General features: G+C 41.7%; 3 protein-coding genes and 1 long non-coding RNA gene across 19 annotated transcripts in view; 2 read left to right on the top strand and 2 right to left on the bottom strand.

The window, feature by feature from the left end:
• Positions 1 to 1,576: 1,576 nt before the first annotated feature.
• On the bottom strand, positions 1,577 to 6,847 carry LOC112267430 (zona pellucida-like domain-containing protein 1). Its single transcript, XM_024445693.2, has 11 exons — positions 6,838 to 6,847; positions 6,564 to 6,665; positions 6,144 to 6,364; positions 5,772 to 5,953; positions 5,335 to 5,407; positions 5,032 to 5,129; positions 4,483 to 4,563; positions 4,083 to 4,254; positions 3,746 to 3,848; positions 3,386 to 3,415; positions 1,577 to 3,074 (listed from the first exon to the last, which is right to left on the bottom strand). The coding sequence occupies exons 1-11, from the start codon at positions 6,845 to 6,847 to the stop codon at positions 2,899 to 2,901; spliced, it is 1,248 nt and encodes a 415-aa protein (XP_024301461.1). The 3' UTR covers positions 1,577 to 2,898.
• An 11,077-nt stretch (positions 6,848 to 17,924) lies between these two features.
• On the top strand, positions 17,925 to 45,835 carry LOC112267139 (phosphatidylinositol binding clathrin assembly protein b). 14 transcript variants are annotated; one of them, XR_002956057.2, is made up of 24 exons: positions 17,926 to 18,475; positions 31,679 to 31,821; positions 32,118 to 32,193; positions 32,355 to 32,472; positions 32,911 to 33,004; positions 33,283 to 33,394; positions 33,625 to 33,731; positions 33,927 to 33,968; positions 34,734 to 34,745; positions 35,576 to 35,661; positions 35,975 to 36,098; positions 36,317 to 36,450; positions 36,723 to 36,823; positions 36,982 to 37,137; positions 39,179 to 39,262; positions 39,563 to 39,658; positions 41,290 to 41,394; positions 41,474 to 41,587; positions 41,822 to 41,852; positions 41,978 to 42,077; positions 42,226 to 42,331; positions 43,403 to 43,510; positions 43,827 to 43,931; positions 44,403 to 45,835. XR_002956057.2 is itself a non-coding variant. In XM_024445255.2 (24 exons), the coding sequence occupies exons 1-23, from the start codon at positions 18,346 to 18,348 to the stop codon at positions 43,917 to 43,919; spliced, it is 2,214 nt and encodes a 737-aa protein (XP_024301023.1). In that variant the 5' UTR covers positions 17,928 to 18,345; the 3' UTR covers positions 43,920 to 43,931; positions 44,403 to 45,835. The 14 variants fall into 14 exon arrangements, 13 of the variants coding, with proteins under 13 accessions (XP_024301027.1, XP_024301023.1, XP_024301021.1 ...); XM_024445255.2 differs by having other exon boundaries at positions 17,928 to 18,475; positions 32,370 to 32,472; positions 42,269 to 42,331; XM_024445253.2 differs by having other exon boundaries at positions 17,928 to 18,475; positions 36,323 to 36,450; positions 42,269 to 42,331.
• An 11,004-nt stretch (positions 45,836 to 56,839) lies between these two features.
• On the top strand, positions 56,840 to 70,328 carry LOC112267138. 2 transcript variants are annotated; one of them, XM_024445249.2, is made up of 17 exons: positions 56,840 to 56,971; positions 57,453 to 57,559; positions 58,515 to 58,581; positions 58,769 to 58,874; positions 59,382 to 60,293; positions 60,542 to 63,592; positions 64,728 to 64,841; positions 64,977 to 65,027; positions 67,318 to 67,412; positions 67,513 to 67,629; positions 67,884 to 68,053; positions 68,220 to 68,322; positions 68,443 to 68,604; positions 68,878 to 68,956; positions 69,144 to 69,252; positions 69,476 to 69,681; positions 69,793 to 70,328. In XM_024445249.2, exons 2-17 carry the CDS (start codon positions 57,453 to 57,455, stop codon positions 69,939 to 69,941), a joined length of 5,598 nt encoding a protein of 1,865 aa, XP_024301017.2. In that variant the 5' UTR covers positions 56,840 to 56,971; the 3' UTR covers positions 69,942 to 70,328. The 2 variants fall into 2 exon arrangements, with proteins under 2 accessions (XP_024301017.2, XP_024301019.2); XM_024445251.2 differs by lacking the exon at positions 67,513 to 67,629.
• Positions 70,329 to 71,459: 1,131 nt separating this feature from the next.
• Positions 71,460 to 71,516, bottom strand: part of LOC112267137 — a 4,909-nt gene continuing 4,852 nt past the window's right edge. For both annotated transcript variants that reach the window (XR_002956056.2, XR_002956055.2), the window contains exon 7: positions 71,460 to 71,516. This exon is cut by the window's right edge and continues 209 nt beyond it. This is a non-coding gene — a long non-coding RNA (uncharacterized LOC112267137).

Raw genomic sequence — 71,516 nt, 5'->3', positions numbered from 1 at the left:
CACACAACGTGAGGGGCGTCTTGTTGTTTCCTTTAAGTTCTAATACGATTTAGGTGACCCACACCTAGTTTTCAACCACTTTTAAGGGAGGGGTCTTCAGCACTGTAGTATATGAGCATTAAAATGTGATATTTTTTTTATGTTGGGTGAGTAATTAACATAACATTAAAAATGTCATCTTTAAAGCCCTATACTAATCAAGTGAATCCCTTTGTTGATATGATCATTTCAAATACATTACAGTGAGCAAGTACTGATTACAGTTATCAAAAACACTTTGAACAAATTCAATTCTTCCTGTGTTGGGGAAAGTACTAATATTATACAGAGCATGTCTGAATAATGTAAAGCACCCACCCAGACATATATTCATAATGAACCTATGAAAAAAAGACAATGTGACTCCAATTCAAATAAAACCAAATATGATATGCAAATGTCACCAAAAATGTCACCAAGAAACGTGCCCTGTGTGACTTTGAAGAGTGAGTCCACATACTTATTATGCCTCATGTCTATATCTAGTGTCTATATCTAGTGTCTATATCTAGTGTCTATATCTAGTCTTCTTCTTCAGTATGGAATCAGTAGTGGGACTGAAAGGAACTGCATGAAGGTCAGTGGAAAACCTGATCTTGTCAGGTCAGCCACCTGGTAAGGGAAAACATTTATCCTGATTAATAAATAATAATAATAAAAATACATTTCATTTGTATAGCGCTTTTCATACAGAGTTATCCCAAAGTTCAAATCTGATTAGAGTCATATTAGAGCACATGGGTGGTTACCATGGTCCCCTGTGAAGTGCACAAAACCATAGAGAGGATAATGGACACACACACATGACATTGTCATTGTCACGACGTGTACACTTAAACATATCAGGGTCTTTCTGCCTTTTTTCACAGATCACGTGTTTTCTGGTCACTAGAAAAAACTAAATGCAGCCTGGGTTTGGACCTGGCAGTGACCTGAACTTGGGTTGAATATTGTCCATGAAAAAACAAAACATATCGCTTATCAAAGATAGTAAATCTAGAGGGGGATGACTGCTCTCATTTCTCTCCTCTCAGTCATCAACAGCCATTGTGGACAAAGAATATAATGTATAATAGCTGCTGAAATATGGGATTAGCACAATAAAGGGCCCAGATTGCAGGATTGTAGTGTGGGTTACATTTCGACAATTGGCATGTTATAGTTAGACATGTTATAGCAGGTCACTGGGATCATATTCCTATAATATGGAGGTATATAAATCATGATCATCATATAATTGAATTACAATAGCTTGAATTCAAACAAAAATAGCTATATTTATGCTGTATCTTTGTTTACAAACTGCCTGCACATTTATTCTGAAAACTGAAAACTTTCTACAATATTCAAAAACCTTCTGTGATTTTATTTGACCTTGGGTAAAAGACTAAATCAGGTCCGATTGAACTCTAGCTTGAAGTCTCAAACACGCCACAACATCAGTGTTAAAATGATACTAATGCACTATGAAGGCCATTAAATAATATCATTAGGCAGACTGATATGTAAAAGGTTTATTTGAAAAATCCCCCCCCCCCCTTGTAACTCCTATCAACATGATTATAACTTTAAACACATAATACGAAATTAAGTAATTATAGTAAATGGATTATTGCGTTCTTTGTTTAACTTTCCACATCAAATAGCACATTCCCTAAAATGGGGAAAAAACACATCATCCTCAAATAAAATAAGCACGGGGTGAAATCCTGACATGAGCAAGTTATTGGAGTTTTCTTTAATTAAGCATTGATGGCAAAAACTTTCACAAACATTCAAGTTATGTGGAAGTCAGGATTTCAGCCATACTTAAAACCAATAAGTACTGTACATACTGTATATAAATATTCATCATGATCATACATATAGAATGATGAATCACTTCTTCAATTCTCCTCACATGTTAGTACTATACTTAAGCCTACCTTTTATCAGGTTAAAATAGGCAGTGTGTTATGGAAATAGCTACAAGTAATGTTGTGGTGCTGGCCTTTGTAGAGGACAGTATCAGTCATCCCCAGGTGTCAGGGTTATTTGAATGACCCTTTATTTATTTAATGTAACTGACCCCGTGCCAAGCAATGGATGACAAAAAGACACTAAGGTATTGGAAAGATGGGAAATCAGCCTCACATACTGACCTGGGTCAGTTTTATTACACACTACCTGTAAAACAATACACGGGTCTATCAAAGGATCAGAACAAAACAAGGAAAACAGTACATAACATTATTATTATTGAACATATACTGTTCCCCTGTACACAAAGTAGGAATTAACTATTTACAGTATCAATATGCGCTTGAGTATGTGTATGTACATGTCCACGTGAATGTGTGACAGAGTTTGGCATGACAGTGACTGTTACAGCTGACAGATAAGAGTAAGTTAGCGAAATGGAGAGTAAGTACACATTCAAGGAAGGTAGAGTAGCTAAGTAAACCTTTCAGAAAATACAGGTCCCGTTCTACAATAACTATCCCTATTATGTATTGATGTATTTACTTGGTCGGTACATAGGCACATAGTGAAACTATTGCTTGTGGCTAAACCTCTTACTCTAGAATAATTGTTTGAGATCACAGTTATGTCTACTGTGAGTTTATTTGCAAGTTATTGACATTCTGCATCGTATTTTCACACCAATTACACTGCACCTGCCTATTTTAGCTACAGTGCAAATACATACTGTAGGTATTAGTAATAGTTAGATGGATAAAAAAAACGAGGGGGAGAATGAGTCAGATATAATGAGAGAGAGAGAGAGAGAGAGAGAGAGAGAGAGAGAGAGAGAGAGAGAGAGAGAGAGAGAGAGAGAGAGAGAGAGAGAGAGAGAGAGAGCACACACCCACGAGAGGTTTATTTGAAGCCAGGGTTCCATGCTCCTGAGGGTGTGGCTGTAGGGAGACGGGGTCTGCGGAGGAGGCGGAGCGAGAGCAGGAAGAAGCCCAGACTGAACACGCCCAGAATGACCACACCTGACAGCAGAGCACTGGTCACTGGGTTCAACGGGAGGGAGTGGCCACTCGATGCAGCTGGATTACCACACACAAACACACAAAGAGTAAGTATGGGCAGACACAAATATTCACTCATATAGGCTAAAACCACAGTTAATGGTTAAGAAACACAAAAGGGAAGTGAAACCTGTGCGTTAACCATTACTATCATAATTTCCGCTGTAAATCCAATGGTGTCATATTTTCTTTTGAAGGTAGTGAATGTATAAAGGATTTAAATATGTAGCACAGAAAAATTATCTTTTGACATCATAAAGTTTATAGATGAAATAAATGTATCACATGTCAAGGCATTGCACAAGCAGTGACAAAGTGAGAGAGCTTACCGAGTTGTGAGTTATTCATTGGAGTTTCATCTGTAAAGAAACAAAATCAATCATTGATGCTTTCAGAGTTTCAACATTATTGAGGAACACAACCATGCATTTTAATACAAATGTACTGAATAACCATTGAGTATACTGTCAAATCCCACCTCATTTTATTCTCACATAACCCTCCATCAGTAGATTTCAAGACTATACTATATATAATCGAAAGGGATTATCGTGTATGGGCTACATCACATCATACAGTTTTAATACTCACTCTACAACTATATCATGGATATCAAAATAATCTAATTGAATTCAGACAAAACTATAGGTTAGTTGAAGTGGTTATGGATGAAGAGGTATCCTGCATACCAATCCTGGTAATGATGGGTCCAGCAGTGATGATGGCATCCCCAGACGATGGCCTAGACTCCAGGCTATCCTCTACGTCCCTCCTACGCCGATGGCCACAGATCTTCCAATATTATATTAATATAAAATCACATACATATACTCCTTTATATGAAACTGTATTCAATAGGGAATAGTGAGTAGTGCTTAGGTATTAATGGACTATGTGAAGCTTCATATTGATCAGAAGTCAAGAAATATGGTACATGTTTTCTGATATTTGCAGAGCATTGAAGTTCCCCCTACTGACTGTACTGATGTTGAACCCACCATTTGGTAAGGTGTCAAATGTTCTTACCGGCATGAGCAGGACACAGTCATCTACCCGACACAGCTTGGTGACACAGTGCAGAAACACAGTGGACATCTTCTGGTGTCTGTGTTTGACAAAACGGAACACTTCGAAGGCAAAACGACCCATCTGACTCTTCCCATTCTCAAAAACAGTTGTCTGTGGATCTTTATGGCAGCTGTTTGGAAAGAGCATCGCATGTGCACAAGCATGCACACAAGCACGAACACACACAAAAATGCACTGAAACGTCTAGACCTGTTTTAACTGCTCAATGAGAAAAATGTCCTATCATTCACCATGAGAACCCATTGTAAGGGGCTCTATGATAAGTGGTTGAGGGTGAATGGGTAATGGGACACTTTTGTCATTTATCTTGGCATCGTTTGAGAAAAAGCGTGATTACCCAAAGAAAAGGTCGTAGCGCAGTTCATCATTGGGATTCCCTGAGGGAGTGGTGTAACAGTAGTCCATCAAGATATTCCATCTAGAGAGAGACAAAACAGTACGGGGCTGATACAGGATAGAGATCTAACCACACAACACAACAGGACAGATCAGACATTCTTAGCACCACCACTGGCGCCTTCACACAGTCATAGAGGACAGCTCAATGGCAATGAACCAAAGAGGATAGAACTGAATTGGTATGGGGCATAGAGGATAGGTCTTAAATGATAGCGTATGTATATGACATACTGTGTATAGCATAGTGCAGTTGTACTTTTACATAGTGCAGTTGTACTACTATATCAATTCTATGCCATCCAGGTTATGTGGGAGAAGGTTACAGCGATTCCATTTTTTTTGAACAGCACTTATAATGTCATAATCATAGGTTTCTGGTCACATCATGTTGGAAATCTCAGATCATATCCCCATCTATATTGTGAATAATAGAAACTAGAACAAAAAATATAACTTTTTCATATCTGAAGATCTCCTTATCTCTTACCGTTTGTCCAGGTTTGTGGCTTTCACTGCAGAAAACACTCGGGTTTTCAAAGCCAGTCCGGCCATTGGGATAGAGAGTTGTTGGTTGTAGGTTGAGTCCTGCACAAAAAGGAGTTTGGCCGTGAATCAAAAAGTTGCCTATTTTTATGCTACTGTATGTCTATTCCTACCTAATAAAACTGTCTCATCATTTGTTTAGTATTTTCAGCATGTTCTAGTTATTATTTGACATTGAATTCCCACTATGAGGGCCTTGTTATGAAGTCCTTGTGTGCACTAAAAAACACTGATGTTGTGTACTCACATTGTAAAGGATCATACTCAATGTGCTCACAAAGGTACCATTGCTGTCCTTCACTGATATTGCAGCAGATGACCTAGAAAAGGTTCAAATTAATTAGTACAGTTTAGTACAGTTTTTTTGTATTTTATTAGGATCCCCATTAGTTGTTGTGAAAGCAGCAGCTACTCTTCCTGGGGTCCACGCAAAACAAGAAACATGTCATAATGCAGAACATTAATAGACAAGAACAGCTCAAGGACAGAACTACATCAATTTAAAAAAGGCACAAAAGACACAAACTATTCGGGGTTAATATGAAATTGCTGACTGCCTTCAAATGTCAAATTTATCTTTCTAATGTCAAATTCATCTGTCAAAAATACTGAAATATCTCTACTTATTCAATACTTAAATTCTATTCAAAATAAGCCCTTCAGGTGTTTATTGCAGGCACCTACGATGCCAGCTGTGAGTTGTTGACCAGGTATTCCAGGGGGTAGCTGCAGCTGAATTTGTACAGCAGGCCGGGCAGATAGCTGATGATGGATGGCGGGTCTGGAGTGTCGATGTACCCTGAGATATTACCAATCTGCACCAGCGACATGTTCCCGTAGGCATTAGCCCCGTAGGCTGTTGTCACCTGAGGACAGGGACATTGTCTCTAAATACACAATCTAGTACAACGCCTACCTTAGCCTCAAGCAAGACGTGCTCCCAAAATATATAACACATTCGATTCTGGTGGTCATACTAATACAAACCTGTGTAAGTATAAAACATAACAGTAGGTGTGTGTGTGTGTGTTCGTCCATCTGTGTGTGTTTTCTTACCACCAGGCTATTGCCGCAGGCCTCCAGTGTGCTGAGGCTGATGCTGAACAGTACTGCCGTGGGGAACGTGTTGTTATTAATGAAGCCCCGGCAGTGGGTATCGCCATGGCGACCATTGAGCGCAAGGTCTGCAACGGTGTAGCCGGAGAACAGCACCGGGCAGAAGTTAATCTTCAGGGTCATGGTCTGAACCCCGCAGTACACGCTGATGTCGCGCTCCGCTAAAGAGAGTGAGAGTGAGATTGAGAGAGAGAGAGAGAGAGAGAGAGAGAGAGAAAAAGACAAAGAGAAAAATAGACAATGAGATAAAAGGGTAAACAGCAATTCTAACAACAATTCTCAGAACTAAGAATAAGTTAAAATGATTTGAGAGAATTTACATAGAGATTAAATGACTGTCATGCTCACCGGGAAACCTACTGTGGTAGTTGGCATCACAGTTGTATCCATTAAACTGTGCCAAGACTGAAGTGGTCCTACCCATCAGCAGGAGGATCAAACATATCCGCTCCATCTTAACACCTAGAGAGCGAGGTTCACACATTTCCATCCTTCAGAATGTTGACAACGTATAATCTACAAAATATCTAGGGTGTTGCATGAATGTCTGTAACTGTGCTGTACTCAAATGATTTAAAAGCCTTTTCAAATCCCCTAAAGTCCTCCAACACCTCTCATTTAGACCTCCTCTTACCATAAACCATCTTGTCCTGGTCCCCTTACTGCCCCTCTTTCCAAAATTCAATATCCCAGCCCCTTTACTCTAATCCCCTAAATACTCTAACAAATCTCCTCTTTCCAAGACCCCCCAACCCCTTTTAATCTGGTTCCCTTCTTTTTCTGATCCCTTTGCCCTGGGCCTGAGCCTATCTTACCCTGGTCTGTGTAGTTGGTAGCTCACCGGTGCTCCATGTGGTATCGGCTGCAGCAAAAAAACGAATGGACAGGCCAGCTCTCACCACAAAATATGTGTGCCAACGTGCGTGCATGAGCGCATATGTGTGTGCCACACAGAGATAGAGAGAAATGGGGACTCATTATGGAAACACTTCAATAAAAAGTGCTTCCCAGCAGAACATGGGAAACTCCATCAGAGGTGAATGGCCTGGACAAATCTTTTCACAGTGCTCGAAACCTGAGCGGACTTGCAGGGTTCCCACTCATCTCCCCTTGGTCTGATCTCCGTCTGTCATCCCACACAAACGGCCACCTCAGCAGGGGGCCAGGCCTGGGAATTAAGCTGTCATCAGGTGCTGAGGAGAGCGGGCCGTGGCCTGCATTCACATGGACATAAAAGTCAACTCACGTCTGGTCTGCATGGTCTAATGCGGGGCTGTGTGTAGGTAATTGTGATGCACAGGGTATCACTTAGGGTAAAGTTAATTCTGTGATTTAAACTGAAGAGTTTATGGTGTAATTTGGACCTACTTAGACTCTGAAGTTTTGTTTTGAAGGTTGTTTACATGAACTTATATTACTTTTGATTTATAAAACTTTAAGCTGCAAAGCTCTAAATGTACTTTAGTCATTGGTAGCACTGGTGCTCCCAACTTTAAAAAGTTAGGAGCACACCAAACAGTATTTAGGAGCACCAGAAAAGTGATTGATTAGATATGGACTACATAAGCCCATCTCCTATCCAGGAGCCTCTTTCCTTTCTTCCAGTGCCATCTTAAACCATACAGGTTAAGTTAACAGGTTATTAGTCAGCAAGGTAACATGACTGGACAAGGTTGTTTTGTTTTCAAACAAACACTTAGCGACCCATAAGTAGTTTAAAACAGTGTGCAACATGGTATATGAATTTATAATGACAACAATTAAACAATCTATCTCAGGTAATATGAGTTCTACATTTTGAACGGTTTGTTCTAGAGATTAGAGGTTTTCTAAATGGTAAACGTGGGGTGGAACCATGACGGTCACAAATACTACTCTTGGTACAGCAAAGCATCATCAGACAAGGCTTGGCGGTGAGTTAATGGTTCTCAGGTGCAAAGGGAAGTGAATTGCAGACTGCCGCTACCTCGCTCCAAGATCCAACCAAGGTGCATAAATTGTGGAGCAAACAGAATCAATAAGAAGATTAAGGAGGCTTTTATACAGTATATTTAAAAGTGTCCTCTGTTAATGGACCAATCACAATGAGAATACAAAACAAAACATTATGTTATTGGTCATATTTTTAAAACTTATTTACCAATCACATCATGTTTTTTGTTTTCCCATTGTGATTGGCCCCTGAACCCATTTGAAATATATAACAGGCTCCTTCAACATTTCATCTGTAAAACTAAAGCAATTAAGCAAAGATTTCATATATACTGATGACCAAAGTTTTCCTTTATAACCTACTGAAGCACTTTTATCAACTCCCACTCTCTTCTGAATATTTCAGAATTTCCTCAACTCTCACAGGTGAGGTGAAGTTATGAAATGGCTATTTCTTAATTGGATTTGCTCAACTCCTGCGTCCACTCTCCTACGTCCTGTCTCTCTTCCTTTTGAAAAAGGTCAAAGGTAATCGAAGAGAGGCAGCAATGAGAAGGAAAATAGATGAAAATGTACTTGTATGAAGTGAGACTCTTCTCTCCACTTGTGCATCATCAAGCAAATGATGTTTACAGGGGTGGAATCCCAAAATAAATGTGTAAAGTGGTAAAACAAATGTTACTAATTGTACAAGATGTTTTATAAGTAAAAGGTTAAGTAGCGTATAGTTTTTAAATGTTTACATGCTTTTGTCCTTTGAGAAAACAACAACTGCTTCAAAGAGGGTGTGGCAGGTACACTATATATGCAAAAGTATGTGGACACCGATTGAAATTAGTGCATTCGGCTATTTCAGCCAGACCATTGCTGACAGGTGTAAAAAAAATCGAGCACACAGCCATGCAATCTCCATAGACAAACATTGGCAGTAGAATAGCCTTACTGAATAGGATGCCACATTTCCAACAAGTCAGTTTGCAGAATCTGTGCCATGCTAAAGCTGCCTCGGTCAACTGTAAGTGCTGTTATTGTGAAGTGGAAATGCCTAGGAGCAACAACGGCTCAGCCGTGAAGTGGTAGGCCGCACAAGCTCACAGAATGGGACCTGAAGCGTGTAGGGTGTAAAACTTGTCTGTCCTTAGTTGCAACACTCACTACTGAGTTCGAAACTGCCTCTGGAAGCAACATGAGCACATGTCGGGAGCTTCGTCGGGAGCTTCATGAAATGGGTTTCCATGGCTGAGCAGCCGCACACAAGCCTAAGTATAACGACTCAGGATATGACCCAGATATCCAGCAACATACCACCTTGCATCCCACTGCTGGCTTGCTTCTTTACGAACAAACTTACACTCTCCTCAACTACTTGACCACTTATCTGTTTCCGGGTCACAGTGGAAAGGGGAAAGAGGCGAGAGGACAGACTTTTGCCCAAATGAAAAAAAGCCAAAGTATCGACTTTGCTTGTGATGCATGCCACTCAAATAATAAAATAAAATGTAACAAGATTCAGAGCGCACAGGACACTAAAGGATGTTTAAGCAGACCACCATAGTCCCTGTGCCCAAGGACACTAAGGTAACCTGTCTAATCGACTACCAACCCGTAGCACTCACGTCTGTAACTATGAAGTGCTTTGAAAGGCTGGTCATGGCTCACATCAACACCATCATCCCAGAATCCCTAGACCCACTCCAATTTGCATACCGCCCAAACAGATCCACAGATGATTCAATCTCCATTGCACTCCACACTGCTCTTTCCCAACTGGACAAAAGGAACACCTATGTGAGAATGCTATTCATTGACTACAGCTCACTGTTCACCACCATAGTGCCCTCAAAGCTCATCAACGGACTAAACACCTCCCTCTGCAACTGGAGCCTGGACTTCCTGACGGGCCGCCCCCAGGTGGTAAGGGTAGGTAACAACACATCCACCACGCTGATCCTCAACACAGGGGTCACTCAGGGGTACGTGCTCAAAGGAGATGATTGTGGACTACAGGAAAAAGAGGACCGAGCATGCCCGCATTCTCATCGATGGGGCTGCAGTGGAGCAGGTTGAGAGCTTCAAGTTCCTTGGTGTCCACATCACCAACAAACTAACATGGTTGAAGCACACCAAACAGTCATGAAGAGGGAACGAAAAAACCTATTCCCCCTCAGGAGACTGAAAATATTTGGCATGGGTCCTCAGATTCTCAAAAGGTTCTACAGCTGCACCATCGAGAGCATGGTTGCATTACTGTCTGGTATGGCAACTGCTCGGCCTCCGACCACAAAGCACTACAGATGATAGTGCAACGGCCCAGTACATCACTGGGGCCAAGATCCTGCCATCCAGGACCTCTGTACCAGGCGGTGTCAGAGGAAGGCCCTAAAAATGGTCAAAGACTCCAGCCACCCTAGTCATAGACTGTTCTCTCTGCTACCGCACAGCAAGTGGTACCAGAGCTAGGTCCAAGAGGCTTCTAGGTCCAAGAGGCTTCTAAAACAGCTTCTACCCCCAAGCCATAAGACTCCTGAACATTTAGTCAAATGACTACCCAGACTATTTGCAGTGCCCTCCCTCACCCCCTCTCACCCCATCTTTACACCACTGCTACTCTCTGTTGTCACTTTAATAACTCTATCTATATGTACATACTACCTCAAATAACCGGTGCCCCAGCAAATTGACTCTGTATCGGTACCCCCTGAATATGGTCTCATTATTATTATTCCACTGCTGCTCTTTAATGACTTGTTACTTTTATCTCTTATTCCTATCTGTTTTTTTTGTTGAACTGCATTGTTGGTTAGGGCTAGGCGTCCGGGAGTGATTGTTTGAGGATGGCACCCCACATCAAAATATTTTTCCACCGGCACAGGTTTCATAAACTCACAAATAGCGATTAAATATTCACTTACTTTTTGAATATCTTCCTCTGATTTGTCATCCAAAGGGTCCCAGCTATAACATGTAGTGTCGTTTTGTTAGATAAAATCCTTCTTTATATCCCAAAAAGTCAGTTTAGTTGGCACCATCGACCACTCATTCAACATGCAGAGAAAGGAATCTGAAAATCTACCCCTAAACTTTGTTTCAACAAGTCAAAATACATTTCTATGTTCAATAACAAACTGATTTTAGCAGGTGCGTCCTGTCTTCATGGCGCAAACATGAATTTCCAAGACTGTGTCCCTATACTAAAACTGATCTTTCTTATTTGTTTTTGAAGTTACGAGCCTGAAACCTTGAATATAGACTGCTGACATCCTGTGGAAGCCATAGAAATTGCATCCAGGGAGCTAATTTTCAATATGACCTTATACTTGCCATTCTAAGAGGATGGTCTCTCAAAAAAGCAACATTTCCAATTGGTTTTTCTTTGGAATTTCTCCTAACATATCTATTGTGTTATATTCTCCTACATTATTTTAACATTTCTTCAAAGTGTTTTCTTTCCAATGGTACAATTATATGCATATCCTGGCTTCAGGGCCTGAGCAACAGGCAGTATAAAATTGAGAAAAAAAGGTGCCTAGCTGCTCTAACCTAGTGGTTAGAGCATTGGACCAGTAACTGGAAGGTTGCAAGTTCAAACCCCCGAGCTGAAAAGGTACAAATCTGTCGTTCTGCCCCTGAACAGACAGTTAACCCACTGTTCCTAGGCCGTCATTGAAAATAAGAATTTGTTCTTAACTGACTTGCCTAGTTAAATAAAGGTAAAAAATAAAAAAAAATAAAAAAGAAGTTGTTAACTGTTTAGCAGTTTAATGGCTTGGGGGTAAATGCTGTTAAGGAACTTTTTGGACCTAGACTTATAGCTCTGGTACCACTTGCCGTGCGATACCAGAGAGAACAGTCTATGACTAGGGTGGATGGAGTCTGATAATTTTTAGGGCCTTCCTCTGACACCACTTGGTATAGATGTCCTGGATGGCAGGATCTTGGCCCCAGTGATGTACTGTGCCGTTGCACTACGTTCTGTAGTGCCTGGATGCCGAGTAGTTACCATACCAAATGGTGATGCAACCAGGAGGCTCTATTTTTGAGGATCTGAGGACCCATGCCAAGTCTCCTGCTGGGGAATAGGCATTGCCGTGCCCTCTTCATGACTGTCTTGGTGTGTTCCCTGCCACATCCGACGAGCATCAGAGCCGGTGTAGTAGGATTCAATCTTAGTCCTGTACTGACGCTTTGCGTTTGATGGTTCGTCAGAGGGCATAGCGAGATTTCTTATAAGCGTCCGGATTAGTGTCCCTCTCCTTGAAAGCGTCAGCTCTAGCCTTTAGCTCAGTGCGGATGTTACCTGTAATCCATGGCTTCTGGTTGGGATATGTACGTACGGACACTGTGGGGACGACGTCGTAGATGCACCTATTGATGAAGCCTGTGACTAATGTGGTATACTCCTCAATGCCATTGGATGAATCACAGCTCTGTGCTAGCAAAACAGTCCTGTAGCTTAGCATCCATGTCATCGGACCAGTTCCGTATCGAATGAGTCACTGGTACTTCCTGCTTGAGTTTTTGCTTGTAAGCAGGAATCAGGAGGATAGAATTATGGTCAGATTTGCCAAATGGAGGTTGAGGGAGAGCTTTGTATCCATCTCTATGTGTGGAGTAAAGGTGGTCTAGAGTTGTTTTCCTCTCGTTGCACGTGACATGCTGGTAGAAATTACGTAAAACAGATTAAAGTTTTCTTGCTTTAAAGTCCCCGGCCGCTAGGAGAGCCGCTTCTACAGAAAGAGCATAGTATGTTAAGGTAGCTTGCAAGATAACATTGGTGTTTGTTTTGATTCACGTATGAAGAGCAGTGTGTCATGTTGTAGGCTACTCATGAAATATGTCTGGTGTATTTCCTTCTTAGATCAATACACACTTCATGAGGGAAAATTAAGTCTGAAACAAATATCAAAGTGGAAATCACAAACTCCAGAAGCCTTTTTAATCCACTAAAAGTTTTAAATGTCCTGCATTGCGGGAAAGTTCTCCTGCAACAGGGTGACCAAATTAAGATCTGTATGTGTGTATTGTCCTTGTGTGTGTGTGTGTCTGTCATATGTATTTTTGTTTGTTTGTTAACACCCCATAATACTTTATGCACCCCAATAGAGCATTAGTGTATTGATAGCAGCCTCCCTCATGTGTCACACTTGGTGCAAGATTGAAGCTAGGCCACAGCTGGTCACAAAGCCTTCAGCACACAATGGGAAAGGGGACCCTGCTATTCATTAGCATGATGAGGCTGGGCTGTAATCAAATATGAAGCGCACACAAGAACACAACTGCCATTGAGAACAAATAGGATCAGATGTACACAAAAATGTACAGATGTAGGATCTTAATTTGAGCCAGTTTGCTACAGGAAAATAGTCTTTCAGCAACAGGAATTGTGAATTATTATGTGTATTAAAAATGATGGGCATTGTTTGTAGGGGCTGATACATTTTCCTTTAGGGCAAATCAAATCTGAAATTTTAAAGTGGAAATTTCAAACTTTAGAAGCATTTCTAAACCTTGAATACACTAGATGTTTTCATTTCCTGCCGTGCAGGAACATTCTTGACAACAAAAGAGTGATCAAATTAAGATCCTACATCTATATACAGATCAAATTAAGCTCCTATATCTGTATACAGATGTAGAATTTGATCACTTTTGTTGCTGAGAATTTTTCAGGAAATGAAACTTGTAGTGTATTAAGATCCTACATCTATACACATAGTGAAACCATTACCATCTAACACATGCCCTACTTGGCCATGTGTTCCACTTAAGTCATTACTTTTAATAAGAAGCATATATTGTTAAGACCACCTTTTAAGGTGTGTGTGTGGGTGAGATGTTCTTTGTTATTTAGAAATCTTATTTTCAATGTTATGGTTATTACAGCTTATACTGTACATCCCATAATACAAGTAACATAATTTATTTGTATGCTGGAATGAAACGTTTGCCTAGTGAGATTCTGACATGCTTTTACACTGTACCATAGCCTACCCTATGTCCCTGAGGTTCATCGTCTATAATGTTCTGAAATCTCCAAGGTCACTTAGGTGAGTTGTGAGTTCTGCCAGATATTACAGTCTCTATCAGATCACCTTCTAAAAACAGCCTGGCCAAACAGACACACAAATCCTACAATCTGAGTTCATCGCAAAACTGGTGAGTTTCAGTGTAATTTGACTCTCCAGCTTTAACACGGACATGGAAACCTAGTCCTCATCAAAGACTGTTCTGCCATTTGATCTTCAGTGAGCAAAGTTTCTAAAAAGCCATAACATTCTCCTACCATGGGACTGGGTTTAAAGTGGATTTAAAACCCCTTTATATGAGCCTGCCCATGAGTTTCCCTTATTCAATATACACAAATAAATTGATATATCAAAATCAAATCAAACTTTGTCACATGCGCCGAATACAACAAGTGTAGACCTTATCGTGAAATGCTTACTTACTTATGTAGTAGACACAGCAAGAGTTGCTCATTGATAAAAAAATACTGAAGAAAACACTCTGGGAGAACCAAATTCCGCTGGGTCTTGAATTTTAGGATATAAATTACACTAAACTACTAGGATAAAAGCCTTATGTAGTGTATGCTTACATGAGTGCAATATGTTATGGTAATGTAAGCAGAGCTTTGGGTCACTCTTGAACTTTGACCATGAATGGAAATGTAAAAGGGTCTTATGTTGGGCGAGAACCATGCTGCTAATATTCCCATGTGGGAGAGGAAAACCACAGGATGACATACAGTTGAAGTCGGAAGTTTACATACACCTTAGCCAAATACATTTAAACTCAGTTTTTCACAATTCCTGCCATTTAATCCTAGTAAAAATTGCCTATTTTAGGTCAGTTAGGATCACCACTTTATTGTAGGAATGTGAAATGTCAGAATAATAGGTGAGAGAATTATTTATTTAAGCTTTTATTTCTTTCATCACATTCCCAGTGGGTCATACGTTTACATACACTCAATTAGTATTTGGTAGCATTGCCTTTAAATAGTTTAACTTGGGTCAAACATTTTGTGTAGCCTTCCACAAGCTTCCCACAATAAGTTGGATGAATTTTGGCCCATTCCTCCTGACAGAGCCGGTATAACTGAGTCAGGTTTGTAGGCCTCCTTGCTCGCAGACGCTTTTTCAGCTCTGCCCACACATTTTCTATAGGGTGAGGGCTTTGTGATGGCCACGCCAATACCTTGACTTTGTTGCCCTTAAGCCATTTTGCCACAACTTTGGAAGTATGCTTGGGGTCATGGTCCATTTGGAAGACCCATTTGCGACCAAGCTTTAACTTCCTGACTGATCTTGAGATGTTGCTTCAATATATCCACATAATTTTCCATCCTCATGATGCCATCTATTTTGTGAAGTGCACCAGCCACTCCTGCAGCAAAGCACCCCCACAACATGATGCTGCCATCCACGTGCTTCACGGTTAGGATGGTGTTCTTCGGCTTTCAAGCCTCCCCCTTTTTCCTCCAAACATAACGATGGTCATTATAGCCAAATAGTTCCATTTTGGTTTCATCAGACCAAAGAACATTTTGCCAAAAGTACGATCTTGGTCCCCATGTGCAGTTGCAAACCGTAGTCTGCCTTTTTTTATGGCGGTTTTGGAGCAGTGGCTTCTTCCTTGCTGAGCAGCCTTTCAGGTTATGTCAATATAGGACTCGTTTTACTGTGGATATAGATACTTTTGTACCTGTTTCCTGCAGCATCTTCACAAGGTCCTTTGCTGTTGTTCTGGGATTGATTTGCACTTTTCGCACCAAAGTACGTTAATCTCTAGGAGACAGAACGCGTCTCCTTCCTGAGCGGTATGATGGCTGCGTGGTCCAATGGTGTTTATACTTGCTTACTATTGTTTATACCTATGAAAGAGGTACCTTCAGGCGTTTGGAAATTGCTCCCAAGGATGTGTGGAGGTCTACAATTTTTTTATGAGATCTTGGCTGATTTCCTTTGATTTGCTCATGATGTCAAGCAAAGAGGCACTGAGTTTGAAAGTAGGGCTTGAAATACATCCACAGGTACACATCCAATTGACTCAAATTATGTAAATTAGCCTATCAGAAAGCCATGACATCATTTTCTGGAATTTTCCAAGCTGTTTAAAGGCACAGTCAACTTAGTGTATGTAAACTTCTGACCCACTGGAATTGTGATACAGTGAGTTATAAGTGAAATAATCTGTCTGTAAACAATTGTTGGAAAAATGACTTGTGTCATGCACAAAGTAGATGTCCTACCCGACTTGCCAAAACTATAGTTTGTTAGCAAGAAATTTGTGGAGTGGTTGAAAAATGAGTTTTAATGACTCCAACCTAAGTGTATGTAAACTTCCGACTTCAACTGTATTGTTTATGTATGTAACACAACCCTTTACATAGAGAATAACGAGAGTGTCATAAATACTCAAATAGTCATAAATACTATAAGTAGTCAAATATCAGTCATCCATCTTCATTGAAAATAGAAAAGAAAGGCAAGCAGGATAAGGGAAATGAATAATGGGCTTTATATCCAGCGCAATGAGAATAGAGGAGATAGTGAAGTCATGATGGATGCACCTGCAATAATCTGATGTAATTATAATAAATTAAGAATTTACATAGGCTACTGAACTGTCATGACCAAATTAAGAAATAAAACATTTGTTGTTCAACACTAGCCCTTTCCTTTTAAGGTTCTGTACATTACAGCCTATGTCCCATTTTTACAAAAATATGTTTGAACCTTTATTTAACTAGGCAAGTCAGTTAAGAACAAATTCGTATTTACGATGACGGTCTACACCGGCTAAACCCAGATGATGCTGGGCCAATTGTGCACCGCCCTATGGGACTCCCAATCATGGCCAGTTGTGATACAGCCTGCCTCATGGGTCAAGGCACTTGACACACAAATTTAACTTTTTCCTTCCAGTGTTGTGATCTATAGGCCTACTCAGAGCCAGAGCCATATTAGAATAAAATATATGGCTCTGGGGCTACTTTGTAATTGAAAAATGATTACAAACAGTTCAAATTAATCTAACTTGAGGTTATCCAACAACTTTAGCAGTCATTTAGTTATCGAAGGAGCTCTAAACTATTTCTATAGACGTAAACTTAATACCTAGAGTGATTCTGCTTTTTCACAGTAACTGTACAAACCTTTTTCTTTACAGGCTATGATGAACAGATGAATGGATGTTCATTGTTCAGGGTGGGATGGGGTTGAAGGATGTGATCATGTTAGTTGAGAGTTTTGTGGCACTATACTTCCCCCTGGTGGTATTTGGAAGTGGTAGCACTGAATTGAACCACAGTTAAATAACGTCCAAGATGATTCCACAGACAGCTCAATTCTGATATTTTTTCACTAATTGGTCTTTTGACCAATCATATCAGCTCTGATAAAGATCTGAGGTGATTGGTCAAAAGACCAATTAGTGGAAAAAGATCTTGGCTGCCTGTGTGAATGCACTTACAGAGCCTGTGTAGCCTAGGCCTAATCAACACAAACGAGTCAATAGCAGCTTGCAGGGAGTAGGACTTGGACAAATGTGTTGCAAAAAAATAAGTAACTGTGGGCATATGCCTGTTTAGCAGTTTACCTTGATTTGGAAAGTATTATTACTGAAAATTGATTAAGGTCTAACTGCTTTGGTCTGGCATATTACATTCCCACCAAAACCACAATCAGTTGTGGACACCTGCACAGAATAGCATTTGATGGATTATGATGTAAAAATCTGATTCCAGGTCGGCATGCTCGGTGTAGACGTCATACATTCTAACATTTCTGAGAACAGAGCAGGCCCGCCATTTCCCTGAATGCGTCTAGTCCTTTAAACCCAGTAGGAGTGGCGATAGGAAGACACATAGAGATCCAGTGAGCGAGAGATCTGGATGAGAAATAGGCAGAGAATGAGTCAGCCTACCAAATGTACCACCGCATCTTTATTTATGAAATAAATTTGATCAAAGGCGTTTTTCGGATCAATACTGGACTGAAATAATCAAGCTTTGGATACGTTAGAATTTTGTAGTATAATTTTTCTTCTGCCTCGTCGCCCTTTTTCTTTTAAGTTTTTCCCTTTTCTTTATTTTTAAATAGGTGGTGGACTGGAGGTGTCGACCGTGGAGATTTTATAATTCAATTAATTTGGAACTTTATAGACATTGTGATTTTTCAAATCTTTGTTGCATCAATAAACGAAGATGTCGGGGCAGAGCATTACTGACAGGATAACTGCAGCCCAGCACAGTGTAACTGGATCTGCTGTGTCGAAAACAGTATGCAAGGCCACCACACATGAAATAATGGGTCCGAAAAAGAAACATTTGGATTGTAAGTATCGAAATTATCGAGAGTTTCTGATGTGTCATTCATTAAAACCAGTCGGAGGTCTGCATCTCGTGAGTTATGGCGATGCTGATAAGGCCTGAAGCCTGAGTGGATAGGCTAATGTTATTGCTATGTTAACTCCTGTCAATTGGATCAAGCATACATTTTAGCAAAACGAGAGCATACAATGAGACCGCTCGTAACATGATTTAACTGGACGTTAACCGTAATATCAGATTTTTTTATAATTTCAGTGTAGGCCTACTCATCATCACTGTCACATTAGCTAGCTTTCTAGCCGCCTGTTAAGTGGTTTCATTCATTCTCCATAGCTTTAGGCTGCCCTCCCTGACCTAAACAGTTATGTATTTATCAGTCATAGTGTATTTTATCTTACAATTTATTGACAAGTTCTCCATGATACAGTACATTTAACGTTTACAAAAATGACCCCCAAAATATATGTTCCAGGGAGTAAATTCAGTAGACCTATTTTATCTATTTACCACAAGAAGAGGGTTTAACAACCACATTTGAACAGCTCAGCTGTGGAAACTACCTTGTTCATTTTTCAGAGTAGAATACTTTGTCTCGTATGTAAGGTGTAGCCTACATTATCATCACTACTAGGTGTGTGTCACTGCTGGGGACCGCACATGTACAGTGCCTTTTTGAAAGTGTTGACACTTCTTGACTTATTCCACATTTTGTTGTGTGACAGCCTGAATTCAAAATGGATTAAATATATATTTTTCTCTCCCATCTACACATAATACCCAATAATGATTTTAAAAAAAAAATCAAATGAATTGAATATGAAGATATACAGATATCTAATTTACTTAAGTATTCACACACCTGAGTCAATACATGTTAGAATCACCATTGGCTGCGATTACATCTGTGAGTCTTTCTGGGTAAGTCTCTAAGAGCTTTGCACACCTAGATTGTACATTATTTAAAAGAAAAAATTCAAGCTCTGTCAAGTTGGTTGTTCAATGCTAGACAGACATTTTAATTTCTTGCTGTAGATTTTCAAGCAGATGTAAGTCAAAACTGTAACTAGGCCAATCAGGAACATTCAATGTCATCTTGGTAAGCAACACCAGTGTATATTTGGCCTTGTGTTTTAGGATATGTTCCTGCTGAAAGGTTGTTTCACCCTCCGTGTCTGTTGGAAACCAGACTGAACCAGGTTTTCCTGTAGGATTTTGCCTGTGCTTTAAATAAACTCCCCAGTCCTTGCCAATGAATAGCATACCCATAACATTGTGCAGCCACCACTATACTTGAATATATAAATTGGTACTCTGATGTTGTTGGATTTGCCGCAAACATTACCTTTCTATTCAGGACATATCAAATAACATCTTATTTGTCACATACGCGTGTTTAGCAGATGTTATTGGGGGTGTAGCGAAATGCTTGTAAAGTACATTTCTTTGCCACATTGTTTGGTAGTTTTACTTTAGCACAGGGGTGTCACTCATTCCATGGAGGGCCAAGTGTTTGCTGGTTTTTGTTTTTTCCTTTCAATTACAACAGACAACCAGGTGAGGGGAGTTCCTTACTAATCAGTGACTATAATTAATCAATCAAGTTCAAGTTAGAGGAAACCCTGCATTAAACTCTTAACTATTTTAAAATCACAATTGGCCTCATGGTGGTTTCCTTACACTCCGGCAACTGAGGAAGGACGCAAGTATTTTTGTAGTGACTGGGTGTATTGATACACCACGCAAAGTGTAATTTAATAACTTCATGCTCAAATGGATATTCAATGTATTTTTTTATTACCCATCTACCAATAGGTGCCCTTTGCGAGGCACTGGAAAACCTCCCTGGTCTTTGTGGATGAATCGACTGAGGGACCTTAATTATCTGTATGTGTTGGGTACAGAGAGGAGGTACTCATGCAAAAATCATGTTAAACACTTATTGCACACAAGTGAGTCCATGCAACTTATTATGTGACTTTTTTTAACTCTTGAACTTTAGGCTTGCCATAAAGGGGTTGAATATTTATTGACTCAAGACATTTCAGCTTTTCATTTTTTATTAATTTGTAAACATTTCGAAGAACATAATTACATTATGGGATATTGTGTGTAGGCCAGTGACACAATCTCAATTTAATCAATTTTAAATCCATTTAACACAACAATGTAGGAAAAGTCAAGGGGTGTATGTCACTTCCAACTATTGTATGGTCTGTCTCACTCACCTGGTCTCTAGTTACAAAAGTGTAGCAATTGCTCACATGAAAGGGAAATAGAATGTGTCAGGATACCCTTTCATTTCAATGGGGTGTTATGCATAATTTAAACTTAAATGGACTGGTATAGTTTGATCAATAATCAATTCATGATTGTGGGTGTTTAAGAAATTTAATTTAAGAAATAGCAAACATTGCAAAGGGATAGGCCTACCAACCAATATTGAGAAAACAATTCTAAAACTATGAGTGTACTACACTTTAAAAAATATATATATATATATATATTTATTTATTTTTTTAATAATCAAGTGTAGTACACTCATAGTTTTAGAATTGTTTTCTCAATATTGGTTGGTAGGCCTATCCCTTTGCAATGTTTGCTAAATCAGAAAATCAGAAGTCAAGAAGCCAACTATAGTCCTAGCCAAAGCTGTGCTTGCACTTGAGGTCTGAATGGTTTGGCTGTCTGTGTAGCAGAGCTGCCTGGTTACTTGCCAGTGGAGTAATAGTTATTTGGTACAGAGAGCTCTTTATGGCAGTCGGGCCAGGCACAAGGATTTTCCTCTGGACTCCAGTAGTCTGATTTAATCAGGTTCTAATACACAATTAATAGATATATACTTTGTCTCAAATTTTGAGCAGCTGAAGGACAAACCACACAGACAACTGGTGAGTGTAATTGTATTCAACATTCTGGCTTGTAAGGAACATTTTCACAGGCATTAGTTTCAGGCTGTATATACCAATTCAGACGAGGCATCCATCAGACTGCTATATATATATATATTTGTGTTAATGTTGTAAATGACTATTGTAGCTGAAAATGGCAGATTTAAAAACAAATATATATATATATCTACATAGGTGTATAGAGGCCCATTATCAGCAACTATCTACTAACTACTATTAGAAAACCCTTTTGCAATTATGTTAGCACATCTGAAAACTGTTGTACTGATTTAAAGAAACAATAAAACAGGCCTTCTTTAGACTCGTTGAGTATCTAGAGCATCAGCATTTGTGGGTTCGATTTAGGCTCCAAATGGCCAGAAACAAATAACTTTCTTCTGAAACTCGTCTGTCTATACTTGTTCTGAGAAATGAAGACTATTCCATGTGAGAAAATGACAAACCTGAAGATCTCATACAACACTTGTACTACTCCCTTCACAGAACAGCGCAAACTGACTCTAACCAGAATAGAAAGAGGAGTGGGAGACCCTGGTGCACAACTGAGCAACATATCATATTGCAGAATGCTGTGCTAGCCAAGCTGGTTAAGTGTGAATTTTTAAATTCTAAAAAAATCAATGTCACCTGCAAAGCACCATCACACCTCCTCCTCCATGCTTCATGGTGGGAACCATACATGCTGAGATTATCCGTTCACCTACTCTGCGTCTCACAAAGACATGGCGGTTGGAACCAAAAATCTCAAATTTTGACTCATCAGACCAAACGACAGATTTCCACCGGTCTCATGTCCATTGCTTGTGTTTCTTGGCCCAAGCAAGTCTCTTCTTATTGGTGTCCTTTAGTAGTGGTTTCTTTGCAGCTATTCAACCATGAATGCCTGATTCATGCAGTCTCGTATCAACAGTTGATGTTGAGATGTGTCTGTTACTTGAACTCTGAAGCATTTATTTGGCCTGTAATATGAGATGCAGGTAACTCTAATAAACGTATCTTCTGCAGCAGAGAACATTTCCCAGATTGACTGACCTTCATGTCTTAAAGTAATGATGGACTGTCATTTTTCTTTGCTTATTCAAGCTGTTTCTACCATAATATGGGCTTGGTCTTTTACCAAATAGGGTTGTCTTCTGTATACCACCTCTACCTTGTCACAACACAACTGATTGGCTCAAACACATTAAGAAATTCCACAAATTAACTTTTAACAAGCCTTACAAGGCCTTACTACCTTCTGACGCGGGTTGAGAGAATGCCAAGAGCGTGTAAAGGGTGGCTACTTTGAAGAATCTCAAATATAAATATATTTTGATTTGTTTAACTTTTTTGGGGGGGGGGGGTTACTACACTGCTCAAAAAAATAAAGGGAACACTTAAACAACACAATGTAACTCCAAGTCAATCACACTTCTGTGAAATCAAACTGTCCACTTAGGAAGCAACACTTATTGACAATAAATTTCACATGCTGTTGTGCAAATGGAATAGACAACAGGTGGAAATTATAGGCAATTAGCAAGACACCCCCAATAAATGAGTGGTTCTGCATGTGGTGACTACAAGCACTTCTCAGTTCCTATGCTTCCTGGCTGATGTTTTGGTCACTTTTGAATGCTGGCGGTGCTTTCACTCTAGTGGTAGATTGAGACGGCGTCTACAACCCACACAAGTGGCTCAGGTAGTGCAGCTCATCCAGGATGACACATCAATGCGAGGTGTGGCAAGAAGGTTTGCTGTGTCTATCAGCGTAGTGTCCAGAGCATGGAGGCGCTACCAGGATACAGGCCAGTACATCAGGAGACGTGGAGGAGGCCGTAGGAGGGCAACAACCCAGCAGCAGGACCGCTACCTTTACCTTTGTGCAAGGAGGAGCACTGCCAGAGCCCTGCAAAATGACTTCCAGCAGGCCACAAATGTGCATGTGTCTGCTCAAACGGTCAGAAACAGACTCCATGAGGGTGGTATGAGGGCCCGACGTCCACAGGTGGGGTTTGTGCTTACAGCCCAACACCGTGCAGGACGTTTGGCATTTGCCAGAGAACACCAAGATTGGCAAATTCGCCACTGGTGCCCTGTGCTCTTCACAGATGAAAGCAGGTTCACACTGAGCACATGTGACCGTATGGAGACGCCGTGGAGAACGTTCTGCTGCCTGCAACATCCTTCAGCATGACCGGTTTGGAGGTGGGCCAGTCATGGTGTGGGGTGGCATTTCTTTGGGGGGCCGCACAGCCCTCCATGTGCTTGCCAGAGGTAGCCTGACTGCCATTAGGTACCGAGATGAGATCCTCAGACCCCTTGTGAGACCATATGCTGGTGCGGTTGGCCCTGGGTTCCTCCTAATGCAAGACAATGCTAGACCTCATGTGGCTGGAGTGTGTCAGCAGTTCCTGCAAGAGGAAGGCATTGATGCTATGGACTGGCCCGCTCGTTCCCCAGACCTGAATCCAATTGAGCACATCTGGGACATCATGTCTCGCTCCATCCACCAAGACTGTCCAGGAGTTGGCGGATGCTTTAGTCCAGGTCTGGGAGGAGATCCCTCAGGAGACCATCCGCCACCTCATCAGGAGCATGCCCAGGTGTTGTAGGGAGGTCATACAGGCACGTGGAGGCCACACACACTACTGAGCCTCATTTTGACTTGTTTTAAGGACATTACATCAAAGTTGGATCAGCCTGTAATGTGGTTTTCCACTTTAATTTTGAGTGTGACTCCAAATCCAGACCTCCATGGGTTGATAAATTTGATTTCCATTGATCATTTTTGCGTGATTTTTGTTGTCAGCACATTCAACTATGTAAAGAAAAAAGTATTTAATAAAAATATTTCATTCATTCAGATCTAGGATGTTATTTTAGTGTTCCCTTTATTTTTTTGATCAGTGTATATGATTCCATATGTTATTTCATTGTTTTGATGTCTTCACTATTCTACAGTGTAGAACATAGTAAAAATAAAGAAACCCTTGAATGAGTAGATGTGTCCAAACTTTTGACTGATAATATATATATATATTAGTACCAGTCAAACGTATGGACACACCTACTAATTCAAGGGTTTCTTTATTTTGACTATGTTCTACATTGTAGAATAGTGAAGACATCAAAACTATGAAACATAATATGATTCCATATTGTGTGTGTGTGTGTGTATATATACACATACATACGTGTGTGTGTGTTACACAGTACCTTCGAAAAGTATTCAGACCCCTTGACTTTTCCACATTTTTCTACGTTAGCCTTATTCTAAAATGGATTAAATAAAAAATCTTCAGGAATCTATACACAATACCTCATAATGACGAAGCGTAAGGTTTTTTTTTTTTTTCATATTTAGCAAATGTATTTAAAACATATCAGACCTTTTGCTTATGAGCTCAAGTGCATCCTGTTTCCATTGCTCATCCTTGATGTTTCTACAACTTGATTGGAGTCCGCCAGTGGTACATTCAATTGATTGGACATGATTTGCAAAGGCACACAACTGTCTATATAAGGTCCCACAGTTGACAGTGCATGTCAGAGCAAAAACCAAGCCATGAGGACAAAGGAATTGTCCGTAGAGCTCCGAGACAGGATTGTGTCGAGGCACAGATCTGGAGAAGGGTACCAAAACATTTCTGCAGCATTGAAGGTCCCCAAGAACACAGTTGCCTCTATCATTCTTAAATGGAAGAAGTTTGGAACCATCAAGACTCTTCCTAGAGTTGGCTGCCCAGCCAACTTGAGTAATTGGAAGGGCCTTGGTCAGGAAGGTGACCAAGAAACTCATTCATATATCTTTGTGTACATATTCTTTATCCCTCTACACTTGTGTGTTTAAGGTAGTAGTTTTGCAATTGTTAGATTACTTGTTGGTTATTACTGCATTGTCGGAACTAGAAGCACAAGCATTTCGCTACACTCGCATTAACATCTGCTAACCATGTGTACTGTATGTGACAAATAAATTTGATTTTGTTTTGATTTTTTGATTTGAATCCGATGGTCACTGACAGAGCTCTAAGGTCCCTTTATAGAGATGGGAGAACATTCCAGAAGGACAACCTTCTCTGCAGCACTCCATCAATCAGGCCTTTTATGGTAGTGGCCAGACTGAAGCCACGCCTCATCAAAAGGCACATGACAGCCCGCTTGAAGTTAGCCAAAAGTCACCGAAAAGACTCTCAGACCATGAGAAACCAAGACTGAAATCTCTGGCCTGAATGCCAAGCTTCACGTCTGGAGGAAACCTGGCACCATCCCTCCGGTGAAGCATGGTGGTGGCAGCATCATGCTGTTGGGATGTTTTTCAGCGGCAGGGACTGGGAAATTAGTCAGGATCAAGGCAAAGATGAACGGAGCAAAGTACAGAGAGATCCTTGATGAAAACCTGCTCAGGACCTCTGACCGGGGCAAAGGTTCAACTTACAACAGGACAACACAGGAGTGGCTTCGGTACAAGTCTCTGAATGTCCGTAAGTGGCCCAGCCAGAGCCCGGACTTGAACCCGATCGGATATCTCTGGAGAGACCTGAAAATAGCTGTGCAGCAACGCTCCCCATCCAACCTGACCGAGCTTGAGGATATGCAGAGAAGAATGGGAGAAACTCTCCAAATACAGGTGTGCCACGCTTGTAGCGTCATACCCAAGAAGACTCGATGCGAAGGTCCTTCAACAAAGTACTGAGTAAAGGGTCTGAATACCTATGTAAATGTAATATTTCAGTTTTTATTTGTAAGATTATATTTTTTTTGCTTCGTTTCCCCCCCCCCTCAATCTTCACACAATACCCCATAATGACAATGTAATTCATTTTAGAATAAGGCTGTAAGGTAACAGAATGTGGAAAAAGTAATGGGGTCTGAATATTTTCCAAAGGCACTGTATGTTTAAAAAAAAGATCCTCGATGGCAGCTTCAAACCTTTTTTAATCTGTGTGACCATCTTCAGAAACGCTATTCGTCACAAAGATGCAAAAGTAACAGTGAATGCAACTAAGGACCTCTCCATTTAATTCACTCTCATTTTAATACATTTAATTATATACTGAACAAAAATATGAACGCAACAATTTCAATGATTTTACTGAGTTACAGTTAATTTCAGGAAATCAGTCAAATGAAATAAATGTGTTAGGCCCTTATCGATGGATTTCACATTATTGGGCAGGGGTGCAACCATGTGTGGGTCTGGGAGGGAATAGGCCCACCCACCTGGGGGCCAGGCCCACCCATTGGGGAGCAAAGCCCAAAGAATCAGAATTAGTTTTTCCTCTCAAGGCTTTATTACAGCCAGAAATACTCCTCAGTTTCATCAGCCGTCTGGGTGGCTGGTCTCTGACGATCCGGCAGGTGAAGAAGCTGGATGTGGAGTTTGTGGGCTGGCGTGGTTAAACGTGATCTGCGGTTGTGAGGCAGGTTGGACATACTGCCAAATTCTCTAAAACGACATTGAAGGCGGGTTATGGTAGAGAAATGAACATTCAATTATTTGGCAACAGCTCTGTTGGACATTCCTGCAGTCAGCATGCCAATTTGCATGCTTCCTCAACTTAAGACATCTGTGGCATTGTGTTGTAACAGAACTGCACATTTTAAAGTGGCCTTTTTTTGCCCCCAGCACAAGATGCACCTGTGTAATGATAATGCGGTTTAATCAGCTTCTTAATATGCTACACCTGTCAGGTAGATGGATTATCTTGGCAATGGATAAATGCTCACTAACAGGGATGTAAACAAATTTGTGCACAAAATTTGAGAGAAACAAGCTTTTTGTGCATATGGAAAATGTCTGGGATTTTTTATTTCAGCTTAAGAAACATGGGACCAACACTTTACATGTTGTTTTATATTTTTATTCAGTATATGTGTTTCAATTTCAAGCATGTTATAGTTCTGCAAGCAGGTTATGCATAATAGGTTACCGTTCAAATGTCATTTTCATCGTGATTATGGGAGCATATTGCATGACGCACAGGTACAATGATGTGGAGGTTGCTGGTTCAGACCCCTACTGAAGCATGTAGTAGGCTAGCTACATACTTTATTTATTTTCCTAAATTATTTTGGGAGACATTGGCCTTTGGAACGACTGGAAAACTGTGAAACCAAGGTGATCACTGGTCACTTAATCTGAAAGTGTCCACTTTTAATCACTTTTTAATCCTATGGACTATCTATGCCAAAGTTGTGAATTGATTCAGCCAGCCTGTTGTTTCACACCTATTAGTTGAGTTCAGGCCTACAGTACTCTCCTGTGGTACAGGAGTCTTGACCTAACAGTATGAGGGAAAGTTGCCCCTCCCAGTCTTCACTGAATAATCAGCTAGCCATGCTAACTGCTGCCCTGGAAGGTTATACTGTCCTACTTAGACTCCTGAAAACATGAGAATATAGGCCAGAAAGCCAGGCCTGGTTGTTAGACTGACAATCTGTTCATCACTCAGTCTGACTCTGAATGAGAATGGGTAAGCACAGGTTTGACTGGCATCCCCCATTCTCTACATCAGGGCTCCAACACTTTTCCTGGAGAAATACTGTCCTGTAGGTTTTCACTCCAACCCTAATTTAGTGCACCTGATTCTAATAATTAGCTGGTTGATGGATTTATGTTATCATTTATGTTATTTGTCACATGTTATAACCAACAATGCAGTTTTTAGAAAATACCCCCCCCAAAAAAAAAAAAGTCAGAGATAAAAGTAACAAATAAATAAAGAGCAGCTGTAAATAACAATAGCGGGGGTACTGTATATTAGAGGTCGACCGAGTATGATTTTTCAACGCCGATACCGATTTATTGAAGGACCAAAAAACCGATACCAATTAATCGGACTATTTAAAAAAAATATATATTTGTAATAATGACAATTACAACAATACTGAATGAACACTTATTTTAACTTAATATAATACATCAATAAAATCAATTTAGCCTCAAATAAATAATGAAACATGTTCAATTTGGCTTAAATAATGCAAAAACAAAGTGTTGGAGAAGAAACTAGAAGTGCAATATTTGCCATGTAAGAAAGCTAACGTTTAAGTTCCTTGCTCAGAACATGAGAACATATGAAAGCTGGTGGTTCCTTTTAACAGGAGTCTTCAATAATCCCAGGTAAGAAGTTTTAGGTTGTAGTTATTATAGGACAATTTCTCTCTATACGATTTGTATTTCATATACCTTTTGACTATTGGATGTTCTTATAGGCACTTTAGAATTGCCAGTATAACAGTATAGCTTCCGTCCCTTTCCTCGCCCCTACCTGGGCTCGAACCAGGAACACATCGACAACAGCTACCCTCGAAGCAGCGTTACCCATGCAGAGCAAGGGGAACAACCACTCCAAGTCTCAGAGCGAGTGACATTTGAAACGCTATTAGCGCGCACCACGCTAACTAGCTAGCCATTTCACATCGGTTACACCAGCCTAATCTCGGGAGTTGATAGGCTTGAAGTCATAAACAGCTCAATGCTTGAAGCACAGCGACGAGCTGCTGACAAAACGCACGAAAGTGCTGTTTGAATTAATGCTTACGAGCCTCTGGTGCCTACCATCGCTCAGTCAGACTGCTCTATCAAATCATAGGCTTAATTATAACATAACACACAGAAATACGAGCCTTAGGTCATTAATATGGTCGAATCCGGAAACTATCATCTCGATAACAAGACGTTTATTCTTTCAGTGAAATACGGAACCGTTACGTATTTTATCTAACGGGTGGCATCCATAAGTCTAAATATTCCTGTTACATTGCACAACCTTCAATGTAATGTCATAATTACGTAAAATTATGGCAAATTAGGCGGCCCAAACTGTTGCATATACAGTGACTCTGCGTTGAATGAACGCAAGAGAAGTGACACAATTTCACCTGGTTAATATTGCCTGCTAACCTGGATATCTTTTAGCAAAATATGCAGGTTTAAAAATATATACTTCTGTGTATTGATTTTAAGAAAGGCATTGATGTTTATGGTTTGGTCTTGCTCCAATGTGTACCTTTCTTTTTCCGCGAATACGCACCGCATGGATTATATGCAACGCAGGACACGCTAGTAATATCATCAACCATGTGTAGTTAACTAGTGATTATGATTGATTGTTTTTTATAAGATAAGTTGCTAGCTAGCATTAAACTTAACTTGGCTTCTTACTGCATTCGCTTAACAGGCAGTCTCCTCGTGGAGTGCAATGTAATCAGGTGGTTAGAGCGTTGGACTAGTTAACTGTAAGGTTGCAAGATTGAATCCCCGAGCTGACAAGGTAAAAATCTGTCATTCTGCCCCTGAACAAGACAGTTAACCCACCGTTCCTAGGCCGTCATTAAAAATAAGAATGTGTTCTTAACTGACTTGCCTAGTTAAATAAAGGTGTAAAGAAATCGGCCAAATCGGTGTCCAAAAATACCGATTTCCAATTGTTATGAAAACTTGAAACTCGGCCATTTCGATTAATCGGTCGACCTCTAGTATGAACGTACAGTCGCTGTGGGGACGACGTCCTCGATGCACTTATTGATAAAGCCATTGTCTTATGTGGTGTACTGCTCATGCCATTGGAAGAATCCCAGAACATATTCCAGTCTGCTAGCAAAACAGTCCTGTAGTTTAGCATCAGACCAATTTTTTATAGACCAAGTCACTGGTGCTTCCTGCTTTAATTTTAGCTTGTAAGCAGGAATCAGGAGGATAGAATTATGGTCAGATTCCCCAAATGGAGGGCGAGGGAGAGCTTTGTACAAGTCTCTGTGTGTGGAGCAAAGGTGGTCTAGGATTGTTTTCCTCTGGTTGCAAACATGCTGAGGTAAAACTGATTTAAGTTTCCCTGCATTAAAGACCCCGGCTACTAGGAGCGTTGCCTCTGGATGAGCGTTTTCCTGTTTGCTTATGGCAGTATACAGCTCACTGAGTGCGGTTTTAGTGCCAGCATCGGTCTGTGGTGGTATGTAGACAGCTACGAAAAATACAGATGGAAACTCTAGGTAGATGGTGTGGTCTACAGCTTATCATGAGATACTCTACCTCAGGCGAGCAAAACCTTGAGACTTCCTTAGATATCGTGCACCAGCTGTTGTTTACACATATGCATAGGCCCCCGCCCCGTGTCTTACCAGAGGCTGCTGTTCTATCCTGCGGATGGAGTGTATAACCCGCCAGCTGCATGTTCTTAATGTCGTCGTTCAGCCACGACTCAGTGAAACATAAGATATTACAGTTTTTAATGTCCCGTTGGTAGGATATACATGCTTTCAGTTTGTCCCATTTATTTTCTAGCGATTGAACGTTAGCTGGCAGGACGGAAGGCAAAGGCAGATTAGCTTCTCGTCGCCTGATCCTCACAAGGCACCCTGATCTTTTTCCACAAAATCTCAGTTTCCTTATCCAGCGAGTGACAGGGATCTGGGCCTAGTCGGGTGTCTGTAGTATATCCCTCCCATCCGACTCATTGAAGAAAAACTCTTTGTCTAATCTAAGTAATCACAGTTCTGATGTCCAGAAGCTCTTTCCGGTCATAAGAGACGGTAGCAGGAACATTATGTACAAAATAAGTTACGAACAATGTGGGGGAAAAAAATAAAAAATAGCATGGTTGGTTAAGAGCTGATAAGATTGTCGTGTCTGTGTGCCCAAGAAAAGAACCAGGCCTCAAATAGCAAACTTACACAAATGGTTTAGAATCCATTTTCTTCTTAAAAATGTTTATATTGTGAAGAGAAAATAAGCTTAAAAGGAACTCAGCCTAGTAGCTGACTTGTACTGGTTCATGGGGCTTATTAGAGTAGAGCTTTAGGCCAACTGAGGCTATAGACGAGTGGAGAGAACTGGTGGCGGAAGGAGCTACTAGTACTTAAGATATTTGACCAAAAATATATTGTTCGATTTAAAGATGGTGACATATTCATCAGGCTTTCATCTATTGAACTTCAGTAGACCCTCTTGAGGAATTGCCATGGCAAAAAAATTAAAGAGAGAGGCAGCCTGTAGTACCATAGCATAGTAATTAAGTGTCTTGAGTATAGTTAAGCAATTAGCAAGACCTTGAATTAAAGCTAATTGAATGAGATTGCAGTTAAGGGGAAAGTGCCCGTGTCTGTTTGCACAGATTTAAAAACAATGTCTTTCATAGACTATTAACTGACTTGAACCCAAAATTCAACTCCCCATAGGGGAAATGCCTTGTATCCAAAGTTGTTTTAACCTCTACTGGCCACTACTGTTACTACCTGACATCAATTATCCATGGTCTTCGTAGACATTGAGCGATCGCTAACATGTCTCTGTCTGTCTGTCTCGTCCTTAGACCTGATCCATTGCACCAATGAGATGAACGTGAACATTCCCCAGCTGGCTGACTCACTGTTTGAAAGGACCACCAGCACAAGCTGGGTGGTGGTCTTCAAGTCGCTCATCGCCACACACCACCTCATGGTCTACGGTAATGAGGTGAGCTGAGCTTACAATCACCACTCTCTACAGTCTTGTCTATGGCTACATTCACCACTCATTACATTATTGTCTGTAATATATATTATTTCTATAATAGCAATGCTATAGAGTTGAAGTTTTCAGTTCAGACATTAAGACAATCAATTGCTAACCATGGAATTTCTAGGTTTATATCATAATCAATATTTTTATATAAATCTGGAAATTACTCTGGTGTGCCGGTCCTATTCTATTTCTGTAGATCAATGGAAATTAAGAACACGTGTTGATACCCCTATTTTTCTTTGATACAGCGTTTTGTCCAGTACTTGGCTTCAAGGAACACATTATTCAACCTCAGTAATTTTTTGGACAAAAGTGGTTTACAAGGTAAAGTATGAGTACTTGGTTCTCAACTGCTGTTTTCAAGCTCATCCCTTAACTGTTAGTGACAAATACTTATAAGCTGAAACAATATAACTTATGAACGACTATAACATGATTCTCATGTAGGTTTTCATGACAAATGTAAGATTTATATCACTTCTCAGGTCTCTCTCTCCCAGGCTACGATATGTCCACATTTATCCGGAGGTACAGTCGATATCTGAATGAGAAGGCTGTGTCATACAGACAGGTTGCATTTGACTTCACTAAAGTAAAGCGAGGGTAAGAAATTCCCAACATATCAACAAAAGAAAGTGGTATGTTTGTTTTTGACTGACCCTCTCCTTACTCTCCTTACCCTCTCCTAATGTATGTCTATGAAGTAATAAAGGCTCAAATAATTTCTTACAATAAACACTTTCTCCTTGCAGAGTCGCCCGCAGGTGTAAAAATAATTAAAATATTTTTGACAGCTCAAATATTTAGTTTAGAAGAGAACAAGATTCCTGTCAGTTTTAATGACAGAGTGTAATTTTTTTCAAAATTGTTCAATGCTTTTTATATCCCATGAAGTAATCACAGGGGTATTTCTGTAACTCTGGGAACGATTTGTTAACATGCAGTAGAAATTGACTGGCTGCGGCTATTCTCACTGATTCCCTCCCTCTCTGTCCTTTGTGCTTCTAACACCTATCTAACACTACACACACATCTCAACAGGGTGGATGGGGTGATGAGGACCATGAATACAGAGAAGCTACTGAAGACCATCCCTATCATACAAAACCAGATGGACGCCCTCCTCGACTTCAATGTGAGTCTGAGGTCAACCTCCCCAGAACTGCGCTGCTCAGGTCCTGTAATATGTACTGTAATATGAGAAGGTTCCTGGGGCAAACAGATTGTCAGGCATACTGATTACTGAATGGACAGTGCTGAAACCAGAGATAGATACAGGCTGAAACCAGAGATGGACACATTCCTCCACACTGACCTGCTCTTTAATTGTTTGTCAGCGAAGCCAAAGTCATTATTGTGTGTTAAAAGGGCAACTTATGGCTTATGTGAAACTGAATGATGTGTCTTCTTCAGGTTAATGCCAATGAGCTCACAAATGGAGTGATAAATGCAGGGTTCATGCTCCTCTTCAAAGATTCCATTAGGCTTTTTGCTGCATATAACGAAGGCATCATCAACCTGCTGGGTAAAACCTCAACTCCAACTGTATTTTCTTCACTAGTGTCTAATCAATACCCTTTCAAAATGTTTAGTCTGGAGATGCTTTGTAGATCCTTGTACTGTAGATCTTTTGATATGTACAGTACTACATTTTACTAATGGAGACTAGATTCTCTACAGAGTTTATCCCTAGTGTGTCTACAGACTTTCAGAGTTAATGCCTGCTGTTTTTTTTTATTTTTAATTTTACCACAGAGAAGTACTTTGACATGAAGAAAACCCAGTGTAAAGAGGGCCTGGATATCTACAAGAAGTTCCTGACCCGAATGACCCGAATCTCAGAGTTCCTTAAAGTGGCAGAGGTGATTTCTTCTTCACCTGCTTTGAGTTTGATGCTATTCATTCATTCAATACATTAATTGAAGGGAACATCCTCTTATATATTTACATTTTTGTGAGAAAATTGTGGTGGCAGAAATTAAGTAGTGGTAGAAAATATATATATTTTTTAAATTTAGAGGCACCACTATAAGTTTGCACATATTCTCGTTTGACAGCAGGTGGGGATTGATCGAGGAGACATTCCAGACCTTTCCCAGGTAAGGCCTTACACTCAACTCCCTAAATGAGCCTTGCAATACGAGGGATTTACTGGTAAAACTTATTAGACACACTCTGAACAAAAAGCCTACACACCAAACTTACTCTATCCATTTGTCTCTACAGTTGGATTACTACTCTCTCATCTCTCTCTCGCTCTCACTTTCTCTCCCTTATTTCTCACTGTCACTTCCTATTTTCTTCTTTCATTCTTTATTCTCTTTGTATGTGTCTCTGTATTAACTCCTCTTATTTAATCAGCTCTGTTGCCCCAACGCACTATATTTACTCCACCCTGCACAAATGTCTTCCAGAGATAAGGCACTGCTCAGTGCATGAAGTCCTCCAGTGCATGTTGCCAATTGTTGCCTTATTTTTCTTCTCATTTTTCTTCTTCTTGATTAGGCTCTATCTACAGTAAATAAAGGTGTTAAAGAGTCCAAACTGACTGTGTATCTTACAGTACTTCTGATTTCACACTGTACAGCAAATTTAATAGATGGCCCCCCCACCCCTGTTGTGCTATAGTCAGTCTTTGCAGTGACACTGGTTATATTACAGTATTTCCAAGGAAAATCCCTCCTCGACCAAGGATCATACTTTTCCTTGAAAGTACAAGTGCACTAATTGTGTTTTATGTCCCCTAATACATTTTTTATGAGGCACCTGTAACAGTGTTATACCCTTCAAGTACGTTATAGTTATCTATCTCTGACCGTCACCACCTTTATATTCTGTATTTCCCCTTATCTTTCCACCTTTAGTTCACAGTTTGTGTAAGTATTCTCATCTCACTCTTCTTCTGTGTCTGTGACTTGCTTTGGTGTTGTCTTTGCATGCCTCTACTCTAACTCTGTGTCTGATTGACATTGTGTTTTATAGGAGTGAAGCAAATTGTACACAAAGGTCTCTTTGTCACATGAAATGTACATAGCCCATCCCACATGGCTGCCCACGTGTGCTTAGGCATTGCAAATTCAACACCACATACTGTATGATGTTGAAAGTGCTGTGGTGTGTGTCATCCACATACATACATTTCAATATCACTCATCCAATGGGGCTTTTAGCTGAAACGCGTACAACCATTGACTGGTGGTGGGCTACCCACAGTCCTTTGTTTCTGCTTGTCCATCAATGTATTTCTGTAGTGTCTCGGGTTAGTGTTTGTCCCTTAGTGAGGAGCTAAACACTTCCCAGTAAAGTATTCTGTCCTATATTTATATTGTATTTATTTATAATCCCGGGCCCCGTCCCCGCTGGAGGCCTTTTGGTAGGCCGTCTTTATAAATAAGAATTTGTTCTTAACTGACTTGCCTAGTTAAATAAAGGTTAAATAAAATGTAAAAAGTGCTAGAATCCAGTATAGTGGTATATGGGTCAGTATAGTTAGGGACCAGAGTTTTTCTCACCACGTAACATGACCAGCTGAACGTTTTCCAAAAAGTTGTTAGGAAAAACTCTAGTCATATAGCTAGTGTATGTACAGTACATTAGATGAACTAGGTTGCTCACCACTACCTTAGATGGTTGTGTTCATATAGTACAGTGTAGCTGCATGTTTCCAACCTTGGCCTTTACTAACTGCTGTTCTCCATTACAACAGGCTCCTAGTAGCCTTCTGGAAGCTCTGGAGCAGCACCTGGCCTCACTAGAGGGGAAGAAAGTCAAAGACTCCACCGCTGCCAGCAGGTATGTACAGGATGGGCTACGTCCCAAATGGCACCCTATTCCCTACATAGGGACATTGGTCAAAAGTAGTGCATAGGAAACAGAGTGCCATTTGGGACGTATCCTATGTCTCACATTGGAGTGTCTTTGGCACTGAGTCCACTATTCCCCCTGCAGGTAGCCTAGAAGCGGCTGCCACTACAATAACTGATTTGCTTTGTACACAAGCTGTTAAGCCAAGATTGCTTTAATTATTGTTGATGGTAATGGTTATTGATGTTTTCAGCCAGGGTTGCTGTAGTATTCTGCCTAAAGGTGTTTACTGTTGTTTCAGGGCCAGTACTCTATCCAATGCAGTGTCCTCGCTGGCCAGTACAGGGATGTCTTTTACTAAAGTAGATGAGCGGGAGAAGCAGGCTGCTCTGGAGGAGGAACAGGCTCGTCTCAAAGCACTGAAGGTACAGCCATCATGACGCATGGATCACAACATCAATATGATTAGAATGGACATGGTTTCATGTTGCCTGTCCCATCTACATGTGAAGGACAGTGATATGTTGCAGTATGCAGGCAATGATTTGAACAATTCAAAGCCTTGTTTGGTGGATCCAATATGGCCCACATGCATAACTACAATCATCGCCTACTGTATTTGACTTGGACTCTTTCCACCCAGGAACAGAGGCTGAAGGAGCTCTCGAAGAGGCCTTCCTTTGCCACCACAGACACATCTCCTGTCTCCACCACCGGGGTCACTATCAGCACAGCCCCAGCCATCGACCTTTTCTCCACACCCAGCTGCTCCAATGGGTAAATGTTCACCTACGACCTGTGAAGCTTACCCAATCATTTGGTTGACCAGAGGTCAGCGTGGATTATGTATAAATTGCTACTAACCACTGATACAGGGTCAAATATTTCCCTAGTGGTTAAGGTTAGGATTTAGAGTGCTCTGATTCTAGATCTGTGGTTAGGGGGAACCTCTCTCTCAATACTTCTGTGTGTATCTGGTAATGCTGATGTTTAGCTACATGTCCCAGTGTGGATTCAGGTATCCCATCACTGCTGTCTTCTCTCCTCAGTGCTCTGAAGATGGAGGGTGACCTGTTTGACATTCAGCAGACGTTTAACCCTTCAATGCAGGCCAGTTCTACAGGGCTTCCTGTGGCCACCGCATGGGCAGGTAGGAGAAACAGCCACCACCACAGGACCACTCTATTGTCTACTATCTTCTACCATGTTCTGTTCTACGTGCTCTCCCTCTCTTCCTGTTGTCTGACTCTGATGTCCTCCTGTTCTTCTCTTTTGTATCGTCTTTCTTTCTCTCCTCTGCCTGCCTAGATCCTTTCACCTCTGCTGAAGCTGGAGATGACTCCATGCCAAACCTTAACCCTTTCCTGTCAAAAGTCGTTGTCGATGCAGCCGCTCACTTACCTGTCGTGTCCTCCGACGGTGTTAGCTATTCCTCTAGGACGTCTGGTCATGAAATGTTTAGTGGTAAAGATGCTCTTTGTTCCTCTTGAAATATCCTTCCTGTGTCTCTGTGGGAATTTGAAGGAAGTCTCTCATAACTGTTACTTCCGTCTACATGTACAGTGCATTGGGAAAGTATTCAGACCCCTTGACTTTTTCCACATTTTGTTACATTGTATCCTTATTCTAAAATGGATTAAACCCCCCCCCCCCCAAATCTGCACACAATACCCCATAATGAGAAAGCAAAAACAGGTTTTTAGATTGCAAATGTATAATATTTTTTATAAAACTCACATTTTACATAAGTATTCAGACCCTTTACTCAGTACTTTGTTGAAGCACATTTGGCAGCAATTACAGCCTCGAGTCTTCTTGGGTGTGACACTACAATCTTTGCACACCTGTATTTGGGGAGTTTCTCCCATTCTTCTCTGCAGATCCTCTCAAGCTCTGTCTGGTTGGATGGGGAGCGTTTTTTCAGGTCTCTCCAGAGATGGTTGATCGGGTCCGGGCTCTGGCTGGGCCACTCAAGGACATGTAGAGACTTGTGCCGAAGCCACTCCTGCGTTGTCTTGTCTGTGTGCTTAGGGTCATCCTGTTGGAAGGTGAATCTTCGCCCCAGTCTTGGTCCTGAGAGATCTGGAAAAGGTTTTTATCAAGGATCTCTCTGTACTTTACTCTGTTCATCTTTCCCTCAATCCTGAATAGTCTCCCAGTGCCTGCCACTGATAAACATCCCCACAGCATGATGCTGCCACCACCATGCTTCACCATAGGGATGGTGCCAGGTTTCCTCCAGATGTGAAGCTTGGCATTCAGGCCAAATAGTTTAATCTTGGTCCTTTGGGAGCCTTTTGGCAAACTCCAAACAGGCTGTCGTGTGCCTTTTACTGAGGAGTGGCTTCTCTGGCCACTCTACCATAAAAGTCTGATTGGTGGAGTGTTGTAGAGATGGTTGAACTTCTGGAAGGTTCTCCCATCTCCACAGAAGAACTCTTGAGCGCTGTCAGATTGACCATCAGGTTCTTGGTCACCTCCCTGACCAAGGCCCTCCCCTGAATGCTCAGTTGGCCAGGCAGCCAGCTCTGGGAAGAGTCTTGGTGGTTCCAAACTTCTTCCAATTAAGAATGATGGAGGCCACTGTGTTCTTGGGGACCTTCAATGCTGCAGAAATGTTTTGGAACCCTTCCCCAGATCTGTGCCTCGACACAATCCCATCTCGGAGCTCTATGGACAATTCCTTCAACCTCATGGCTTGGTTTTTGCTCTGACATGCACTGTGACCTTATATAGACAGGTATGTGCCATTCCAAATCATGTCCAATCAATTGAAGTTACCACAGGTGGACTCCAAGTTGCAGAAACATCTCAAGGATGATCAATGGAAACAGGATGCACCTGAGCTTAATTTTGAGTGTCATGGCAAGAGTCTGAATACTTTTGTAAATAAGGTATTTCAGTTTTTTATTTCTAATACATTAGCTGAAATTTCAAAAACCTGTTTTCATGTGGTATTGTGTGTAGATTGATGAGGAAAATTTGTATTTAATCCATTTTAGAATAAGGCTATAACTTAACAAAATGTGGAAAAGTCAAGGGGTCTGAATACTTTCTGAATGCACTGTAAATTATCTCATGGCTGTCTAAAGTTAAATGTTTGTTTTGTACCTCGAAATGCAAAGCCTCTACTTGCCATATTTTTATTGTAGCACAGTCCTATAATGGAAGCTAAGGTTTGAAACACAGCTAACACTCTGACGGTGGAGTTACTGGTTATGTTCCTTTGATAGGCTCCCATGCCAGTTCAGTCTAATATGAGGCTTTATCACACATTTTAGTGTCTAGTAAACCCATGTCCAAGATTATTCTGTCTAAGTGGTTATGTTCAAATTATGGTTTTCCTGCTGCTGATATATATTGTTTCATAATGTATTCAAATAGGCTATTGCTTCTAGATTCTGATATTACAAACCAATAATTTGATTATTTTGTCTTGTAGTATCCTCTTAGCAGTATAAGTTTAAATCTGTTTCACTTACTAATATTATTTTTGATTCTCTAGATCGTTATAATCCCTTTACTGACACAAACTCGTCCGTTTCAACCAATTACAAACGCACAGTGCGGATAGAACACTCCATCTCAGGTACTACGATGGCTCACCATCCCAGCATATGTTTCCTGAGCTCATAGGCAAACATAGAATGTAATGTGTTTAGTGGCCCCATAATAACCCTATGGTTAGGGTAGTCTGGTGATTTCAATAGGATATATCCTTGTACTCTGCAGTTCCTGTTTTGATTTTGTTAGAATTAGGGACACTAACAAGTAGAACTGTCTCCTTTTTGTCTGTACTGTCACTTTGCCTTGCTTGCCTTTCTTGCCGTGCCTTGAAATGCCTTCCTTTGCTCTCTTCTTCTTCCTGCTCATTCTTTGGCGTTGTCAGACTCCTTCTGTGGTGGTCCAGTGGCCATGGCCCAGCACCTTCCACACCAGGCCCCCTACCTCACTGAGCCCTCTGCAGTAGCAGGTCAATTCAGAGGTAGAGTACTAGAGAAGCTGTAGCTCTACTGTAGCAGGTCTATTCAAAGGTAGAGTACTAGAGAAGCTGTAGCTCTACTGTAGTAGGTCTATTCAGAGGTAGAGTACTATAGAAGCTGTAGCTCTACTGTAGTAGGTCTATTCAGAGGTAGAGTACTAGAGAAGCTGTAGCTCTACTGTAGCACGTCTATTCAGAAGTAGAGTACTAGAGAAGCTGTAGCTCTACTGTAGCACGTCTATTCAGAGGTAGAGTACTAGAGAAGCTGTAGCTCTACTGTAGCACGTCTATTCAGAGGTAGAGTACTAGAGAAGCTGTAGCTCTACTGTAGCACGTCTATTCAGAGGTAGAGTACTAGAGAAGCTGTAGCTCTACTGTAGCACGTCTATTCAGAGGTAGAGTACTAGAGAAGCTGTAGCTCTACTGTAGCACGTCTATTCAGAGGTAGAGTACTAGAGAAGCTGTAGCTCTACTGTAGCACGTCTATTCAGAGGTAGAGTACTAGAGAAGCTGTAGCTCTACTGTAGCACGTCTATTCAGAGGTAGAGTACTAGAGAAGCTGTAGCTCTACTGTAGCACGTCTATTCAGAGGTAGAGTACTAGAGAAGCTGTAGCTCTACTGAGGTAGCACGTCTCTATTCAGAGGTAGAGTACTAGAGAAGCTGTAGCTCTACTGTAGCACGTCTATTCAGAGGTAGAGTACTAGAGAAGCTGTAGCTCTACTGTAGCACGTCTATTCAGAGGTAGAGTACTAGAGAAGCTGTAGCTCTACTGTAGCACGTCTATTCAGAGGTAGAGTACTAGAGAAGCTGTAGCTCTACTGTAGCACGTCTATTCAGAGGTAGAGTACTAGAGAAGCTGTAGCTCTACTGTAGCACGTCTATTCAGAGGTAGAGTACTAGAGAAGCTGTAGCTCTACTGTAGCACGTCTATTCAGAGGTAGAGTACTAGAGAAGCTGTAGCTCTACTGTAGCACGTCTATTCAGAGGTAGAGTACTAGAGAAGCTGTAGCTCTACTGTAGCACGTCTATTCAGAGGTAGAGTACTAGAGAAGCTGTAGCTCTACTGTAGCACGTCTATTCAGAGGTAGAGTACTAGAGAAGCTGTAGCTCTACTGTAGCACGTCTATTCAGAGGTAGAGTACTAGAGAAGCTGTAGCTCTACTGTAGCACGTCTATTCAGAGGTAGAGTACTAGAGAAGCTGTAGCTCTACTGTAGCACGTCTATTCAGAGGTAGAGTACTAGAGAAGCTGTAGCTCTACTGTAGCACGTCTATTCAGAGGTAGAGTACTAGAGAAGCTGTAGCTCTACTGTAGCACGTCTATTCAGAGGTAGAGTACTAGAGAAGCTGTAGCTCTACTGTAGCACGTCTATTCAGAGGTAGAGTACTAGAGAAGCTGTAGCTCTACTGTAGCACGTCTATTCAGAGGTAGAGTACTAGAGAAGCTGTAGCTCTACTGTAGCACGTCTATTCAGAGGTAGAGTAGCTCTACTAGCCATTTAGAAGGAGACCACCATTTTCTGTCAGGTGACTTTCTGGAACTATTTAGCAGCTGTGACTGACACCAATGGAATAATACTCCATCATTGCACCTGCTATGTTCTGAGCAGTCTCCCCTCTGACCTCTTTACAGGGTACTCCACAGCAACACAGGCCCCTCCCCCAGGAGCACTCCAAGTGGACTTTGAGTCAGTCTTTGGAGCCAAAGCTTCCGGTGCTAACAACATGGAATCTGATGGTGAGGTGTTGACTATTATACTGTTTGATACACATGGTGTTTCACATCCAACCAATGTACACCTCTCTGTCCTCCTCAGACATCCTGAAACCCACCATGGTTGGCTCCAATCAGGCCCTGTGCTCAATCAATCAGCTGTCAGACAAACTGGTGGGAGATGACCTGGATTCCTCTCTGGCCAACCTGGTGGGAAGTAGGTGTCACAACGTTATGCTAGGATATTTCATTCAGGTTAAACTCCCAGAACAGAAAACTATGAATTTAAGAGAGATCAACACCCATCTTTGCCTGAGTGAATCATGGTGTCTATTTATATTTTATTTGATATACTCCTAGGTTAGACCGCACTATGTCCCACCGCTATAGCAGAATAATTAACTGTTTCTGGATGTGTATATCTCACATTTATATTACTATCCTCTTACAGATCTCGGGATTGGAAATGGCACAACGAAAAAGTAAGTGAGCTGTTCATGCTGTTCAGTCTCTTCAACGTGCTGTGGTCAGTGCTAGATGAAGAACTGTTCTGTATAGCCAGCAGCAGTTAGGAGCCAGTGCTAATATTAGCTGTCTTAATCTACAGTGACATCCACTGGAGCCAGCCTGGGGAGAAGAGGCTGACTGGCGGTAGCAACTGGCAGCCCAAAGCAGCCCCAAACACCACCTGGAACCCCGTCTCCATGGTAATACACACTACACTGGCCTCTTAAGTACTGGTGCTCTTATCTGCCTGTGATGAGTGTTTAGCTAATGTATCACTATAGTGTTTGTTGCAGACAAACAATGTTAAGAAGTTCTTGACTTGACATTGGTCTGCTGTATTCTCTGTAGGAGAAGATGTTGCGTCATCATTCGTGTGTTTGTATCTCCACAGACCCCCCCAGTCATGGCCTACCCTGCAACAACACCCACAGGCATGATGGGGGGATATGGCATGGTCAGTATCTGTCAGCTGGATGTCTGGATCCATTACCCCTAAGGGACATAGCCATGCATTAGCTAGCACTGAGGGACGTAGCCATGTATTAGCTAGCACTGAGGGACGTAGCCATGTTTTAGCTAGCACTGAGGGACGTAGCCATGCATTAGCTAGCACTGGGGGACGTAGCCATGCATTAGCTATCTCTAAGGGACGTAGCCATGCAGTAGCTAGTATTGCTCCTCTGCTGGTCTTCTTGTCCCCCCCCACACACACACACATATGACATAGACGGTCATGTCATTAAAAGAACTCCTCAAAACACACCTCTTGATGCACTTGATTTTGGACTGGATTTTATGTAGGCCTACTTTTAATGTATATTATGTAAGCCTACTTTTAAGTATTTGTAAAGGTGTCCGCTAAATAACATGTATTGTTATTTACGGAGGGAATAGGCATAAAGTATAGCTAGCCCTGAGAGGTAATAGCCATACAGCAGAGAGAGCACTGAGAGGTAATAGCCATACAGCAGAGATGGCCCTGATGGGTAATAGCCATACAGCAGAGAGAGCACTGAGAGGTAATAGCCATACAGCAGAGATGGCCCTGATGGGTAATAGCCATACAGCAGAGAGAGCACTGAGAGGTAATAGCCATACAGCAGAGATGGCCCTGATGGGTAATAGCCATACAGCAGAGAGAGCACTGAGAGGTAATAGCCATACAGCAGAGATGGCCCTGACGGGTAATAGCCATACAGCAGAGAGAGCACTGAGAGGTAATAGCCATACAGCAGAGAGAGCACTGAGAGATAATAGCCATACAGCAGAGAGAGCACTGACGGGTAATAGCCATACAGCAGAGAGAGCACTGACGGGTAATAGCCATACAGCAGAGTTAGCACTGAGAGGTAATAGCCATACAGCAGAGAGAGCACTGACGGGTAATAGCCATACAGCAGAGAGTGCACTGAGAGGTAATAGCCAATAAGAATAACGGTAATAAGTGCTATACATGCTTCTGTGCTATGCAATCTACTGTAGCATGTCTCTTATGCTGGATGTTTCTCTATGCTATTGTCTTTAGCCGCCCCAACAGCTTGGCTCTATGGGTATGATGAACCAACCCAACATGATGTACAACCAGGCCGTCATGAGGCCGCCCAACCCCTTCAGCTCTGTATCTAGCGCCCAGGTGTGTGTTTGTATAATACTCAGGTGTGTGTGTACCATGCACTTGAGTTCAGTGTCCAGGTGTATTCAGTGCTGTGCTTAGTTACATTAGCTGTGTGTGTGTACTACCTCCTGTGTTAACAACAGTGTTCTAGTTTACTCTTACCTCTCAGGAGGAGAGGGACAAAATCTGTATGTCAACCCTTTCCTCAAGAGTCTGCAATTTTACCCCCCTTGGTGTAACCTGTCTTTCACCTGATCTGATCCCTCCCTCTCACTCACACTCTTGCTCTCTCTGACCTCTCCTCTCCATGTGTTTCTCCCTCTCCCTGTAATAGCCCTCTGCAGCCTCTAGTCCTTCCAGCCAGAGTCCTCTCAGAGCCCCTGGACAGGACCCATTTGCACAGCTCTCTCTCAAGGATTTCTTGTAGAGCGTCTCTTAGGTACAGCATGCTCTGTGCTTGCGGATGTACATGCATGCACAGCGCAGCTTTACACTCATGCTTACTCTTCCTTCATTTCACTGCTTCTTCCATCTGATCAACCACTGCTGTTTTTTTCCTCTGGCTATATATCTTGCACTTTATATGGGCCTGATTAGTTGGTTTGTGTCTTGCTCGCTTAAACAATCAGCAGATGCATTTCAGCATTTTTTTACTTTGTTTTACACTTTCCACAGATACATACGGTAGCCGTTATGTCTTTGCTGATATGCGTTTTCCCCCATGCAAAGACTTCAAATATAGTATTGTAGTTTTCAGCCAATAGGTTGCCATTGTGACAGTTGCTTTTGCTCTGAGGACATTGTGATGCCTTTTCATTGCATTTATTCAGTTTACTATTTAAGCACCACCATGAGTAAGCTGGTAAAACTCTGGTCTAATCAATCCTTGTATGATGATTTCCACCCACAGATGCAGTTCATGTAATACGAAGTGTCTCTCAGAAGATGAAGCACTTAGCAGCAAAGCTTTGTCCTCGTTGCCAGTCTAACTCTTCACAGAAATGTTCACCCCCTCCCCCCAAATGCAGACATGTCAAGAACACAACGAACAGTGCAATGACTGGAGGAAAACCATGGAAACCATGTTCAAATGACACTGGGAAGAAGAGAATTCTCCACCCATTATTCTGTCATTTGTCCAAGACCTCAAGTGATGCTGCTGTAAAAAAAAAATATTTAAAAAAACCTATAGGAATTCCACCACCATTTTATAATCTGTAAAGATAGCTATGGGTGCTGAGAGACTTTGATATCTAATGTATTTGGAAATACTACTGTGGTTGGATGTAACAGCTTGGTGTTCTAATCGAGGGGGAGGGGGGACATGAAGAAAGAGGAATCGTTCCCTCTCTTGTTCTGATCATCAGTCATCCATTTCCTAGTTATTTAACTGTCACTGAGTAGTGATGCTAATGACGTTTACACCTGTTTTAGTTTGTCTTTTTTACTGTGTTTACAGTAGACATTCCTTGTGTGTTTTATTTATTATTTGGTTTTAAGACTGGGGGAAAAAATCTATAGTACATTGAACACCTGTGGGAGTGCTTCAGCATTAAACATGAATGTTGGATTGTTTCATTGGAGAGGTAGAGGAAATAAAATAGATATTATATAAAATACACATATAAATGCAATGATAGAGCACTAAATGTTCTCCAAGTTTTGTGTTAAGAACAATTCTTACTAGCTCAAATCTCATGATCTCCCCTGTGCAAGCGGAGTAGGGGGTTCCAGTATGAGTCAGTAATCTATATAGTCAATTCTGTGCCTAGAGTTCTTTGCAATGGAACAACTTTTCTGTCTAGTTGAAAAACACTTCATCCACGTTTCTGAAGCATCACACTGGGGTGGGATCCATTTTGCTTTAAGCTTGGCATGCCATCGACTCACTGACCATTTAAATGGCTGCCTTTACTCTGAATGTGAAAGAATTGCTTTTATATTGCACGCATCTTTACCCGCTACCTGCAACAGCTCCTCAGCTCTGACTCCCTGGGAGCCAGACGAGAGGAGAGTGTGTCTGGGTGTTGCAGATACTAAACAAGGGTTACAGTTTTGATGTAAATTAGTTGTATAAAGATCCAGTGGAACAGGGTGAGAGAGGGGCACTGTTGATCGGTGCTCTGTGTATATAAAACTGACTGTTCAACGGAGAGGGAAGTGAAAGATGTATGAAATATGAAAGCAATTCAATCAAAATCTGACTACCTAAGTTTGATTCAGGATATTTTCTGCATTTGTCCTGCGTAGATTATATTTTTGTTTATGTAATTAGAACGTGTAGCAGACATTGACTGAGTTTTTTTTTTCTTTCTTTTTCAAATAAAGAGCAGCTTCCACAAAGTGATGTTCTTAAACATTTTTATTCAAATGTGTTGGTGAATATTGCAACAGTGATGGCATCTTTGGCACTATGGTTAGTATATATGTGGATTCTCTTAGCTTTTGGATGACTTTTTGCCTTTCTCCTCCTGTATTTTAATATTTTATGTCCTCAGCTTCGTTTGTAGGAGATTTCATGGAGCCTCTCCACAAAACCAATTGTATACTTGTATACTTTATCTGAACAAGACTGCCACCCTGTGTCCAATTTCTATACTACAAACCTGTGGTTATTATACAGTAATGTAGCTTACTGTATATTGCATTTGGATGAAATCTACTTTACTCCAACAGCATGTATGCAATCACTTGGAGACTATTTACAGTGTTGTTTTATCAACATTCACGTTTGCATTTGTACACGCCAGACTGTTCAAACAACTGTCTTCCAACAAGCCTCAGATCTACACTGCACTCCTGACAAACATACTCACCGCTATTATTGCAATAATCATCATGACTTTGTGGGTTGGATCTTGACGTTAAGAATGTCACAGTTGGCAGGGAATATGCCAGATGATACGGCTAATAAATTAGCACCTTGTTAGTGTTCCTCGTGTACATTTTACACAATTTTATTTATTCCCATTGTGGCATTGGCACTGTAATACGATTGTAGTACGATTACATTAACGTTAGCCTAGATACACGTGTGAAAAAACGATAACACTCGTTTTGTTGGGACAGCTGGCTTTTCAATGATTTTAGCTCATCATACACTTGAAGTTGCTACATTATAGGCTGCTATCAAAGTTGGCCGTTGACATTGAACAGTGACCAGCAGTCATTATGGGCACTTAACCCGTTTGAGTGAAGCACATACCTCCCCTTAGTCTGACTCACCTCCCTCCAGTGGATTTCCGAATTTCTCTACAGAGGTAGCTTCCAAAACAAGGTAAAACTTTTTACTTACTATTTTTTGGTTGGTCTGTATTTGTCTGCAAAAAGTTACAAAATAAGATATCAACCTACTGTTCTTTCAGATGTTAACGTTTTATGAGGAAAACATGAGAGCGTTGTGAAGCCTTATCCACAATGACATTTGTTCTTGACATAACACAGGCTTTTTATTCGCTGTCAATCCTCACAGTTCAGAAGGCAACACCTGTGAACGAATATGATTACAAGCTGCCTCAAACGTCCTAAGGCTAGACAGAAAATATCATACAATGAATTTAGACTTCAGAGACCTTTGCTGTGCATTCTTTATTATTCTTTATTTAGGCTTTTTGGTGGTGTTTTTCATGTCGTGGGCATGTGCAGATGTACATTTAAAAAAATATATATATAAATAATAATGATAAAATGTTTTTCTTTATAAGGCTGATCTCATTGTTGTCCTATATACAACAAATGTACATTTATTTTAAAGAGCTTTAGGGCGTCTCTTTCTGAGAAGACATGAGTCGATGCAATTTAATTATCCAATTACACTAACTTAGTTATGAGACAGATTAAGTAGGCAAAAACATCACATTGCACAAAACATTTCCTTTTATAAGTTATCACTGTTGTCTGCTACTTGGCTACTACATATATCTATAAAAAAAAGCCTACCTCTGATTTATAGACAGTTCACACCCACAATATGACATTACGAAATGTCTTACATTGAACTATAATGTGAATAGCTAACATCAATGTCCAAATCACTGAGACAGGACAGAGGTAGCATTCATTATGTGGCTTCCATATTCATGTAACTTTTTATCTGACAACTTTTTAGCTGTATGCTTTTTAGCTGTTTGCCCAACATTTATAAGCCATTTTCACTAACAAGTCTTCACAAGGTTGCTGGTGTTGTATTTGCTGTTGGTAATGAAGGACAAAGTATTCATAACTTCTATCAGAGTTGACCTGAAGTCTCTGGTCAACTCGAGTTGTGTAGTATTTAACGTGCAAAAGTTGGCTTTATGGATCAAGGAACATGACTCTGAATATTCAATTGACAGTGAATTCTAGTGTCAACATCAATTTTATTTTACTTTATCATCGAGTTGGCGATAACAATACTCAAATTGTGTCTTTGAATGTAGCCTACTGGGTAGCACAAACTATAAAATGTATTTATAGAGATGTGATTGATTTAAGTAAAGCAGGCAACCCGTCTAAATTCAAACTAAGGGAAGTCAGCAGAATTTCATTGAGAAGGGAAAAAAACATTTGAATGAGGGGTTTCAACATGGCATTTAGACAGGCAGCCCAATTCTGATCTTTTTGGTAATTAGTCTTTTGACTAATCAGATCAGCTCTGAAAAAGATCTGATGTGAAAAGATCTGATGTGATTGGTCAAAAGACCAATTAGTGGAAAAAAGATCAGAATTGGGCTGTGTGTGTGAAGGCAGCCAATATGTCAGATCGTTTACACAGGAATAAATCCTTACCTATTTAGGGATTAATCATACCCAGCATAGGTATGGCAAAATTACGGTCATTCTGATTTCAACTGACTGCCAACTCAACATAGTCTTTTGTTTCTCAATGACTGTAAATCATGATTAATCACCTTATTTCACTCACTGTATGTGATTTATTTAACAAGGTGTTGATCTCTCCAGTGTTCAGAAAAAACTAAAGCACATTAATTGAACCACTTTAGAGCTGTTTGTAGTTGAGAGAAAATAATACGGAGTACACTTAGTCCATGTGACCGCAGAGGAAAATCACATCAACTTAAATGAATTACTGTTTAATCCAGCATGATTTACTGAATTGCTGTTTGATCCAGCATTATTTATTGAATTAGTGTTTGATCCAGCATGATTGACTGAATTAGTGTTTGATCCAGCATGTGTTTGATCCTGCTTGATTTACTGAATTACTGTTTGATCCAGCATGATTGACTGTTCATTTACAGTCTTCACAACATTCTCCATGCAGAGCCTGATCTTGACATGAAGAGGTTTATCACCTTACCTTGAATATTCATATCAACTCTGCAGATGATAGATACCTGAGCAATGCCTCTGGAGCTCTGAGCTTAGAGACAGACGCTGCCCATCACATCCCATCACTGACTGCCTCAACAGGCCACAAGGCCCAACTCCAGGCCCTATCCAAAACAGCCTTGGGGGGGGAGAGAGAACCTGAGTCACCATGATAGACCTGAGCCATCTGACGGAGGAGGAACAGTCGATGATCATGACTGTGCTGAAGAGAGACGAAGAGCTGAAGAAAGCAGAGGAGGAGAGGATCAAGTGAGTTTGTGATAGCCATATTCTCACAGCTCTGAACCATGACTGTGATTAGAGTATTTCCTAGTTTTCACATCTTATTTTTACAGCATTAGTGTTGCCCCACTTAGCATCTCCACCCTCTAGCTGAAATTATAGTTATGTAATCAAATACATGCTTTGTGTATTGCAAGTAAATATGCAATATTTGCAATAATGCAATAATGTTATGTTTTCAATATTGTTTTCTTTTTTAGTGCCTATTCATTCCCTTTCATTCTATGAAGACAGTGGGTCTATGTCAACCTCCCCAACCTATGTGGGAGTGGTAAACAGGCTGGTGAGGTGATGTTTGTCTGCCTGTAATATAATAATAACTCAGCCGGATACAGACACAGCCTACACCACAGAGAGGCTTCAATGTGAGATAAGCAATTCGATTATCACTCCAATTCAACGTTACTGAACCACGTGGGAGAGAAAAATGCAGGCTCGATGGTCCGAAATAGATACCCTCAGAGGTAGAACACAGAGATACACCTCACTGCATTTAACCATGGAATCCTGAGGCACATCCACTACATAAACAACATTGTGTTGATGTAAACTCAGACATACTTAGAATTTATTGTCATGTCATTACACATTCAGACATGCCATCTAAGGACAACTGGGTATCTTAAATTAGCTTCAGTCTTAAGCCTTCTTGTCAAAGCAGTTCCACAGTGAGACAAAAGTTGAGAAACAAAGGCCTATTCATTCTGTAATGGAGTTGGCCAGACAAGTCTATTTCTAACAGTAGAAGACTGGAGACTGACTCTGTATGGTTGACTTGTCTGTGTACAGCCATTGCCTTAGCGTAAAAGGATTAGCGCCAATCATGTGTAATACTGTGCTACCCCCTTTCACATGACCAGGGTTGTTTACATTCTCTTTTCCACCTTCTCCCTCCTTAATCCTCCACCTTCTCCCTTTTTGCGGACGACTTTGTCAATAATTTTGAAAAGAAGGTTGACGATATCCGCTCCTTATTCACTCAACCAATAGAGTCCACTGGTCCAACTCACACAGAAGTACCCTACACCTTGACCTCTTTCTCCCCTTTCTCTCCAGATGAAATCCAGCGACTAGTGAGGTCGGCGCCCAACAACCTGCCCGCTCGACTCCATCCCTTCCTCCCTTTTCCAGACCATCTCTGGAGAACTTTTCACTTCCCTCATCAACTCATCGTTGACCACTGGCTATGTCCTCTCTGACTCTCTGGCGACACGTATCTGCGTGCCTGGCAGATATTTCAGCTTGAATGTCGGCCTACCACCTCAAGCTCAACCTCGACAAGACGGAGTTGCTTTTCCTCCCAGGGAAAGCCTGCCCGCTCAAAGACCTCTCCATCACGGTTGACAACTCCACGGGGTCCCCCTCCTAGAATGCAAAGAACCTTGGCGTGATCCTGGACAACACCCTGTCATTCACTGCAAATATCAAAGCAGTGATTCGCTCTGCAGGTTCATGCTCTACAACATTCATAGAGTACAACCTTTCCTCACAAAGGAAGTGGTGTAGGTCCTAATCCAGAAACTTGTCATCTCCCGTCTGGCCTACTGCAACTCGCTGTTGACTGGGCTCCCCGCTTGTGCCATCAAATCCCTGCAATTTATCCAGAACGCTGCAGCCCACCTGGTGTTCAACCTTCCGAAGTTCTCCCATGTCACCCTGCTCCTCCCCACACTACACTGGCTTCCAGTCAAAGCTTCCATCCACTACAAGACCATGGTACTTGCCTACGGAGCAGCTAGAGGAACTGCCCCTCCCCACTTTCAGGCTATGCTCAAACCCTACACCCGAACCTGAGTACTATGTTCTGCCACCTCTGGTCTCTTGGCCCTTCCACCCCTACGGGAGGGCGGCTCCCGCTCAGCCCAGTCCAAGCCTTTCTCTGTCCTGGCACTCCAATGGTGGAACGAGCTTCCCCCTGAAGCTGAGGGCAGCAGGGTCTGTGTCCATCTTCCAAAAACATATGAAACCCTACGTCTTCAAAGAGTATCTTAAATAATCCCACAGTACCCACACTTCTCACCGCAACACCCCCCCAAATAAAAATAAAACATTTGAAAATGGCTTTTCGTGAACTAACACTCGCACTTTACCCCCCTCTGACTTTGCTTATAGCTTCTTGATAGAGGAAAAATGTACTTACTGTACTATGACTGTGATATGTGGTTGTCCCACCTCGCTATCTTAAAATGAATGCACTTACTATAAGTCACTCTGGATAACGTCTGCTAAATGACTCAAATGTTAAATGCAAAAGGAAAGATGATTCCTAACCCTGCTAGTGGCAAAACCTTTGAGATTCCCAATCATGTGCACTGTTTCTCTTATTGTAACAGAATTATATTTCACAAGAAAGTTTGCAAACAGCAAAGACGCTGTAGCTTTTCAAAGAAGTCAGGTTCATCATCAAGTTCCAGTTTAGCCTTTTCTCTAGTTTGCATATTTAAAAAGTAAACAAATACAATTAAATATTATTTGATTATAAACCTGATATCACTTCCGTAATCGAATAAAGTGTGTTATATAAACTCAGCAAAAAAATAAACGTCCCTTTTTCAGGACCCTGTCTTTCAAAGATAATTTGTAAATATCCAAATAATTTCACAGATCTTCATTGTAAAGGGTTTAAACACTGTTTCCCATGCTTTTTCAATGAACCATAAACAATTAATGAACATGCACCTGTGGAAAGGTCGTTAAGACACTAACAGCTTACAGACGGTAGGCAATTAAGGTCACAGTTATGAAAACTTAGGACACTAAAGAGGCCTTCCTACTGACTCTGAAAAACACCAAAAGAAAGATGCCCAGGGTCCCTGCTCATCTGCGTGAACGTACCTTAGGCATGCTGTAAGAAAGCATGAGGACTGAAAGGGCAATAAATTGCAATGTTCGTACTGTGAGACGCCTAAGACAGCTCCACAGGGAGACAGGATGGACAGCTGATCGTCCTCGCAGTGGCAGACCACATGTAACAACACCTGTACAGGATCGGTACATCCGAACATCACACCTTTGGGACAGGTACAGGATGGCAACAACAACTGCCTGAGTTACATGAGGAACGCACAATCCCTCCATCAGTGCTCTGTCCGCAACAGGCTGAGAGAGGCTGGACTTAGGGCCTGTAGGCCTGTTGTAAGGCAGGTCCTCACCAGACATCACCGGTAACAACATCGCCTATGGGCACAAATCTACTGTCGCTGGACCAGACAGGACTGGCAAAAAGTGTTCTTTGGCGGGGGGGAGTATTTCACCTTCATTTAACCAGGTAGGACAGTTGAGAACAAGTTCTCATTTACAACTGCGACCTGGCCAAGATAAAGCAAAGCAAAGCAAAAACAACAACACAGAGTTACACATGGGATAAACAAACGTACTGTCAATAACACAATAGACAATCTGTATACAGCGTGTACAAATGAAGTAAGGAGGTAAGGCAATAAATAGGCCATAGTGGCGAAGTAATTACAATTTAGCAATTAACACTAAATACAGGTGTGCAAAAGAGCAGAAAAAAACTAAAATGGGGATGAGGTAAGTAGTTGGTTGGATGGGCTATTTACCGATGGGCTGTGTACAGCTGCAGTGATCGGTAAGCTGCTCTGACAGCCGATGCTTGAATTTAGTGAGGGAGATATAAGTCTCCAACTTCAGTGATTTTTGCAATTCGTTCCAGTCACTGGCAGCAGAGGAAAGGAAAGGCGGCCAAAGGAGGTGTTGGCTTTGGGGATGACCAGTGAAATATACCTGCTGGAGCGCGTGCTACGGGTGGGTGTTGCTATTGTGACCAGTGAGCTGAGATAAGGCGGAGCTTTACCAAGCAAAGACTTATAGATGACCTAGAGCCAGTGGGTTTGGCGACGAATATGTAGCAAGGACCAGCCAACGAGCGGATACAGGTCGCAATGGTGGGTAGCATATGGGGCTTTGGTGACAAAATGGATGAGACCGTGATAGACGGCATCCAATTTGCAGAGTAGAGTATTGGAGGCTATTTTGTAAGTGACATCGCCGAAGTCAAGGATCAGCAGGAGAGTCAGTTTTACGAGGGTATGTTTGGCAGCATGAGTGAAGGAGGCTTTGTTGCGAAATAGGAAGCCAATTCTAGATTTAATTTTGGATTGGAGATGCTTAATATGAGTCTGGAAGGAGAGTTTACAGTCTAGCCAGACACTTAGGTATTTATAGTTGTCCACATATTCTAAGTCCGAACCGTCCAGAGTAGTGATGCTAGGTGGGCAGGCAGGTGCGGGCAGCAATCGGTTGAAGAGCATGCATTTAGTTTTACTAGCGTTTTAAGAGCAGTTGGAGGCCACGGAAGGAGTGCTGTATGGCATTGAAGCTCGTTGGGAGGTTTCTTCACTGACGAGTCACATTTTTTTCTCACCAGGGGTGATGGTTGGATTCGCGTTTATCATCAAAGGAATGAGCGTTACACGAGGCCTGTACTCTGGAGCGGGATCGATTTGCAGGTGGCGGGTCCGTCATGGTCTGGGGAGGTGTGTCACAGCATCATTGGACTGAGCTTGTTGTCATTGCAGGCAATCTCAACGCTGTGCGTTACAGGGAAGACATTCTCCCCCCTCATGTGGTACCCTTCCTGCAGGCTCATCCTGACATGACCCTCCAGCATGACAATGCCACCAGCCATACTGCTCCTTCTGTGCGTGGTTTCCTGCAAGACAGGAATGTCAGTTTTCTGCCATGGCCAGCAAAGAGCCCAGATCTCAATCCCATTAAGCATGTCTGGGACCTGTTGGATCAGAGGGTGAGAGCTAGGGCCATTCCCCCCAAAAATGTCCGGGAACTTGCAGGTGCCTTGGTGGAAGAGTGGGGTAACATCTCACTGCAAGAACTGGCAAATCTGGTGCAGTCCATGAGAAGGAGATGCACTGCAGTACTTAATGCAGCTGGTGGCCACACCAGATACTGACTGTTACTTTTGATTTTGACCCCACCTTTGTTCAGGGACACATTATTCCATTTCTGTTTGTAACATGCCTGTGGAACTTGTTCAGTTTATGTCTCAGTTGTTGAATCTTATGTTCATACAAATATTTACACATGTTAATTAAGTTTGCTGAAAATAAACGCAGTTGACAGTGAGAGGGCGTTTCTTTTTTTGCTGAGTTTATGATGTGGCATTAGTGAGGAGTTGTGTTCAAACAGATATGCTGCAACTTCAGGTGGTTGCCTGTGGTGGTATGGCCCTTTTTGTTTGCCCAAGGAATGATGTTTCCCTCATAATATGAGAGTAGTTACACAGAACAACCATGAATAGAAACTAGTAATGGTGTCACTGTCTTGGTCAAACTCACTTGTTCACAGGCAATTATTGTATGTACTCTCAGTGCATATCCAGCTCAACAATGTTGTTACAAAGAAAACATATTACTTAATCACCAACAAGGAATTCTAAGGGAAATCATTGTTGAGCCTTCCCTCATTTAACACTGATTGAATGAAATAAGTGTTTTCTCCTCACAAAGAATGTGGAACTATTTGGCACAAGCTCTGTATTGTGTTCCCATGTCTATAGGTTTAGATTGTTAACTCATGTGGTGGTAAATGTACCTTTCCCCATCAACGTTTAGCCGATAGTGTCTCTCTCAACCAAATCAAATGGTTAGCAGATGTTAATCGAATGTAGCGAAATGCTTATGCGTCTAGTTCTGACCATGCGGTAATATCTAACAAGTAATCTAACAAATTCACAACGGCTACCTTATACACACAAATGTAAAGGGATGAATAAGAGTATGTACATATAAATATATGGATGAGCGATGGCCATGCGGCCTAGGCAAGATGCAGTAGATGGTATAGAATACAGTTTATACAGTTGAAGTCGGAAGTTTACATACACCTTAGCCAAATACATTTAAACTCAGTTTTTCACAATTCCTGACATTTAATCCTAGTAAGAATTCCCTGGCTTAGGTCAGTTAGGATCACCACGTTATTTTAAGAATGTGAAATGTCCGAATAATTGCAGAGAGAATGAGTTATTCATCTTTTATTTTTTTCATCACATACCCGGTGGGTCAGAAGTTTCCATACACTCAGTTAGTATTTGGTAGCATTGCCTTTAAATTGTTTAACTTGGGTCAAACGTTTTGGGTAGCCTTCCACAAGCTTCCCACAATAAGTTGGGTGAATTTTGGCCCATTCCTCCTGACAGATCGGGTGTAACTGAGTCACATTTGTAGGCCTCCTTGCTCGCACACACTTTTTCAGTTCTGCCCACACATTTTCTATAGGATTGAGGTGAGGGCTTTGTGATGGCCACTCCAATACCTTGACTCTGTTGTCCTTAAGCCATTTTGCCACAACTTTGGAAGTATGCTTGGGGTCATGGTCCATTTGGAAGACCCATTTACAAACAAGTTTTAACTTCCTGACGGATGTCTTGAGATGTTGCTTCAATATATCATCATTTTCCTATCTCATGATGCCATCTATTTTGTGAAGTGCACCAGTCCTTCCTGCAGCAAAGCACCCCCACAACATGATGCGGCCCCCCCTGTGCTTCATGTTTGGGATCGTGTTCTTCGGTTTGCAAGCCTCCCCTTTTTCCTCCAAACATAACAATGGTCATTATGTTCAAACAGTTCTATTTTTGTTTCATCAGACCAGAGGACATTTCTCCAAAAAGTACGATCTTTGTCCCTATGTGCAGTTGCAAACCGTAGTCTGACTTTTTTAATGGTGGTTTTGGAGCAGTAGCTTCTTCCTTGCTGAGCGGCCTTTCAGGTTATGTCGATATAGGACTCGTTTTACTCTGGCTATAGATACTTTTGTACCTGTTTCATCCAGCATCTTCACATGGTCCTGTTGTTCTGGGATTGATTTGCACTTTTCGCACCAAAGTACATTCATCTCTAGGAGACAGAACGCGTCTCCTTCCTGAGCGGCATGACGGCAGCTTGTTCCGATGGTGTTTATACTTGCGTACTATTGTTTGTACAGATGAACGTGGTACCTTCAGGCGTTTGGAAATTGCTCCCAATGATGAACCAGACTTGTGGAGGTCTACAATTGTTTTTCTCAGGTCTTTGCTGATTTCTTTTGATTTTCCCATGATGTCAAGCAAAGAGGCACTGAGTTTGAAGGTAGGCCTTGAAATACATCCACATATACACCTCCAATTGACTCAAATGATGTCCATCATCCTATCAAAAGCTTTTAAAGCTATGACATAATTTTCTGGAATTTTCCAAGCTGTTTAAAGGCACAGTCAACTTAGTGTATGTAAACTTCTGACCCACTGGAATTGTGATACAGTGAATTATAAGTGAAATAATCTGTCTGTAATCAATTGTTGGAAAAATGACTTGTGTCATGCACAAAGTAGATGTCCTACCCAACTTGCCAAAACTATAGTTTATTAACAAGAAATGTGTGGAGTGGTTGAAAAATTAGTTTTAATGACTCCAACCTATGTGTATGTAAACTTCCGACTTCAACTGTAAATTTGAGATGAGTAATGTAGGATATGTAAACATTATTAAGGTGGCATTATTTAAAGTGACTAGTGATACATTTATTAAATCCATTTAATTTAATGGCATTACCTAAAGGTAATTATTCAGAATCACATCCTTGACTGAACTGTTTTCTAGCTATGACCTCTGCTTATGTAATGTGTTTAATGGGTAACTGTACCATATCCTGTATACTGTAATGCACCTGTGTGTGTTTTTCCCATCAGGCAGCTGCAGAAAACCAGCGCCCCAGTGGAGAGCAGGCTCAAGTATCTGACAGGAGAGTGGTTTTACGAGGCCAAGTCTCTGAGACACAGGGATAAGATCCATGGCTCCGACATCATCCTGGCCTCCATGAAGCAGAGGAAAGCAAGTTCTTTAGGTGGGTCAAAAACACTGTTCAAACACTAATTGAGTGCTGCATTCAATAAGTAATTCTCACACAAAGTTAAGCATGTGTGCAGTACACACATACTGCCGTATAATGAAAAAGCCATACATCAGAGTAGAACGTGTACTGAAGAGTGCTACCAAACCACACTGTTTTGAGTTCAAAGTCAGGCCACAAAGGTACTGTATTTAGTACTAAACGCTTATTGCGTCATGATTGCAAGGTGTCGCGATATCTTTCCAACTGTCCCATTATCTGGTTTTAATGTCCATTCTAGAACGTCCTTCTAACCAATCAGGAACAACTATTCAACAATGCTGTGGTATAAGTAAAGTTTATGATACCGGGTTGGTATGTACAGATCATCAGCAGACATGGGTTTTTGAGTTTATAGTGAGGGTACTGTAAGCACTTATTGTCTGTCTGTCTGTCTGTCTGTCTCTCTGTCTGTCTTTTTCTTTCTTTCTTTCAGATGGGTCTCTGTCCAGACCCAGAGCAGTCAGCGGTAAAGTCTCAGACATCACCCCCTCCAAAACCTGCCAGGCTCCTGGTGGCACCAACACGGCCCCAAGAGAACAGGTGATCCAATGCACCCCTCCTCCCACCCCTCTTTCCTCATCCATCCCTAACCCATTCCTGTCTCTACTGTAACCCATTACTCTACCTAGTCTCATAACCATGCCTTAAGGCTAAGTCAGTATAGCAGTTCATCATGATTGATCAATCATAGTGCTTGCCTGCACAGAGTGAGTGAGATACTCGGGTGTTTGAACAGCTCCTGAGTCCTGTGGTGTGTGCGTCTTAGGTGTGTCTCGTGACTCAATTGGAGTCAACATAGGTGGTGCTCACTGTTTGCATGGAATCTGTCTGCTCTGTTATACTTACAGGATGTGGTCTCACGAGGCTAGGAGTCAGTCACTATGGGAATGCTATAAAAAGTGATTATTTTGAGAAGTCGGTAATTCAATTTGATAGGCCTTTAATTTTACGTTTGGCTGTTATTGTACAGATAACATGGCAGTATGATTCTCTGCCCAGTCACTTGTATTTGAATCGGTTCAAGTTCGGGAGGGGGGCTGCCAAGAGTTTGCGTAGGGAGGGGGTTTGGAAGATTTTGGAAATTGTTTCCCGTGTTTAATTCTGATATCTTACACCACTTCCTAAAGTCAATACAAAATGAAGTCTTGTAGTGAAGCTTGGTGTGTTTGGCATGCTATGCATGAGGTCAAATGGGCTGTGTTTACCTCCCTAACTCCCAGTGGGCATCAGCCAGCTCTCTAGGTGAGTCGGCTCTTCCACAGCCCTGCCTCCCTTTGATGTCACAATTAATCACATGTGAGCAGGCATCAGTTATGCAGGAGGCGTGTTCACTGAACAGCCAGTCACAGAGGTGCTCAGGAATTTAATGAGGAAATACAAATAGACCACAGATTCCAGTACAGTGTATCCTGGTGCTCTGAGGGCAACTCATTTATAGTATACAACCCCAATTCCTATTCTATTTTGATAGTGGTCATTCTGTCTTTTTTTGCAGCAAAAGCCCCAGTGCATCAGATGCAGAAAAAGAGAGACTAAATTCAGTGGTGCGCTCCCCGGGAAGGGTATGTGAGATTTCATTTGCAGAGAATATATGTGAAGCATGAACAGAATAAACAAACAAAGCATTTTCATCTTGTTCTGATTTACTTCTGATTTTCCAATCACCATATCACAGTATGACAGTATTATGAAATATAGATTCATAAACCAATTGCATTTCCTAATCATGTTCTTCTCTTCTCATTCCAGCCAAGGCACAATCCTTTTAATCGAGCATCCCTTATTCTGGAAGTAGAAAAAACAGAAAAACAGTTATCCAATGGAAATCAAGAGGCTGAGAAAGCATCTGAAACAGGTTAGAGTGCAGTGCATACACCTTTTTATACAATCAAGCATTATGCAAACATACAGGTAAATAGAAGAAAAGGAGGTTGAGTCGAATTGAGTAACCTGATCTTTCAGGATGCTATGAGAACCTATTTTGGCTGATTCACAATAGGGATTTACAAATGTAGGATCTTCATTTGGTCATTCTTTTGTTGCTCAGAATGTTCCTGGACTTCAGATGAGCTCCGTGATTTACATAAATTCTGAAAAAACACACTGTTATATTAACAGTATTGCACTTTTCATGGAGCCACCTTTTGGCTAGCTAATAGCATATTCACAATCAAGCAACATTATGGACTAAATGTTCAAATCCTTTTGATGCGGGATTATTTTAGCTGTGGCAATATAGGTCAAATTATGATCCTACATCTGTAGTAAGTTGATACTGATGTCAACCAGGCCTGTGACAAGGCAAGAACTTATCACAGTAAATAATCATCATCTCCTCCATCATCTCCTCTCACGCACACAGAGCCCTTATCTCCCCTGAAGATTTACATGACAGCAGACTCCACCAGTCACAACTCAGCAGGGTCTGCCACCTCCGAAGGGTCCTCTCTAGGATTTAGGCCTGTGCCCAAGAAGAGAACCTTCCTCTCCCGGCGCTCTCAGAGCTCTCTTACAGGCAGTGATGTCTCCGTTCCTGGGCAGCAAGGTCATGTAGCTGGGTCAAAGGTTACCGCCCCTGCCCCTCAGGGAAGTCTCCAACATGGCTCTAGCTGGGGCTCCAACCAGTCCAGCCAGGGGGCATTGGATGTTCAGTTAGAGAAAAGTACTCCATCTTCCATCTGTGAGTTACAGAACAATGCAACTCCAGTTTCTCCCTCTAGTCAGCAACTGAACACTTTGAGTCACCTCTCCCATAAGCCACTGAAGGATTTAACCCTAGTCTCCACCAATACTGAGCTGGAGAGAGGGAAAGAGGCCCATGAGAGAGAGAAGAGAGCAGAGGAGCCCTCAGATAACTCAGTGAGGACCCCCTCTCTTCTTAGGGAAACTGAGAGTTCCAAAGTTCCATTGAGGCCCCTGAGTGAGCCAAAGCCTCTCAGACTGTTGGAGCTTAGACCAGCCACACACTCTGATAATTACAGACACACAGATAAATCCTACACAGGTGGTCAGAAGAGTAGCGATGGTCTCATCCAGAGAGAGTTCGTCAGTATGGGTCCTCCTCAGGGCAGAGAGAGGTCTGATGGTCCATTTTCAGAACCTCTGTCCATACCACTCTCTCCGAGTTCAGAACTAACAGCCCCTACTCACCACCAGCCTGCTCAGCATGCAGCCTTTCAACTCATTGAGATGCAGGACAAGGAGATGATAAGAACCTGCAATGTGGGCACTGCAATCAGACAGGAGGATGATAGTCTGCCTCCAAGCACTGTAGGTAAGTCCTAAGACAGAAAGTGAGAATTCATGGAGCCCACACAACAATCTAAAACCAGTGTGAAAATGTATTCAAAGTCACTCAAGTGCTTGGCTTAAGGGTACTGTTTATACAGGAACGTGATCAATCAATGGAATTCTCACTAATGATGAAGGATATTACTAGGCCACTGTTGAAATGTCTAACCTAGACTTTTTCAGCTTATTTTGTCATTCATCATAACACTTTCATTAACTTTCTTTTTTCAGAACAATGGATGCATCATGAACTCAAAAACCCCGGGGATAAGCCTGATAAGCATGTTCGTAAAAAACGATTAGGGCACAAACCTGCCTCTAAATTAGCCCCCCGTAGTCCCCAATCCACAGGGGAAGAGGGCGACTCCATATCTAAAGTCTTAGAGTGGTTCAGCCGCAGCACCGACAGCAATGACTGGCTGGAGACTGAAAGTGATCAACCAGACATGGAGGAAGACGTGATTGGCCCTGCGAAAACAGATACAGATGATCGGCCTACCTTTGAGAGCAGGTCTCAGCAGACGGAGGGGAAAGCTCCAGAGATGAAGAGAAAACCTCTACATGTTGACCCCAGCCTGGATATACAAAGTATTGGAGAAGGAGTGTCAGTGTGTTTAACACCAGATGTAGAGGATGGATCTCAGTCTGAATCCTCTGTGAATCAACCTCCTGACCAGTCACCTCTGAATACAGAAAGATCATACCAGCCCAAGAGACGCATGTCTGAGGCTGAGAGGCTGAGAGCAGCATATAGGAAGGAGTTCAAGCAAGTGATGTTAGATAGAGAAGACGATGTGATATATAGGCAAGAGGATGTGAAGAAGGTCAGTGGCCCTCCAGCCAAAGCTACTGGACCACAGGTCACAACACAGGAAGTCAAAGAGAAGGAGGAGGTCCAAGATGAGAACCAACCACCCAAAATCTCCCACCTGAAGTCCTTCTGGGAGAAGGGCAACACCGGGCCCAAGATACTCATCAGCAGATCAATCACTGACAAAGGACAGCAACAAATGGAGAAAGAGAGAGAACTAGCAGATAAGTCTCATAGAACTGTTCCTGGCTCAGAGTCATACAGTGTGGAGGGGTCGTCCAGGAAGAATCTCGGGGATGGAAAAGAGGGTGAACGGTTAAGCCTAGATACTCAACAAAACTCTGCTAGTCAAGATGTGAGAAGTGTTCAGCCGAGTGTTAGCCCTTACAAACAGGAGGTATACACACCCAAACAGAGTGTTGTTATTGCTCCCTCTATAGAGATATGTACACTGCCAACCTTGGATGTTAGCTACACTCATGGGGCTCAAAGTGAAGAGGACGATTTGACATTAACAGAAGAAGATCTCAGAAGATCCCCAATGACAGTAGGCAGAAGAAGCTCAGAGGCAGAAATAGTCTTCCTAACTAGACTCCATCCTCAGCCTGACACGGTGTCCCAGTCCAGACTCAGTCCAGAACCTCAGAGATTCTCCCCATCCACACTTAGTCCTCAGCCTGAACTGCTCCTTCAGCCCACAGTTAACCCCCAGCCTGTGAAGCTCTCACCTGCCATACCAAAACCCCAACCTGACATGCCGTTCAGTCCCAATCCACTGCCTGAACTACTCTTCCAGCCTGCAACCAGCCCAGACTCTAAGAAGTTCCATCAGTCTAAACACAAGGTTGAAAAAGAAAGTGAACAGTTTCCCCCCAAAACTCAGCAGAGCTATGTCAATGAAGAAGCAAAGGAGGGTAACGAAATGAAAGGAGATTTTGTGCAGTCATGTGTGTCCAGTAAAAAACAAGACCACACCATTACAGATAAAGGAAATAGCCCACACACTCTGAAGCAGGTTCCCCCTCGGCAGGATAGCAAGGCAGACAAGATAAAGCAGCTCAAGTGCTTCTGGGAGCAGGAGAAGAACAGGCCTATATTTTATACAGGTAAATCAAAAGAAGCAGGGGACTCCAGCATGACTCAAATTCCATCATCGGCCCCAGGAAAGCTGAATAAAAGGTTTACCAAGTCTGAGTTTGACCTGAGGTCAATCTGCAACGAATCAGACAGCGACCACAAAGGCGATTCCAACCTTTCCTCTGACAGAAAAAGACAGAATTTCACAGTCTTCACAATGAATCAAAGACTGGAGAAGTCGTCCCCAGGTCTTGGATCAAACCGCTCGCAGTTTAAGAATCTTCGTAACTTCTGGGGTGAGGCCACTTCGAATAGCAGAGGGCCGATCTCTTCTGACGAACCCAAAAGCCTCAAAAAGAAGGAGCCAATGGATGCCCAGAACTCAATGCTTGAGTTAAAGCAATGTGTTGACCCTGATTTCTATAGCAAATCTTCCCCCGGCCGGTCACAAAAGATCAGTGCAAGACCACCTTTGGATGAGAGCCGGCTTAAGAAAACATCTTCACCTTCTTCTCCATCTCGCCCTCCATATTTAGTCAGGGGGAACAAAGACAGAGAGCACCAGTCGAGGTCTAAATCGATTGGAGCGGGTTCAGGAGCTATGATTGACACTAAAGTGCACCAGTCAAAGTCTAGATCAGTTGCGGTGGGATCAGGAGCTATGATTGACACTAAAGCCAACTTCTCACCTCAAATCACTGTAGAGTCAGAGCTGCAAAGAGCCCCTGGTGTATCAAGGAGCTCAGAAGAGGACTTCAGCAAAGAGGAAAAGGCCCTGAAGCCCCAAAGCACCGCAGGAAAGGAATCTTGGTCTCACAAAGCTAGAAAAGACAGTTTTGGAAACTCAAGTGGAAGTGGACGTGCAAGTTCCCTTCGGCGTGCCACCAGTATGTTCACATTAGACATGAATGAGGAACAGGACCAAACTTCTCTGTTGTACCCTAAAAAGACACTAGATATTAGTCCTTTTCAAGCTAAAAGGACACAGGGTAGACGACAGAGTGCTGACAAGCAAGCACTTCTTGGTTCAAGGAGGTCCTCAAAATCATCTGACGAGTCTGAATCTCTGACACCTCGCGCTCGGGCCTTTGTTCCCAGAGACTACCGCCATTACCTGGGGATCACAGAGAAGACCAGCGTCCACACTGCTCTTGCCCTGGCAGGGAAGGAGCAGAAGGAGGCAGAAGGCCCGCCTGGGGCTGAACTTGACCTGAGTGGTGGGGTTGTCAGATCCAGCACCCTAGTGGGCTCAGAGGAGCGCTACAGCAGGAGGAATAGCAAGATAACCCAGCGCCCCCTGACCCTCTGGTTAAGCCAGGGCAGCACTGACACAGGACGTGAGTCATCATTCAGTGCGTCTGAAACTTGGTCTAACGCCAGGATCAGTTCAAACCGTGAGTTTTGATGATCTACTGTATACTGTAACACCCTGTTGTCTTAGTACAAGTGTTATGTAACCTGTGTCATTTCATGAAAACATACTAAATGTATTTGTTTATCTAGGCTCCATGTGAAGTCAACTACTTGTAGATGTTTTTGTAGATGAGGCAGCATCCAGGATGCAGTGTCCTTGGCTATCTGTGTCAGTGTAAATAGAGTGTGTGCAGGGAATCAGCTGCCTGTGTTTAATTTGTGGGTTGAACGATACTCTTTTGTAACTTTATTGACATCACATGGTTGTCTAATAGAGCCAACAGCCAAGTAGCCAGGTTTAGCTTTGTTTGAGTTAAGCATTACAGTTCAGGATAGATCTAGAACATTCTTGAGTTTACTTTTGATGATATTTACAATTTTTATCCAGTAAAACAAATCATTTTTGACAACCTCAAATATATTTTTCTCTTCCATCTTAAAAACTCGAGAGAAGCTTGTAAACAACAGACTACATACACTGAGTGTACAAAACATTATGAAAACCTACTCTTTCCATGGCATAGACTGACCAGGTGAATCCAGATGAAAGCTATGATCCCTTATTGATGTCACTTATTAAATCCACTTCAATTAGTGTAGATGAAGGGAAGGAGACAGGTTAAAAAATGATTGTTAAAACTCGAGACAATTGAGACATGGATTGTATACTTGTACCATTCAGAGGGTGAATCGACAAGATAAAATATTTTTAAGTTCCTTTGAACGGGGTATGGTAGTAGGTGCCAGGTTGCAATGCTGCTGGGTTTTTCACAATCAACAGTTTCCCATGTGTATCAAGAATGGTCCACCACCCAAAGGACATCCAGCCAACTTGACGCAACTGTGGGTAGCTTTGGAGTCAACATGGGTCACTGTGGAACTCTTTAGACAACTTGTAGAGTCCATGCCTAGACAAATTGAGGCTGCACTGAGGGCAAAAGGGGGGGGGGGTGCAACTCAATATTAGGAAGGTTAATGTTTTGTACCCTCAGTGTAAATTATCAGTGTAAAGAGGCCGCATGTAATGTTTTTTTGAACACGTCCATGTGTGGTCTTTATTAAAGGCATCTGCATGTACAGTATGAGCAACTCTTTCTCTCATTTCTGATATTTTAGGTGACAATTATGATGAGGATCAGGACCATGTACAGAAGGCATTGAAGAGAGCTCAGGCCCGCCCACGAAATCTGGCCAAAAGTCTTGAGGACATCACAGCATCCATGCCACCACGTGAGAAATGTCCCTTGTCTTCTCAACCATTATACAAGCATTATAAGGGTGCTGTCAGGATGGGTCAGGTACCAGTATTAATGCAGGTTGGGGTGAAAAAGTAATGTTGTCTTTGTTTTCCACCATTCCCTACAGGACAAGATAGAAGGCTGGCTCCTCTTGATGACATCAGGCGAAGCAGTGATGGTTAAGATTTGTTTTGTACCTTTCTTAGAAATGTTATTTGCCTTTGGTTCGATATTGGGTTAGACAGTTTATACCAAATGTAATGTAGAATACAGGCTTTTTATTAGATGTTGTAGAATGCTAGCATTGTTGGGTAATTCAATAGCTACAGTAAGTGATCTATGATAAGGTTAATCAAATCAAATTGTATTGGTCACATACACATGTTTAGCAGATGTTACAGCGGGTGTAGTGAAATGCTTGTATTTCTAGCTCCAACAGTGCAGTAATATCTAACACTTCACAACAATACACACAAACCTAAAAGTAAAATAATGGAATTAAGGATATATAAATATTAGGATGAGCGATGTCGGAGTGGCATAGACTAAAATACAGTAGAATATAATACAGTATATACACATGAGATGAGTAAAGCAAAAATATGTAAACATTATTAAAGTGACTAGTGTTCCATTATTAAAGTGGCCAGTGATTTCAAGTATATGTACAGTTGAAGTCGGAAGTTTACATACACCTTAGCCAAATACATTTAAACTCAGTTTTTCACAAATCCTGTGATTTAAGCCTCGTAAAAAGTCTTAGGTCAGTTAGGATCACCACGTTATTTTAAGAATGTGAAATGTCAGAATAATAGTAGAGAGTGATGTATTTCAGCTTTTATTTTTTTCATCACATTCCCAGTGGGTGAGAAGTTTACATACACTCAATTAGTATTTGGTAGCATTGCCTTTAAATTGTTTAACTTGGGTCAAACATTTTGGGTAGCCTTCCACAGGCTTCCCACAATAAGTTGGGTGAATTTTGGCCCATTCCTCCTGATAGAGCTGGTGTAACTGAGTCAGGTTTGTAGGCCTCCTTGCTCACACACGCTTTTTCAGCTCTGCCCACATATTTTCTTTAGGATAAGGTCAGGGCTTTGTGATGGCCACTCCAATACCTTGACTTTGTTGTCCTTAAGCCATTTTGCCACAACTTTGGAAGTATGCTTGGGGTCATTGTCCATTTGGAAGACCCATTTGCAACCAAGCTTTAACTTCCCGACTGATGTCTTGAGATGTTGCTTCAATATGTCCACATAATGTTCCCCCCTCTTGAGGCCACCTATTATGTGAAGTGCACCAGTCCCTCCTGCAGCAAAGCACCCCCACAACATGATGCTGTCATCCCCGTGCTTCAAGGTTGGGATGGTGTTCTTTGGCTTGCAAGCCTCCCCCTTTTTCCTCCAAACATAACGATGGTCATTATGGCCAAATAGTTCTATTTTTGTTTCATCAGACCAGAGGACGTTTCTCCAAAAAGTATGATCTTTGTCCCCATGTGCAGTTGCAAACCATAGTCTGACTTTTTTATGGTGGTTTTGGAGCAGTGGCTTCTTCTTTGCGGAGCGGCCTTTCAGGACTTGTTTTACTGTGGATATAGATACTTTTGTACCCGTTTCCTCCAGAATGTTCACAAGGTCCTTTGCTGTTGTTCTGGGATTGATTTGCACTTTTCGCACCAAAGTACGTTCATCTCTAGGAGACAGAACGAGTCTCCTTCCTGAGCGGTAAGACGGCTGCGTGGTCCCATGGTGTTTATACTTGAGTACTATTGTTTGTACAGATGAACGTGGTACCTTCAGGTGTTTGGAAATTGCTCCCAAGGATGAACCAGACTTGTGGAGGTCTACAATTGTTTTTCTGAGGTCTTGGCTGATTTATTTTGATTTTCCCATGATGTCAAGCAAAGAGGCACTGAGTTTGAAGGTAGGTCTTGAAATACATCCACCTATACACCTCCAATTGACTCAAATGATGTCAATTAGCCTATCAGAAGCTTCTAAAGCCATGACATAATTTTGACGACTCCAACTTAAGTGTATGTAAACTTCTAACTTCAACTGTATATAGGGCAGCAGCCTCTAAGCTGCAGGGTTACGTAACCGGGTGGAAGCTGCCTAGTGATGGCTTTTTAACAGTATGATGACCTTGAGATAGAAGCTGTTTTTCAGTCTCTCCGTCCCAGCACCTGTACTGACCTCGCCTCCTGGATGATAGCGGGGTGAACAGGCAGTGGCTCAGGTGGTTGTTGTCCTTGATGATCTTTTTGGCCTGGCCCCCGGTGATGCGTTGGGCAGACCGCACCACCCTCTGGAGAGTCCTGCGGTTGTGGGCGGTGCAGTTGCCGTTCCAGGCTGTGATACAGCCCGACAGGATGCTCTCAATTGTGCATCTGTAAAAGTTTCTGATGGTTTTAGTACCAAGCCGAACAATTAACCTCTCATACCTCTCTTTATGTCCTCCCTCAGCATCTATCCTCCCCTCTGCCTCCTCATCCCTCTACTCTGACACTGAGCATTTGAAGAAGATGAGCAAGTCTGTTCCCTCGTTCCTGCAAAATGAGGTAAAGTCACTGCAGCTTTATTCCATGTGAGCGCTTTAGGTCAAAGAACACTATGTCTGTATGTGCACTGGGCATTCTAGCTCTGCTGTCTGTGTTCTAGAGCGATGGTAGAGACACTGACTCCGCCTCTGAGGACAGTTACCATGGTGGCAGGCAGAACACGGGCAGATCCATGACTAAACTCAGCAGCTCCTCTGGCATGGCATCTGTGTCCTCTGTATGTTCACTTTACGCATGCCCTGCTAAGACACAACCACTGTTCACATTCAAAGCATGCACATTTTCTGCCTAATCATTTTCTATTGGCAACTATCATGATTATACAATATTAACAGTCTTATTAAATCTCTTAATTGTCCCGTTAACCACAAATTTGATAGTTTTTCACATCCTGACTTTAATGAGAACTGCCTGCATGGCTATGGTTTTATGTGAACTGTTTAAACGTTTTTAACTCTGTGTGTGTGTTAGCTGAGTGGCAGTGTGATGACAATGTACAGTGGCGACTATGGAGGTGTGGAGGTGCAGGGGAGCATCCAGTTCTCCATCAACTACGTCCAGAAGCTCAGGGAGTTCCACATCTTTGTGGCTCAGTGCCAAGATCTGGCGGCCGTCGACCCCAAGAGGGGCCGCTCTGACCCGTGAGTATAGTACCACTATTACACTAGGCCCCTGATTGGATTCCTTATGGTCCCTAAATGTTGGGAATATATAGCCTTGCTTTCTTATTTACTACTCAATATTTGATTGGACACTGCTGAAATACATGGTACTTTGTGTGTATGATTCTTGTGTTTCTTGTCGTAGGTATGTTAAAAGTTACCTGGTGCCTGACAAAGCCAATCTAGGGAAGAGGAAAACGTCTGTGAAGAAGAAGACTGTCAACCCCATTTTCAACGAGCTCCTCAGAGTAAGAGATTTTCTAAAAACTCTATATGATTTACGTTAAATAGAGTAATGTATCTACACATACATAAGGTCTGACATAAAGTGCTTTTAGCGAGACCTCTCTCTCCTGTTCCTTCATCAGTATCGGCTTCGTATGGAGTACCTCCGAACTCAGACCCTCATTCTCTCCGTCTGGCACCATGACACCTTTGGCAGGAACAGTTTTCTGGGCGAAGTGGATGTGGACCTGTCCAAATGGGACTTTAACCACACCCAGATGAACTACTTAGCTCTGAAATCCAGGGTAAGACAACAACACACCTGTTTTGTCTGTGTACTGGAGTCATTCAGCACTGTACTAAAACAATAATACAAAACTGAAATCCATATCTCTGCTTTTGTTATTTATTTCAATGGCTGTGCGTGTTAGTATTGTTTGACATGACATGTGTATGCTGCTATACACAGTAGGTTGTGGAGGTGTTAGTATGGTTTGGAGAGTGTCCAGTGAGGTGGTGGTTCTATATCGTAAATTGGGGTACTCTCTGTGCTGACTTTCTTCCCCTGGTCTCCTCAGCCCACGTCCAGTCTGCAGCCCTCAGATGACAGAGGGGAGATGAAACTGGCCATACGCTTCCTGCCTCAGGTCTCCCACAGTAAGAGTCTGTATGCCTCACATGTCTTAACTGTCACCAGTCTCTATAAGCAATTTATTATATAGAAAATGTATATTTTATCAAGAAAATGTGTTGCTTTCGTTAACTAGTTACCTAAAATATTACTTTTATGCAATAGAAAGCTAGTGTACACGTTCACTGAATCATGCTTGATTCTGATCCCTAGGCCTAGGCAAGGACCCCCCCTCTAACAAAGGTGAGGTTCACATTTGGGTGAAAGACTGTAAGAACCTTCCCCTCATCAGAGGGGCCACCATCGACCCATATGTCAAGTGGTACGTACGACACATGCCATAAATAATATCAACATTTGAAATGTATGAATGGATAAATATGATCAAGGAGAACTACAGTTTCTGGGGAGAACAGAAGATGTGGAGGCCTATCATAAAGACATATTCCCTTCTTAGCCTCGATTTCTAGCCTTTCAAATTTGCTTTGCTCAGGATAGTTGTAGGTTGAATATGTAATAATATTGTAAGACTACCTCCTCCGTAGCTTCGTGCTCCCAGATACGAGCAGAAAGAGTCGTCAGAAGACACGGGTGCTGAGGAGGACGGTGGAGCCGGTGTTTAACCACACCATGGTGTACGACGGCTTCAGACAGGAAGACCTGAAAGACGCTTGCGTGGAGCTAACCGTGTGGGATCGTGACAAGTTGGCTAGTAACTTCCTGGGGGGTCTAAGACTGGGGCCTGGCACAGGTACTTATGGACTTTTCTATTACATTTTCTAGATTTCTCCATAGAAACACGTTCATTTTATTCAATTGATTACAATGGCTAAGCCTAGATTCTCTCCATCTCTTCATACAGGCAGAAGTTATGGGGCGGTGGTGAATTGGATGGACTCGAATGCTGAAGAGGTTGCTCTATGGGAACGAATGATGACCTCTCCAAACGAATGGGTGGAGGATGTGCTGCCACTGAGAATGCTGACCACAGCAAAGACTGTGCTGAAATGAGAACAACTCTGAGAGAAAGTCTTCAACCTGCCACAGTTCAAATAACATTGTTGCTTTTTATATTATATACTGTGATGTGTAATCTAGATTAATCAAATACATTTTATATTGGAATATATAGGAATGAAGAAGCACTTGTAAAAATCTACTGAACAAGTTGATGATCATATGTCTCTTTAATACATTTATGTTATATTAATGATAATCATACAAGCCAAATATTATGATTATTATCATCAGCCGAAACACACTTATTTTTGGTGTTTAATCCTCAATTACAACAAGTTTACTCACTCCATTATTTATATTTGTTATGACAGATTTTTCCATGACGAATGTACATCCTAACATTATTAACCACAATTAAAGAATGTGCAATGATGAGTATTCAGTGTTTTGATCATTGATAGTTAGTCCAGAAGATGTGAAACGTTTTAGTAGCTCCATGGTCTGTCTGTGTGTGGGGGTGGTGTACAGTCTACTCTGTACCCATCTCTTCAAACATAACTGCCTGAGTAATGGCCCTCACTACATGTGACTTTGTACATGGTGTGCCAGATCACTTTGGCCAGAAAGCACTAAGCACACTGCATCAGCAGCCCCACCAGGTGGACCAACACACAAACAGCAGGACTATTGTTTTACCATGCATGGTCAGGGAACCTGTGACTGATTTTCATTATTTTCAAACTGTTGGTAACATTCTGGAATGGGATCTTTTTGGTAGACAATATATATACACACACACATTTGGCCAAATGTCTTGTTTCATTACCTGTATATTTTTCATTGAGGGTAATTGAATTTATGTCCTACTGTATCTGAGGACCTCTCATAGAATTATGGTTCTCTTCCTGTAACACACAACCAACCACAGAGTGAGACTGTAGCCTAATACATAATAAATATATATATATATAGAATATATAGACCGGTCAAAGGTTTTAGAACACCTACTCATTCCATAGTTTATTTTTACAATTTTCTACAAAGTAGAATAATAGTGAAGACATCAAAACTATGAAATAACATATTTGGAATCATGTAGTAAACAAAAAAGTGTTAAACAAATCAAAATATATATTTCTATTTGAGATTCTTCAAATAGCCACCCTTTGCCTTGATGGCAGCTTTGCACACTCTTGGCATTCTCTCAAGCACCTTCATGAGGTAGTCACCTGGAATGCATTCCAATTAAAAGGTGTGCCTTCTAAAAAGTTAATCTGTTACTTGAACTCTGTGAAGCATTTATTTGGGCTGCAATCTGAGATGCAGTTACCTCTAATGAACTTATCCTCTGCAGCCGAGGTAACTCTGGGTCTTCCTTTCCTGTGGCGGTCCTCATGAGAGCCAGTTTCATCATTGCGCTTGATGATTTTGCAACTGCAAGTTCTTGACTGACCTTCATGTCTTAAAGTAATGATAGACTATAATTTCTCTTTGCTTATTTGAGCTGTTCTTGCCATAATATGGACTTGGTCTTTTACCAAATATGTCTATCTTCTATATATATATATATATATATATATATATATATATATATATACTGTATATATTATGTATGCTAATTGTAAT

Source organism: Oncorhynchus tshawytscha, linkage group LG14 (genome assembly GCF_018296145.1).
Source record: "Oncorhynchus tshawytscha isolate Ot180627B linkage group LG14, Otsh_v2.0, whole genome shotgun sequence".
Classification (NCBI taxonomy): Eukaryota; Metazoa; Chordata; class Actinopteri; order Salmoniformes; family Salmonidae; genus Oncorhynchus; species Oncorhynchus tshawytscha.
This window is presented reverse-complemented; position numbering and strand designations above follow the sequence as displayed.

Bases quoted from the DNA above. Each gene is read 5' to 3' on its own strand.
- LOC112267430 (XM_024445693.2), bottom strand. The intron at 6,365-6,563 runs GTAGGTTTCCCG...CACTCTCTTTAG, and splicing joins CTGTGATGCCAACTACCACA to CGGAGCGCGACATCAGCGTG. The intron at 3,849-4,082 runs GTAAGAACATTT...TAATATTGGAAG, and splicing joins ACTGTGTCCTGCTCATGCCG to ATCTGTGGCCATCGGCGTAG.
- LOC112267139 (XM_024445252.2), top strand. From the start codon at position 18,346: ATGTCGGGGCAGAGCATTACTGACAGGATAACTGCAGCCCAGCACAGT. The intron at 31,822-32,117 runs GTGAGCTGAGCT...TCTTTGATACAG, and splicing joins TCATGGTCTACGGTAATGAG to CGTTTTGTCCAGTACTTGGC. The intron at 41,588-41,821 runs GTAGGTGTCACA...ATCCTCTTACAG, and splicing joins TCTGGCCAACCTGGTGGGAA to ATCTCGGGATTGGAAATGGC.
- LOC112267138 (XM_024445249.2), top strand. From the start codon at position 57,453: ATGGGTCTCTGTCCAGACCCAGAGCAGTCAGCGGTAAAGTCTCAGACA. The intron at 68,605-68,877 runs GTAAGACAACAA...TGGTCTCCTCAG, and splicing joins ACTTAGCTCTGAAATCCAGG to CCCACGTCCAGTCTGCAGCC. The intron at 68,957-69,143 runs GTAAGAGTCTGT...TCTGATCCCTAG, and splicing joins CCTGCCTCAGGTCTCCCACA to GCCTAGGCAAGGACCCCCCC.